Source organism: Cajanus cajan, chromosome 8 (assembly GCF_000230855.2).
Source record: "Cajanus cajan strain Asha chromosome 8, NIPB_CcT2T_4, whole genome shotgun sequence".
Classification (NCBI taxonomy): Eukaryota; Viridiplantae; Streptophyta; class Magnoliopsida; order Fabales; family Fabaceae; genus Cajanus; species Cajanus cajan.
In genome coordinates, this window is record NC_138524.1 from 17730305 (window position 1) to 17802393 (window position 72089).

Below are 72089 nucleotides of genomic sequence, written 5' to 3' on the forward strand. Positions count from 1 at the left end.
TTGGTTGAAAAGCCACATCCCTGGTCGAGAGGAATCTCGGGAGGGAAGACTTGAAATTTTGCGAAAATGTAAAATTGAGTCAAAAATAGCTGAACTGTATTGTTTATTGATGAATAGATGCCTCGTTAAAAATCTTGCCGGCCAAAAACCTCTTTTCACAATTTTTTTTCAGAGGAAAAAAGACCGGTTCAAGGAAAAGAGTGCATCATGAGACATTTACAGATGTACATGAGTTAAATTCTAACTGTAATAGGTCTTCAAATGAGTAGAATTCCATGTCCGAGGGATGACCTTGCCAGATAACTCTTCTAATTTATACGCGCCGTTATTGAGAGCGTGTCGGACCCGGAATGGGCCGTCCCAATTTGCTGCCAGCTTTCCTTCAATCGGGTTGCGCCGTGCCGAGCCGGTTGCCCTCCAAACGAGATCACCTTCCTGGAAGTTCCTTGGTTTCAAATTAGAGTTAACTCGCCGAGTCATTCTATGTTTACATGCCTCGGCTACGATTTGTGCTTTCTCTCGGACTTCATCCAAGACGTCCAGCTCGGCTCGGATTGCGTCATCGTTAGACTCTTCATGGAAGTGCTTCCGTCGGAATGAAGGTTCGTCCACTTCAACCGGTATCATAGCATCCGTGTCGTATGCCAACCGGTACGGTGTCTCTTTTGTGCTTGATTGGGGCATGCATCTGTATGCCCAGAGAACTTCGGGTAGCTCTTCGGCCCAGGCTCCTTTGGCCGTGCCGAGCCGTTTCTTCAACTCGGTGAGGACAACCTTGTTAGCAGCTTCGGCTTGACCATTGGACTGTGGGTGTTCGACGGACGTGAACCGGTGTCGGATGCCGAGGTTTTCAAGGAAGAAGTTGAATTTCTTATCCGTGAATTGAAGCCCATTGTCGGAGATGATTGCATATGGGATGCCGAACCGGGTGATGATGTTTTTCCATACGAATTTTTGGATATTGGTGGTCGTTATAGTTGCAAGCGGTTCGGCTTCTATCCACTTGGTAAAATAATCCACAGCTACTACCAAGAATTTGCATTGGCCTTTGATGAGTGGGAATGGGCACTGACCGCGTGAAGCTGCTCGGCCGAGGCGTGTATCAAGTTGCTGTGTTGCTGGCATTGCTTGCATTTCTTCACGTACTCGGCACAGTCGATCTTCAAGGTCGGCCAATAATAGCCGGCCCTCAGCACTTTAGCAGCTAGTGTTCTTTCACCTGAGTGTGATCCGCAGATTCCTTCGTGAATTTCTCGTATAACATAGTCGGTGTCTCGCAACCCAAAAATTTCCGATCTCGCGACTAATGGTTTAGACATCCTTTTAAAAGTCTCATCAATTAAGGAATGCCCGGACACCAGACTAATCCTTAATTAATGGTTTTGAAAAATGAGTTCATGGAGTCGCCACCAATGTTTTACTCAAAACATTGGAAAAAGAAAAGATTTTTAAAAGTCCAATAAAGGTCTTGATAACCAGAATTGGGTTCGGGGGTCGGTTACGTGTAGGGAAGGTATTAAACACCCCTACAACGCCCTAAATCGGTACCCTATGATGAAGATAACGTAATAAGAATTAATAATTAAAATATTTAATCCCCTTTATTAATAATTATTTACATGCTTGCAATATATCTCTTGTGATGGCATGTTTGTCAAAAACTCCCCCCTCGAAAATGCATTTATTCCTATGCCTCCAGATTGTCTAGTTAGTAGCCAGCTACATAACACTCCATCGTTCATGTTCTAACTTTGATGAAATAGTTGCCAGAATGAATGAGAAGTGAGATTCAACCTGTTGTAGAAGTGGGGTAGGGCTGCTTAGCCAACAAAGCCATTGCTTTCAAATATAATCCACATATGTGAGCATGAACAGAATAAATAGGAGGAAGTTTCTAGCTCTGCATTGCAAAATTTACAATTTAGTTATTGCTCATTTAGGTTGACATTCCATCTCAACAAATTTTTCATTATCGTTAATCCTTCATTTTGGTGGTGTAGAGTCATGCTCAAGATCAAGGTGGTAGCCGGAGGTGGCAATGTGGGTTTCATTTTAAAAGTTTCACAAACTTTTAAAATCAATTATTTATAACCAATTTTAAAAGTCTACTTTTAAAATTGATTCTTACTCCATTTTAAAATTTTAGACTTACAAAAATTGATTCTTTCAAAATTGAACGAGTAATTAATTTTAAAAATCTAACTAACTAATTTAAAAAGAGAAATTCTATGATACCTACACAAATATGATGGATATTTTGAAATGGTCAAATTTTAAATTATTAATAATTATTTTTATTTAATTTTTTGTCATATTATAATTTTATACTAATGTTAAGTAGTTAACTAAAAACGTTATGAACATTTAAAATTAGGGAACTACCAAAATAGAAGTTATACGAAGGTACTATAATAACATGTTTTTAAAAATCTTTTTTCAACTATTCACATATCAATACAAATTATATATCTGTTTATGGTGGAATTAGTTTTTATGAGTTCTTTTTATTTAGACTAGCACAGAAATGTTTCAATTTAGGTATGTATTGCTTTGAATTTTGCAGAAATGAGAAAAGAAGGAGCAGAAAGATTAATGATTACTTGTTTCTAAGACTTCCTCGATAATTAACAAGTAGCAATTTCCACACATGTAAATACTCAGATGAACAGAATGAACAATATATATGTTTGCAATACAGATCATGGTTCCACGTATTTAACATTCAAACGTTACAAGATGAAAGTCTAAAGCTATAAGTAAAAGAAGACCTACACTAATCCTAATCCTAAAAAGAGAACAGAAATGTGGCCGAGAAGTAATCATACCCAAAGATAATTCCTCGCGCAGAAGCCATGTGTGCAGGAAGAGAATGCTTGAAGGTTAAAGTTGAAGTATGAGTTTTTCGACCTCGTACAAGACTGAAATTGATGTATTTATAGAGTTCTTCAAGGGCAGTTTTTCTTTACGTGTAAGCATCGTGGGTGGGCAACCGCTTCCCATATTAAACACGTGCTTATAACTTCCACCACCAACTCCTGATAACTGCCGTTCCCACGTGTTTTATTCTTGAATTTTAATAACCGCTCTAGCGCGCCATCTTCGAGCACTTTTAACTGTTTCTAAAGAAATCACTTTATCTGGCATTCTACAGCAATTTCCACCTATTCGAGCACCTCTGGATTCGACTTGGCTCCTTGATTCGAGTACAGATGACTTAAGTATTTGATACCTTGAACCTCATGAATGTGCCCCATTTCGAGTTGTTTGCTTTTTTTTGGAGTCATCACAGATCTTCGAGTAAGCCCAACAATATCAATCATCAATTTTTCCTCTCTTCTCATCATTCTTGTATACCAACATAGATCTACCTGCTGAAGATTTTAATTTGAAAACATTGCACCACTTCATGCTTCTTCGATCATTGATTATATAGATAAAGTGGCTGAAAATTCTAAAATAGTTCAAAAGTGGTTTCGTATAACAGGAAACGGTTGCAACATAACGCTGCATTGGAATAATTAAATTTTAAAAATCACTTTCTATTAAAAAATATAAGTTACACAGAAATAATTAAATTCAATTTTAAAATTAAATAAATTTTTATTAAATAAACTTAAATAACACGTTATTATATTAAATAACACGTTAATTAATTAAATTTATTTTTATTTTAATTTAAATTCATCTCTGCAAAAATATAAATTAAACAGAATACAAATAAATTAATTAAAAATTAAATATCTTTATTTTTAAAATACATAAAACTTATACAGAAATTATTTAATTCTATTTTATATTCAAATACATTTATTTTACACAATTTAAATAACACATTATTCAACAGAAAATTATTACACAAAAAATATCTAAATACTTCTAACTAAAACAGAAAATATTTACACAAAAAATATATAAATAACTCTAACTAAATTATACTAATTATAAAATTGACGTACCCTACAGCGACTTTCAAATAATAACAAAAAACCAATATAAATAATTCTAACTAAATTACAATAACTATAAAAATTAATAAATTTAAATAAACTCAAAATTAAAGAAAATAATAAACATTAAAATACCTGGAATGGAAGCTTCAACAAACTTTCCACAAATTCACAAAATAAAAATTTCCCTGAAATTAAATAAACAAATTAACAAAAATTAAAAGAAAATAAATAATTTATAAACAAATAAAAAAAAATTTAAAAACTTACCTCTCTCAGGTGTGGAAACGAAAAGGAAGGGGGGAGGGGACCATCAAGGTAAAAACGAGTATATATAGGGAAAGGTTTTTTTTTTTTTTTTTACTGTTTGTTGCCACGTGTCGCGTTATTACTGGCTGAATCAGCGGTAATTTGACACGTGGCCACTGTAATAAATACCACAACCACCAACTGTGTCGCTGTGGCCTACAGCGCCCAGGTGTCGCTGTAGGCCACAGCGCCACCTTTTTTTTTTTTTTTTTAAATATATATAAATTAATAATTTAATTGTTTTTTATTATATTTTTTTATTTATCAATACATAAAAATATATACGTATAAATATTTACCTATTTCTCATTTTTATTTATTTTATATATTTTTATTTTTTATTTGCATTTTTTTTTTAAAAATTATTTTCGTAAAAAAAGTGACGCTGTAGGCCACAGCGTTACCTTATTTTTTTTTTTTTTTTTATATAAATTAATAATTTAATTGTTTTTAATCACATTTTTTTATATTTACCAATACATAAAAATATATACGTATAAATATTACCTATTTCTAATTTTTATTTAATATTTTTATTTTTTATTTGCATTTTTTATTTTTACAAATTATTTTCGTAAAAAAAGTGACGCTGTGGCCTACAGCGTCACTGTTTTTTTATTTTTAAAAAAAAAATTAATAAATTAATTTTTTTATTATCACTTTTTAATTAAAAAATATTTTATTATAAACTCGTCGCTGTAGACTAAAGCGACTTACTTAAGCTGTGTTGTAGCGCTTTCGGCTGTAGCGACACTATAAATATGGCTCTCATGGCTATCTTGAAATGTAAAAAATGCCACGTGGCAATGGTGTCGCTGTGGCCCACAGCGACACTGTTGTAAACAGCCCCAAAGGCGTAAATAATTTCGAAACAGCTCCATTTACGTAATTAAGTTTCCATACAACCCTACTTTGGTCAAAAAGCCGATAAACTGAGTACATTGGACTGCATCGAGAGCGTCAACCTTTTTTCTACCATCTATTCTTTGCTTCTGCCATATATTTCATTTAGGATTAAATATGATTTTAATTTCTACGTTTAATTCCTGAAAAAAATTATTTAGCTGAAGTTTCTAAAAATAATTTTCATAAACAAATAATATTATAAAAAAAATCATTTATTATCCTCTTTTATTATTATCTTGACAAAGTATAGTTTAAAAAATCAGATTGGAGATGAACTTGGAGTCAATACTCCAATGAGTTTCAGTTGACCTACCAAATTGATGAGTCAAAGTGTCCTCATTTTAAAATGATTTTTATTTTATAAAACGTAGTAAAAATAATCATAAGAATCGATCCTGTATTAATTGGAACAACTTGTTTTACTGCTATACCATTCATATTTATGTATCTATCTTTCACAAGAATTATATACACATATATTTTAATTATATTATATTATATTTAAATGTGACCATTAAATTAACATATTTAGTTATTATACAATTAATTTAAATAATTTATATATGATGTGTTTTTAATTTTAAATTATATATTAATTTAAATTATTTAATTCATTTATAATTTGGTTGCTATTAGTTAATATTATATTTACTACAAATTTTTTAGAGCTTCTTTAAGAAATGTTAATTTTTTTTTTTTTGAAATTTATAGTTATAAAATATATGTGACATGTAAACTTTTTTATAAAAAAAAATAATAGAAAATGAATCATGTGATTTCAATTAGTGATTCATTAGTTTGATTTTGGATCACCTCATATCCTAACTAATTTCAAATCAGTCTAATTTTTAAAACATAATCATTCAAATTCAAGAATGATTGTGTCATTTTTTATATGTAAATGTACTGCCATTGTAAATTTGTAAAGATTAATAAATTTAGATACCAAATTAATAACAAATTTACCTTGAATTTTATAAAATGTCATTCTATAGTTCTAATCTCTTCATAAAATGACCATACTAAAAAATACCATCTTTGATCTTTCCTATAAGAAACAAAGTAGAGTAATTTTTTTTTTTTTTATAATTAACCATAAGAAATACAGACTCGATCATTTTTTTTTATTAAGACTCATTTTTATTTGTTACAATGTTTTTTTTTAAATCCTTAATTCACTGTAAACTCTGTTAACTAGACACTTGTTTATTCGATTATATCCTTTATATGTGAATGCAATTATTAACTTACTAACAATAAAGTTATACTTATTGATGGAAATATATGGTCTTTAGAATTATGAGTAATGTCAAATATAATCATCACTTAAATCATGAAATTTTATTAGTATTTTTGAAATAAAATTTAAATTTATGTCATTGTAAATTAAATTTAACTAACTTAACTCATTTTTATTAATTTTGATAAAAAAAAATTATTTGTTTCTTTTAAGTAGAAGACCGTTGATAATATTATAAAAATAATTAAAATGAATTTTGCTTTTAGGGAGAGATAAAAGTCATCTATAGTTATAACCTAGAGAATTAAAATGAAGTTTAATCAATTTTCGTTGAATGAAAGAGAATGTATTTTCAATAATTAAGGAGTGCAATTTTTAAAATTGAAATTTCCTTTTCATAAAACCCACGTAATAAAAACTTATATCAAAGATCAATATAAATTATGGATGTGTAACTTCAATTCTAATTATAAAACAATAAATGAAAAAATACATAAGGAATTCTATATATCAGATATATGTTGGTACTTTGAGATGAAGACTTATATATAAGGATTATATCATTTTCTTTGTTTGCGTGAAAGATCCTTATTCCAGATGCGACCGCAGAGGTGGAAGAACTATATATTGAAGCAGCCTTTATCTCATTCGACATAAATTATATATAAAAAATCATGATATATTGGTGCTGCTTGATCATTATTCGAGTCTTTGACCAGCTAATTAATCATATTTCTAGCTAAATAAATTAATTATAAAAAGATAAATAAATTCAAACGCCGTATTTGTTCTTGACTTCAATGATAAAGAAAGTCAAGAAGTGAACTTGAAACAAATTTTGTACATGTCTGCTGGAACGACTATTTCTACTTTCCCATGATTGCATAAGCAAGAAGCAGACTTAAAATGACTCCTAATCATGGTTTGTTTTAAATTGCGTTCCGCATCAGCTGCATTTTCTCACAATGTAAGGATCCTCGCGAAATTGTAACTTTCAAGTTTTCAACTGCAATTTAAAACCATGCTCACGATAAAGAAATGAAAATAATGAAGAAAAACAAAACATGGACAACTCTTGTTTAACGAACAAGGTTGAAATGTTTTCTAGCAAGTAAAGTTTTAATGAATGCATGACTTGGAATGAGCAACCAGGTGTGTTTTTCTGTCTCTGCAAATAAATGACACGTTAATTTTCTCCATCCAAAACAGCTTCGGAAAACATAGAACAACATTGTGTAGAATATAATGGACTTTACAAGAAATGTTACATACAGTGATATATAAAAAAATATCATTATATATTTGTTTGATTGAATCCGTTATGTATTGGGTTTTAGACACTTCTTGTACTTATTATCTAATAAACTTTTCTTGGCTGATAAAAAAAATGTTATTATAAATATAATATATGTAGATATAAATATATTTTATATATAGATTAATATTAATTTTGAATAAACTTTAATAACATTACTCTTAAAAATATATCAACATATATAATATTTATATTATAGGTAAAATTAAACCCCAAGCGTGTGGTCCAGCGGTAGGGGTTGATCCACCTTAAGCAAGGTCAGGAGTTCGAATCTTGCCTTGTGTATGCAGCCGCGTTAAATCTTGAGGCCAGCTATCTCACCCTTTGAAATACCTCCCTCGTAGCGAGGAGATTAATCACTGCTATTGGCGGTGGATACTCCAGGAACGAACAAAAAATATTATAGGTAAAATTACTTTATGATAACAAGTATTGTATTATTATAGGTGTAATCACTACATGATAATTTTTTGATAATAATTTTTTTTTCATGATTATGGTTTGTTTGAATACTTTTGTTTGTTAAATAAATTGTTCAAAGTTTGAATTATGACCTTAAATATAAAATAGACCGTGTTGAAAAGAGAATACTAACTTTGTGTGCATTAATGATTTTTGACAGAGATTAGTTTCTATTTTCAACAGTAAGAACTTCATATCGGTTAAAACAAGTTGGTTGTATGTGCAATTGTTGCTTCTCTCCAAGTTTCCATAACAGTTGATTCTATTTCTGTGTCCCAGTCACTCAGTGATGGCACCACCCGGGTTTTCCCAATTAATGTTTGAACTTGAGCCCATGTAAGTCCAACAATGATAATTAATTAACTTGGGTATTTAGAAAAAGAAGTCCAGAACAATCCTGCATAAGAAAGTTGTTTGGGTTGCTGAGAATGGTGTTCCTATCAGTTGTTCCTCAACTCTCAGGGAAGTTAGCAGTAAACATGAGTGTCACAGACAACCTTTTGTGGATCAGCCAAAATCCTCACAGTTTTGTTTTTTTGTTATCATCTAAAAGTATCATTAAAGCATGTAAGTTATTATTTCTTCTCTTATTTTATCGATGTAAAACTTGTTTATATCCTAATAAAGGGTATTTGTGGCAAAACCTTTACTATCTGTCTGTTGATACTTCAACTCAGTATAGATTAGACCTTAACTTCTTGGAAGAGTCCACGTGAACCATGCTGTATATTTTGATTGATATTTCAAAATGTTCAACATTTTTATTTAATTAATCTTAAAAGATTATTTTAAACTAATTTTTTTGTTTACAGCAGATATATTTGTGTGTGCACGCCTCTAAAAGTCTAACTTGAAAATAGATAATTTAATTTCTTAAGAATCATGTTATTTTTCTATTTTAAGATATAGTTTAGATAAAGATAATATTTTTTTTTTATCTTTTTAAAATTTATAAATGTTATTTTTAGTTTTTTCTGAAATGAGTAACTTTTGTTTTTATTCTTATAAAATATTTTTTTATTGATTTTCATTTTTCGAAAATCTAAAATCATTATTTTTAATTCTTAACTATCATTTTAAGGTAGAGAAGAAACATTTATTTTCAGGATTTATAAAAAGACTTAGAGGTGTTAAATATTAACATGATATCCCGGACTCCCTAGCAGTTGTGAGTAATATCATGGATGACAACTTAACCAATTTTAATAAATAATAAACAGTTAAAAATGATCACATAAGAAATAAGGATTAAAAAAAATTTGTTTCAATTTTTGTAAGGATGAAAAACAAAGAAATTCTTTTACAAGAATCAAAAGTCAAAACTTGCAAATTTTGTAGGGACTAAAAACATATTTAAACCTTATTTTTATTAATACTAATGTTTCAACCGTAAAATGCACATATTAATATTTATTATATATAATTAAGATTTAAAATAAATTTTTATATAAATAAATACTATACTTGAATATATAAATTATATTTAAAATTTAAATAAGTATATATTTTTAAATATATAAAATATATGTTATATTTATAATAAATAATTTATATTATAACATAATATTATTTTTATTTATTGATAATTTATTTTAAAATATTAAAATTTAATTTATAAATAATTATAATAAATAAAAGTTGATTTAGATGTGAAGTTGAAAAAAATCTTTAAAAACCGTCACCACTCTCACTGAAAAGGTCTCTTGAAACACTCTTACCTTAAATAGTTGTTCATATTTTCAGTTGATTTAGATGTAAGATATTATTAATTTAAAAGATTAGTATATTTAAATTTTATATTATACTTTTATTTTATACAAACAAATTAACTTGATTTTTTTAGAGTAAGTGTAACATGATCAAATCCAATTACACAAAGGTCTATATAGTCTCACTATCGTCGTCGCCCAAGTAATCCTCAATTCGTCAATCAATCAAACACATATGAGCCCCACTGCGAGACCCAAGAAGGGGTACCACAAAAAAGTCTTCTATTGAACAGCTTGTGCCTTAACAAGTAATGAAGACAGGGTTAACTTTTTACACTTAAAATGAACCATTTTCGTGGATCAAAACTGAACATTTCTTTAGTGCATCATGTTCTTATAACCATCACCTTCATGCCTTTTTCATGAATCTTAATAGAAGATTTAAAAACAATAAGAACAAATCATCAAACTTTCTTATAACAACAAAGAAAAATGGGCAGAAACCATTCTTTAACATTATCAACACACATGTTCATTTTTATAGCAACATTATAAACTTAAAATATAATCCGAACACAAGAAGATTTAAAAATGATAAGAATACAGAACATCATAAACATCATACAACAAAAAAGAGTAAGAGAGTTTTGGAATGGCAAAATTCATAGAAAAAAGTTATGAATGAAAGTAAACAACCCCTACCTATTTTTGTGTAGCTAAGGGAAAAATGTGAAGAACTCATTAGGATTCCCTTCAAGCAAACCCTCAACCCATGAACCTTCAAAAAAAAAAAAAAACTTTAGGACTTAAGAAAAGTGTGCCAGAAAGGCTTGGTAAGGGGTCTTATTTATATGGTGTGAGCTGAAGTGAGATGGTAAAAAGAGGCAATTAGAGTGAGTTTGGTTAAAGTTATGCTAGGTATCTTTTTCATCAGTACTCCACCACCTTGAGTGTGCCAATGAATTTGTCATAGAACTGGTCAAAAACATGCTCTTTTCCTCCCCTTTCTATGCGCCAAAAAGGAGAATGGATCAAAAACTAGTCTAATATATTAATTACATTTATATACACTAAGAATTACATCAAGTTCTGTTAGTTTATGAATTATCAAATAGTAAAAAAAAATTTGATTAGTCAAAAGAATGGGGAGGCAAATTTATATCGATAAGCTTAGTTGAAAATAAAACTAGTTTAGAATAGTTTAGAGGAATAGTTGGAATAGATTTGAGTGGAAATGACTTACTAGTTTTTTGGATACAAATTTTAGGTACATGGCCTATTTATAGGCCTCAACACAACCATTCATGTTTTATGTAGAGGATTTTAGAGATATCTATTCTAAATTTTTTTGTCTATATGTAATTGTCTACATAATTTTAGAATTTGTATCATCTAATATTTACTAGTATACACCTATGTATTTTTCTATAATAATTTATCTTATTCTAGAATTTTGTATCACATTTTAATACTCCTTGATACAAATTTCTCTAACTCCTATCATAGTGCGAAAATGTTCGAATCTAGCTCTTGGTAGTGCCTTTGTGAATATGTCAGTAACTTGCTCTTCAATCTTATAACACTCCATCTTGATTTCTTTAGTTGTTTCTACTTCTATAATGAAGTGATATTTAATTGCAATGTGTTTTGTCCTGTTGCTGTGATGTACTGGATTTTTTTGTCATTGTTATTGCTGATTTATTGTCGCAATATTGTAGTAGGCCCATCTTGTTGTTCTCCCATTTCTACAAGTATTCTTTGTAGCCAAATTGCTTGACTTGTAACTTTAGCTGCTGCAACATATTATGCCTATGTGGTTGATTGTGCAATTGTTGCTTGCTTTTTTTATGCCTAAAAAAATATTCTTGATCCGAGTGTGAAAACATAACCAGAGGTGCTCTTCATGTCATTTACCGATCCTGCCCAATCACTGTCGGTGTATATCTAAGCAAACTTGAGTTGGTCATGGTTTTGTACCATATACCAAACTCCTTTGTGCCTTGTAGATATCTTAGAATTCTTTTAGCTGCTCCAAAGTGAATTTGGCTTGGGCTTTGCATAAACCTTGATAAAAGACTTACAACATATATTATGTCTGGTCGTGTGGCTGTTAAATATATAGTGCTCCATCATCTTTTTGTAGCTTCTCCTTTGTCACAAGCAGAGTAGTGATAGTCTTGCAACCACTTATCTTGAAATTCTTCAAGCTGAGAGCTTCAGTATATTTCTTTTGAAAAATGAATATCCCTTTCTTCTTTTGACTTACCTCAATACCAAGGAAGTAGTTCATCAAGTCAAGGTCCGTCATTTCAAATGTCTTCATCATGTCTTCTTTGAATTCTGTCATCATCTTTATATTGTTCCCTATGTAGATAAGATTATCTACATACAAGGAGACAATGAGAGTTTCATACTGATGTATAGTGTTGGCTCACTCTTAATTACTCTTCCTAAATCCATGATCAGTGAAGTATTGATATATTCTGTTGTATCGTGCTACTAGGGCAAATGTCTCGTTGTAGTCGACTCCAGGTTGTTGTGAATAACCCTTAGCTACCAACTTTGCCTTGTGTTTTTGTATGGTGCCGTCCGAATTGAGCTTTGTTATATAAACCCATTTTACCCCGATAATATCTTTGTCTTTTGGATAGTCTACTAGATCCCATGTGTTAATTTTCTCAATCATTTTTATCTCTTCTTCCATAGCCTTGACCCATACTTATTGCTTTGACGCTGCTTCAAAGCTTTTAGGTTCAAGTATGGCCAAGTTGTAGGTTTCATATATATCCACCAAAGATCTAACTCGTCTTGGAGTAGACTATGGTGATGGAGTTTGTTGTTGTGAAAAGGAAAATAAGGCTCACCTGAGACTTCTGCAATTTCTTCTTCTAGTTGCTGCATTGTAATAGAAATGTTTTTTCTACTTTCTCGTCATTCCAATTCCAAGCCACCTTTTCATCAACTTCAACATCTTGGCTAGTAGTCAGCTTCTTGGTTTGCAAGTTGTAGACTCGGTAGCTTTTGGACTATGTGTTAATCCAAGGAAGATACCTTGTACTGTCTTGTCTTTTAGCTTGTGCCTTTTCTCTTCTGGAACGTGTATGTAGAAAATAGATCTAAATACCCTTAGGTGCTAATTTGTTGATGTTTTTTTCTCGCTCCAGGCTTCAATCGGAGTCTTATCTTGGACTACCTTAGTTGGGCATCTATTAAGTATGTAGACAGTAGTATAAACAACTTCAACCCAAAAAGTGTTTGGTAACCCTTTCTCCTTGAGCATCAATCTGACCATCTTCATTCTTGTGCAGTTTTTCCTTTCAGATACTCCATTTTTTTTGTGGGGAATATGCAATTGTAAGTTGTCACTCAATTCCTTCATCTTCATAGAATTTATCAAACTCATGAGAAGTGTATTCTTTGCCACAATCACTTCTAAGTAATTTTATTTGTTTTCCACTTTACTTTTCGACAAGGGTCTTAAACTTCTTGAAAATACCAAAGACTCACTAGTGCAAAAATTGGATTTAAAATCGGAGTTTTAAGATCGGTTATAAGGTAACCGGTTTTAAAAGTGACGCGGTAGCAATTTTGTAAATAATATGAACACTTTTAAGATCAGTTAAAATTTAACTGATCTTAAAAGTACTTTTAAGATCGGTTATAAAATAACCGATCTTAAAAGGTATGTTTGACATAACTTTTAAGATCGGTTACAAAAGAACCGATCTTAAAAGTTGTATCAGACATCACTTTTAAGATCGGTTCTTAAACAACCAATCTTAAAAGTACTTTTAAGATCGGTTAAATTTTAACCGATCTTAAAAGTGCTACTTTTAAAATCGGTTATTTAGGAACCGATTTTAAAAGTGATACTTTTAAAATCAGTTATTTCAGAACCGATTTTGTATGTAGTATACAAAATCGGTTCATAAATAACCGATTTTAAAAATTTCGTCAGAAATCTTTTATATTTCCCTCCATTCTCATTCTCTTTAATCTTTCCTTCCATTCATTTTTTTACTCTCTCGCGCTCTCATTTTATAAAGTTTTCAATAAGGTAAATTTCGTTCTCGTTTTCATTTTCATCTTCTCATGCTCTTCTTGTGTCTCTTTTCGTTTTCTCATGCTTTTCTCTTGTCTCTATTTTCGTTGTAGGTTCAGCTTGGACAAATTACGAAATCGGAACGGGCCATTCTGCAAGGAGAAAGGCCCATTCTGCAGGGAGAACGACCAGTTCTCCTAGCAAAACGGGACGTTCTCCTTTTAGAACAGGACGTTCTCCTTTTAGAACGGGCCGTTCTTTAGGGAGAACGGCCCATACTCATTTTAAAAACCTGGAACGGCCCGTTCCGATTTTGGAATGGCCCGTTCCACATTAATTTTTTTTTGCAGCCCGGACTTTTAAGATCGGTTATAAAATAACTGATCTTAAAAGTTAACTTTTAAAATTGGTTATTTAACCGATTTTAAAAGTCTAACTTTCAAAATTGACTTTTTTAAAATGGGTTACGGAACCGATTTTAAAAGTTGAAAATAACCGATTTTAAAAGCCTTTTTTCCACTAGTGACTTCTGATTTTGCTTTTCTGATTTTGTATGGATCAGCTCCAACAAGTCCTTTTCTCTCCATGCTTTGCCTATTGAAAATGACAATCGATGTTGCTTGCTAAGGAGACATCCTTCACAAGTTTCACTATTCTCCTTTAAGCATGGGAAATCTCTCATCATATTTTTTTGATATAATAACTTTAAGGCATGCATATTAAAGTGGCCAAATCTTCGATGCCAATGCCATGACTCATCCCTTGCTGCTTTCATGGCAATGTTAGGGCCTTGTCTTAGGCTTATAAGGAAACTTTTATTCCTCTTTTCCATTTTTACTCAGCCAATCTCTAGCTTTTTATTGTCATATATTTTACATGTGTCTCCTTTGAAATGGAGAGTATAACCTTTCTCCATCATTTGGCCAATGCTCAAAATATTTTCTTTGAGATTGGGAACTAGTAGAACATCAGTAATAAGTCTCATACCTTTCTTCGTCTACACCATAACTGTGCCTTTGCCTTTTGATTCAACGAAAGTGTCGTTCCCCATTTGGACTTTCACTTTGACGGATTCCTCAATATCCTTGAAGATGCTTGCATCTTTGGCCATATGATTGCTACAGTCGCTATCCAAGTACCAACTTCCACCTGTTTCACTATTTGAATCTTGGGTAGCATAGAAAAGATGTTGCTCACCATCTTTCTCTTCAACAAAGTTTGTTTGATGTTATTATTTTTCTTACGACAATACTTCTCCACATGTCCAACTTTGTTGCAGTAGCGACATTGTGACTTTCCACGATATCGACAGTCTTTCTCAACATGATGATTTGTCCTCTTGCAAATGTCGCATGGAGGATATTCATTCTAATAATTTCTAGAAAAATTTCTAGAATTCTCTTTATTTCTAAAAGTTTCTCCATTATTCCTTTTTTCTTTACTTTGAGACCGTAATTTGAGCTTTGATTGAAAGAAATTTTTAGTTGAGTCCTCATCATGCCTATGCAATAATATTCAGTTAGGGAAGGAAACAAAATATATTGCGTGATCTCAATTTCCCCGTTAATTAATGTCTATATACTGCTAGTGCTTTCTTTTACATTGAAGTATTTCAAATTTCAATTTCGAGAGATATATATATATATAAAAAGAATAGCATGATTAATTTTAAGGACTGATAATACATGGGTGAATAATTTACCAGCAATGTTCCTTCGGACTCTGTATATGACAAAAATGCTGAATAACAGTATCGCACCAGCTACAGCAATTGTGGTAGCAATTATAATCATCACCATTTTGTTGCGCCCATGTTTCTCTTCATGGTTGGTTTTGTTCAAACAAACAAGAACATGAAATTAAATCCTCAGATTTAAAGAATGATATTGAACTTTCCAAAAAAATAAGAATGATATTGAATTTTCCAAAACAATAAGAATGATGAGAGTATTATATGGAGAAGGATTAATAGTCTTTACCTAACTCCGAAGCAGGTATTCGGATATATAGATCTTGCCCGCCAGTTGGAAGCATGACTATGTCAAATAGTTCGCCAAACCAAAGGACACAACCACTTCCTTCTCCACTTATGTTCGAATTAGTATAAGCCATGCAAGAGCAATTTTTCAAGCATTTGGATTTACATTCAGCTAAATCAATATTCTCATCCAGCCAAGTATGTGTAGTTTCTGGTACTTTCATGCCTTCATATTTGTCAAACTCATCCGTGTAGTTACCTTTGCAACTTTGTGGTTGTTTAAGGACACATCCTTGGGACCAGTCCTTTGAGTTCCATTTTTCAGGAGACTTGGGATTGAACCCTTGCAAACATTCACACATGGGTGAAGCAGAAGTTCTGCAATATGAATTGGCTCCACAAACCCCATAATAGTCACATTCGTCAGCTGGCAAAGCTGAATATATTACCCATGATGCATCAATATCTGACCATATATAATGAATACGTTGTAGAGTGGTTTGGTTTAGTACTGCTCTTGTTATCAAACTGGACTGCTGAAGGGTCCATGTGTAATAAACCTCTTCCTTGTTGGAGAAAAACTCGTAGTGGTAAATTGGATTAGGCGACATTTCTGGCATGCCACTGAAGCGCAATCCATTCCATGGTCCAACTCTCTGGTACTTTTTTGTTCCTTTCATTGTAATGATCTCAGGATAGGGGTGAACTGCAATACCCCAAGATAAGTCTCCTGGGGTTGGATCATCATTACTCTTCCATGATATTAGGTTTCTGTTGCGATTTCTTTTGAGGTCCCATCCAATCTTCATTCCTGGCAACATTGTATCAGAAGGGTAATCAAAGCTTTGCCACAGATATTCCTCTTGATTTGATTTTGTTGAATTCTCATCTCTTATCACAAGATTGCCAGAATCCAAGAGTTCAGCCACTGGATTCTGTGCTGCTTTTGGAGAATCTGTGGACCAAACCACTATGTTGTTGTGTGTTAAAACCAAATTGCCAGAACTGTTTAGTTTCAAGATGGCTGAGGAATCATTGATTGGTTTGCCAACGTTTGCAACCCAAACAACGTTTCGAAGTGGGATATTCTTGTAGCGGATCCCTAGGTAGGTTTTGTTGGGTTTTCCAAGATTGAAGAAGCCAAGCTCAAAGGTTCCTTGTGGGTAAGAAACTATGGTATCTCCATAAGTGAGGGACTGTGTATGTGAAATGGATGATGTGTCCGCGGCTATGAAAACCATGAGAGAGGGCACAAACAGTATATAAACTACGATCCTCATTAGAAATCGAATAAACTTCATTTAGTTTCGACTATGTTTGAGAGTAGAGTTTAAAAATGGTACGCTGAGAGTACGAACACTTAAGCTGCTGAATCATGTATATATATATATATATATATATATATATATATATATATATATATATATATATATATATATATATGGAAAGAGAAGCAAGTGCAACACAAAAACTATAACTTCAACCGAGGATGTTGCTTGGCTGACTTTTCCTCTACTGGTGGAAATTATTTTTTTTTTCCTTTTAAAATTTGGCTAACTACATGGAATCATAAATTTTAATTTTAAGTCAGCTGTTTGGTGAAAGATAGACCGTCGCTGTTACTGTTACCTATCATTTATTGATCTATAATGTATATTATTGGCTTTTCTGGGTCAAACGTTCCTTTTTCATATTCAAATTTATCTTTAATGTGGCGTGAAACCTTTAGGATATATGTACTTTCAGATTTGGCTCTAAAAGACAGATTGTGCATCACAATATTTTTGTATTTTATATTATTACAATGCACCCTTCGCACTGTATCATTGTAGTCACTTCCTCTCCACATGCAACCGCCAGCCACGGTTCAAATAACTCATTAACCATGCATGAAAAATACTCGAACCCATTTGTTAAGGATCAAAAATAAAAACCCATAATCCAACCACAACCCCATATGATCAAGAGAGGAAAGGGAAGATGATGATGAGGAAACACTCACTAAAAGATGTTAAGAGTGTGGGTCTCTCTTGATTTTTTTCTCCTCTTTATTTTCTTTTTAAAATTTTTCTTCCCTTATTCTTTATTCTTTAATTGTGCTTTATAAGAGGAATAAGGGTGGGGGAAAGTTTTAGTGTCTTAAGTAGAATGTGGGTCTTATCGAGCCTTCTTTGCTATTATCTAACTCTAAAACACTATCCTTTTTATAATCCAGACTAAAAAAAATATTATACATATATAGTAATTATAAAACAAACAATTAAAATCAAATTCAATTTATTATGTGATATTATTGTTTTAATAATCTATATTTTTTTAGATGTTACAAGGTTTGTTTAAATAAATGAACAAAGTTTGAGGAATTCATTTGTTTTGGCAAGCCAAGCCTCATACTCAACATGTTTACATCCTATATGATCTCTTTTATCCTTATGGAAAATTAAGATTAGAGACGACCTCACGGAATTTTTTTTTTAAACATGCTCTAATGAAATTTTAAATTCTTACAACTTTAGTTACTAATTTTTTATTTATAAAAAGCTTAATTTTATAAAATTTCATTTTATATTATATACTTTTTACTGAATGACACTAAAAAAAAATATTGTGAAAGAAAAGTTTCATCACACAGTTGGGGTGGAGATTATAAATATTTGAATTAATGGCAGAGACCCAATTGTTTATTTGAATTAAACTATTTGATTTTTTATGAATAAAAATAACTAATTGATTTTTAAAGTAAATTCCCAAATTAAATAGAAAAGTTTTTAATTGGATCTCGATCATGTAAATGCTTTTTTTAATAGAGTCTTTTCCATTTGTGAGTTGACGACAAATTGAAGAAACAGAGCCCCCAAGAACTCAGTTATAAAAAATTTACATGATCAAGATCTAATTAAAACATTTTTTTAGTTAAAGAACCTAGTTGAAAATTCCCAACTAATTTTGACAAAACCCCCTAAAAATCTTGTGGTTTTTATAAACCCTAAATTCAACAGATGCTTTGTAATATTTAACATTATTTCTTGCCATTTATTCAATCAACTGTTTGCTATTATTGGTTAATTTAATTCCTTTGTTTCTTAATATTACAACCACAGAGGTGGTTATGACAGCAGCCATTATCTCCTGCGACAGAAATTATTATATATATATATGATAAAAAAAAAAAAATTCATTAGCGGTGCCGGTCAATCATGAGTCATAATTTGATCAGTTAATCAATCCAAGCTAATCATTGAAAAATAAATAAATTCAAACGCTACCATTACCATTCTCTTGCAGAATTTAACCAAAAATTCTAACACACACGTCTGCTGGAGTGACTATTTCCAATTATTGCCTAATGCATGCTCATGATAAACCAATGAAAGAAACGTAACATGGACAACTCTTGTTTATCAAACAAGTTGAAATTTTTTATTGCAAGAGTAATGTTTTAATTAATGCCTGCCACACATGACTTGGAATGAGAAACCAGATATATTTATCTAATTATCTGCACTTAAATGACACATTAATTGTGCACGTGCTCCATCCATATATACCAGCTTTAAAAAAACATAGAACCACAAGTTGTGTAATTTAATGGTTTTTCTTTGTCTCATGATTATGGTTGCTTGTGCACATAGTTGCTTCTCTCCGATTTTCCGCAGCAGCGGATCCTATTTGTGTGCCAATCCCACAGTGATAACAATACTTTGGTTTCACAAGGAGGAATAATTAATGTCCCTATCAATGGATTGGAAACAGGGATGTCTCAAGTGTTACTATACATTTTTTATTTATTGATATAGCTTAAACAATATTCTAAAACTAACGATCATAAATCAATATATATTCACAAACCGTGATTTATGTGGACTAAACATTATTTTAATATAAACGAAAATTAAACTTGAATGCAACAGGTTAACCGTCTGCGTTTCAAAACAGATTTTAGAATTACTGAGTTAAGAAATTTGATTATGTAACTTTATACATACATATACCAATATGGAGAGTAAGTTTTAAAATATAGAATGAGAAATAAAAAGTAAAATTATGAATAAATCTGTTTTTTTCATCATCTTTTTAAGTGATAAATGCATTTTCTATCTTCAAGATATTAGCTAGATTATTTTTTATTTATAAGAAAAATACTCAGTTATTATATTAAAGAGGCACGTTGAAGAGGGCATTCATTAATTCAGAGTGTGTCACATCAGCCAACTATGACTTCCAATTGCCAAATGAATGTTGACCATTGCAGTTGTAGTCGATAATACATATATGGAAGAGATAGATGTTAGAAGTGGGCAACTATGCATAATAATCAAGTCCAACCAAATGTAAACATCATTGGCCAAGTCGCGTATTGAAGTCTCGCGAAAAAATATATCATCGATGAAGTTTACTATAGTTGTGTTTTTTTTTTAATGAATTCAATTCATGTTCTCTCAAAAATTGACCAAATTTAATTATTCTTGGTGAGATGTTGAATTGGAAGTGGCGTCTCTGATGGCATCCAACATCCAAGAATACAGTTACGATTACTAACTTGGAGATTCCAATGGTGGTACACGCAAGCAAGTACTACGATGATAAAATCAGTGTTTACTTAAGCTGTTTATCATACCAAACAATATATATGAAGAGAGATCTTTTTACTTCAGGAGTAAGTTTACCTAGACTTACTCTGTTCAATAATTCATGTTCTACATCAAATTTTAACGATCCAACCGTTCAATTTAAAGTTAATGAATAGATCAAATCTCCAAATTTTTAAAAAATTTGAAAATTATTTGATACTTCGTTTCATTAATTCGAATCAATGTATAAAATGATTTTATGATTATCCGTCAATTTGAATTAATGAAATGAAGTATCAAATAATTTTTAAATTTTCTAAAAATTTGCAGATTTGATATATGCATTAAAAAATTTAAATTAATCGATTGGATCGTTGAAATTTGATGTAGAATATGAGTTATTGAACAGAATAAGTCTAGGTAGAGTTACTCCTGAAGTAAAAGAATCTCTCCTCATATATATATATATATATATATATCCTCGTGAAAGAGTCATCTTATATAGAGGGTAATTAGTGGGAAAATTTGTTGTGGTTATTATTTTGATGAGTTATGCCAAAAAAAAATGCGTTATATGCCAATTATCTTAGTTTTGTAAAGTTTTTTTCTTTCACATTTTAATTAGCTCGATATATTTATGTTTTAGCTATACAGGTGTTGGGCAAGGTATAGCCACTGTAATTGATATTTTTTAGTCGATGAGTTGTTGCTAGAGGAGCAAACATAGTAATACTACTTATGTTGAAACAGATCGAATCGAAGTAATAGTTGTCCCAAAAACTGTGTTACAGTTTTTGGTAATGCAAAAAAAAAAAAAAAAAAAAAAAACTGTGTTACTTAACAGAAATAGCATTGGCTTAAAGAGGTGAAATACTGAGATAACTTTCTAGAACACTTGCTCCCAAATCCATATTACTTCTAAGTAACACACTGGTTTAAGATCCGAGAGAAGTCAAAAAAACCTTCCGAAAAAATTCAAATATTTTAAATGCACACGACGCTATGGGTTTATAATGATGAAAATACAAATTTTCTATTAAAAAAAGATATAAAGTGTGGGACACAAAATTAAATCTTCATTAATATAATTCAATAATGAAATAATTAATTGAAAAAATATACTAAGAAGATGTTTAATATATATACAGCAAAGCATACGTCAGGATCTGGCTCTCTTACTGAAAATTCCATTTTTGGTGCTTATGAAGCTGTTAGCTAAATCCATTTCATCTCTATCCAAAATCCAAATAACGCAGCACCACAAAAGTCGTACTCAATCTTGATCTTTCTTTCTTGCATCTTAGTTCCCTCTCAATTTCCGTAGCAAACGATTCTATCAACTGGGTCTCTGAATGATGTGAAAGACCTTAGTTATAGAAAATTCCAACTAGGGCTTTTCAGCCCAGGCAATTCCCAGAAACGTTACCTGCCATTTGGGACAAGAATATTCCCAAGCCCAAGAAGTACGTCAACAAAACTCTCCATATATGTCTCCTTTACAAAAAAACATATTTTATATTAATATTATATAATTATTTTGTAATATTCTATAACTTACAAGTCATTTTTTATATATCACACGTTAAACCAATGCAAAATAACCCTATTTTTTATAAATAAACGAGTCAGACTCATTCGTGAAGGTTGGAAGTTCAATACTTACACACTTACACACACCCACTACCTATGTTCACGACTCTCATGCACGAGACTACTAAATATGATTTAATGACTATCTTCTTTTCTTGCTTAGCTTAGTTTAGTATCTTTGTTTCTTCACAAAATCCCATGTCCTGAAATTCATGAACTATTTGAAGTAAAAGGATATGATTATTGTACTTAATGTACGCGTTGTTCATTCGATTTACTTAAGTGCCTATATATATGCATGAATCTTGTTTTGTGATAGTCATCAAAGAGCATTTGGAAATCTTTTCATGCTAAATCACATAAAATTGAACACCGACTAGTTTAGCTTGTTTATTTTAATATAATCACTTATATTTTATGTGTATAAAATTCATTCCTAAAAAACTTGTTGCATGCTAAAAACGTACATAATTGAATTTGGATGTCTTATGCATACAAAATTCATTTGATGTAGTTTAATCTTTATATATGGTCACAATCGAGAAATATGTAGAAAACACCACTTGCTACACATACTTAAACCCAAAACTTTGCTAGTTCAAACAAAAAGGATCCTTAAACAAAAATTTCCACAAATAGCATCATATTATAAAGTTTTAAGAATTTAACGGTGATACACCAAAATTAATTAGATGACATTGTAAAATTAACATGGTTAGTGCATCACTTTTTTATTTTATTTTACTGTACTAGCATATGGTATCAACTAAAACAAATTTAATTTCTATCGTCCTATCTTGCATAACTTTCCTTGTAGCCAATACTCCGATAGATAATTTGCATGAGGAGGAAGAAACTCATGCAGGAAGGTAGATTCATCATAATAATACTTTGGGTTTTAGTTATCCTCAAAATGGTTTCATACCAATTAAAGTCATTTTTTTTATTGTTTTGTCTTAAAGATGTAGGACATTAATTATTTTTTCTCACAAACTCAATATCAAAAAGACTTTTGATATAAAATATTTTATCCTTAAACTCACATGCTAATTCAATTATACTCATCTAAATTAGTCACTTCACTTGATCAAATTAATAGCTCTCACATGATCTTATTGTGCATCGAAGATTTATTTAGGCGTCTTCATATTGATATAATATTATTCACTTTTGATTTACACTCAAATGAATTTACTTTTGGTAATTACTTAAAATGCATCATACTTGTGGTGACATTCATGTATTTGTAAACTATATGTTCCTCTTGCTTTTCTAAAAATATGTTAGACTTTAATTGTATCCTAACACCTATAATTAAGAGATACCAAAAGAATAATATATATATATATATATATATATATATATATATATATATAATTGTGTTATAATTTCTTATATTATTTTTATAAAAATGTGATAAGATTATAGTTATTTATTTATTCTTCTTATTATTTTTTTATATTTAAATTTATAAAAGAGAGAAATATATCTTTTGTGTTTCTAACATTTTTTAAGTTTGATTTTAGTCTTTTAACACATTGTCCTATTTTGATTCTTTAGAAAATGCAATATTTTTACTCTTCAAAATTATTTATATAATACTTTATAATAAACAATAGTATATAAAATAAATTAAATAAAAATATAATATATTTTTATATTTGATAATATTATATTATGGTTAAAATCCTTATTTGGTCCCTTATAATATTTTTTTGTTTCAATTTAGTCTCACTTTAATTATTGGTTTCAATTTGGTCCCCAATAATTTAAATTATTGCAATTTAGGACTTCCGTCCAAATGATTTAAACGGAGTTAATTGTTAGCCACGTGGATGCCAGGTGGATGTGCATAGGTGGACGCCAATTTTCATGAATATGCCTGGAACCAGAACGGCCCGTTCTGAAACCAGAACGGTCCATTCTACATGCACATGTTATGTGTTAATTTTGCAATTGGAACGGGCCGTTCCAAATGCAAATTTAACACACCATGAGTGCATCAGAACGGGTCGTTCTGGTTTTAGAACGGCCCGTTCCAGACCAAAATGCAGTTCAAAAATTGAAAATAAAAATTCATATCACAAATTCAAAGACAGAAACAAGGTTTAGAAACTGAAAACAAAAATTCAGAACATAACATATACTAAAAAAGTTCAAAGAAATTACTGAGAAACAAAATCATCTAGGTAACGCTGAAGGGAAACCCTAAACCACAAAAATTCAGGTTGTACCTCATCAAGAACAGGTTGTTATTGTTGGGGTACATCGTCAATGACTTCAAGGGGAAACATCGTTTCGTTTCATCTTTGACTGTATAGTGTCAATTTGGTAGTAAGTGGTTCACTCCAGTTTGACTAACAATGAAATAAAATCTGCTACCATTATCCTTAATGATATACTGCATCGTCTTTAATAATATACTGTATAGTCCAAATATTTAGCAATGAAAGTTATCAATCCCCATTAACAATATTACCAAATCTAGTGTTTGAAATGTTTTGTACCTTGGATCTTTTTCTTTGCACGATTCACAAATGTGAATTGTAGGCATTGACCATTCTGGAACCAGAACGGGCCGTTCTGAAACCAGAACGTCCCGTTCTGGTTACAATGTTGGTGTGTAAATTTGGCACCTGGAACGGCCCATTCCAGGTACAAAATTTACACACCAAAAGTGCAACCAGAATGGACCGTTCTGGTTTCAAACGGACCGTTCTGGTTTCAGAACGGGCCATTCTGGTTCCAGGTGTATTCAAAAAATTTGGCATCCATCTATGTGGCATCTACATGGCATCCACCTGACATCCATGTGGTCAACAGTTAACTCCGTTTAAATCATTTGGATGGAAATACCAAATTGCTATAATTTAAATTATTGAGGACGACTACACATTGAAACCAAAAATTAATGTGGGACTAAATTGAAATAAAAAAATATTATAAGAGACCAAATAAGAGTTTTAACCTTATATTATTTATATAATATAATAAAAATTTTATTAAAAAATAAATTATATATCTATTTTTATTTTATAAATATTTATAGTTTAATTTTTTATAAATAAAGACCCATATTTAGTTTTTGGCATAAAATCTATAAAATGTTAGGATCGGGTCTAAAGGAATAACTGGGAATTGGTCAAATTGATTTAAAATAATGATTAAAAATAAAAGCTAAAATAGTACTTAGTCAAATACTATAAACCATAACAAACTTACACACAAAAAAAAAGGTTTAATAAAATTGCATTTAAATTTTAAATTATAAGGTTTTAATTTTCCAACACCAGAATCCAAGGATGAGAACACAAATGAAAAATTGACACTTGAAGAAAATGAGGTACATGGTTGACTTGGAAGTCAAGTTAGAAGTAACTAATAAGGAAGAAACAAAACATGCGTACCTCAAGCATTCTCACCTTATCTTAACATCCCATTTTCGTGTTTACGATACACTTGCCTCAATGGAAAATCTTTCTTTCATGATTATGTTTGCATGCATACTTCCCTCTATCATAGCTAACGATTCTATCAACGTGCTCCAATCCATGAGTGATGGTGAGACCTTGGTGTCCAAAGGTGAAATTTATGAACTTGGGTTTTTCAGCCCGGGTAGATCCCAGAAACGTTACCTAGGCATATGGTACAAGAATATCCCAATTCAAACAGTTGTTTGGGTTGCAAATAGGGAAAACCCTATCAATGATTCCTCAGGCATCTTAACAGTGAACTCCACAGGCAATCTTGTTCTCACCCAAAATGGGTCTCTTGTTTGGTACACCAACCCTCACCAACAAGCACTGAATCCAGTGGTGGAACTCTTGGACAGTGGAAATCTTGTGATAAGAAATGAGGCAGAAACAGACCCAAAAGCGTTCTTGTGGCAAAGCTTTGAACATCCATCTGATACGTTTTTAGCAGGGATGAAGTTGGGATGGGACCTCAAAACTTATCAGGAACGGAAACTAACATCTTGGAAGAGTCCAGATGATCCATCACCAGGAGACGTTTCTAGGGTTTTAAAACTCTATAACTATCCTGAGTTTTATATAATGAGAGTAGAACAAAAGTTATTCAGATTTGGTCCTTGGAATGGCATATATTTTAGTGGAATACCAGATCTAACGCACACCATTTATGGCTTGAGTTTTGTTAGCAGTAAAGATCAGAATTTTGTCAGAAATATAGATGAGATTTACTTCACGTATAGCATTCCAAATAATTCTATCATCGTAAGAAGTGTAGTAAACCAAACAGGTATTATTTATCGCTATTCATGGGTGGAGGCAAATAAAACTTGGATAAATAGGACCTTGCCAAGAGAGTTTTGTGATAATTATGGCTTTTGTGGACCCTATGGGAATTGCCTAAGTGCTGAATCTGAATCACAAGCTTGCCAATGTTTAAGAGGTTTCAGTCCAAAGTCACAAGAAGCATGGAACTCGTCGAATTGGAGTCGAGGATGTGTCCGCAATACACCGTTAAGCTGCAAAGACAAACTCAAAGATGGGTTTGTCAAATTTGAAGGCCTCAAAGTTCCAGACACTACACATACTTTGTTGGATGAGAGTATTGGTCTTAAGGAATGCAAAGACAAGTGCTTGAATAATTGTTCTTGTATGGCCTATACTAATTCAGACATAAGAGATGGTGGTAGTGGTTGTGTCATATGGTTCGGAGATCTCATTGACTTGAAACAACAAACTTTTGGGCAAGATTTATATGTCAGGATGCCTGCTTCAGAGTTAGGTAATAACCATCATCAACTTTAATATATTTCAATTTTAACTTCGAAAAATTTATCTCTCTCTAACTTAATTTAGTCTTTTTTAATCGGTTCCAATCCACCAGAACCTGTAAACAGACACAAAAGGAATACACCAAAAATAGTTGCTTCCACTGTTGCTGCAATTTGTGGGGTTCTGTTACTAAGTTCATATTTTATCTACAGCATCCGGAGGAAGAACGCTGGTAAATGATTACCCACAATTTTGTTAAACACATGATTGCATTATTCTGTATGAAACTTTGCTAAGCTGTATATCGGTAACTATTTGTTGTAAATTAGTAAATATAAATTATAATAATTAGTGTAGTTAACCTACCATCCTTATAGTCAGCCTTGAGTTTTTTTTTTGTCTTAGAGGAAGTGAAAAAAATAACATTCTTATAATTATTTGAATATTATTTATAATTTTAATTCTTAAATCTAAAATTATAAAACATACAAACAATTAAACACGTAATTACTAAAATAAATAATTAAATTTATAGTACATTTTTACAAGACTATGAGTCATCCTAAACCACATTAAAAAAAAAAATCAATAATAGTGACATATTATAAAGAAATTCATAGTAGAGAGGTGAAAGTTCACATTTGATTTTGAGATTTCAGTGTGAAATAAATAGGTCATAATTAAAAAAAATAGAAAAATAATTAAAATTAGAGATAAAAGAAAAAGTTAAAAACAACCTTTATTTATAATTTTGTATTAACATTTATCAAAGTTCTCACCAAGTAAAAATAAGTTAATAATATATTATATTTTCTCTTTATATTTAATTTTATTGATTTATTTTTCTAAAATTATAAATAGATTGTTGTTGATAAGTGAAAAAATAATTATAGATTAATTCTTTGCAATAAATTTTTTTGCTCAGGTAAAATTTTTTTGTAATTAATTCATTTTCTCTAATACATTTTTATAACTTAATTATGTAAATTTTTATTTTTATATTATATAGACTAAATAACATTTTTTTTGCTCTTCTAACAATGAATCTTGACTAATTAATAACATTTTTTTGTGCTCTTCTAACAATGAATCTTGAACAACTACTCCATTAGCCTGTGCTCAAGAGTAGAGGTAGCAAATGGATGGATCAAGTAATTTTTTAAGCGGATTATAACTAGTCAGATAAAAATAATTTATTAATTTATTTAAATTTATTAAAAATTTACATAAAAATTCAATCTAACAAATTTATTTAAAGCAAAAATTCATTTAATCTATCTATTAATGATTTTTTCATAGATAGATATCCATTATTCCATCTATAAAAATAATATTTTAAAAATTAAATAATTTTTATTTTTGAAATATTTTTTCTCTCTTCTTTATAAGTCATAACATTTTTATATTACCTTTTAAAATTTATAAGACTTTTTTATATTAAAATAATCTTTTAAATCTCAATCTTATAAACATCTCATATTATAATCTAATAAATTTTAAAAAAATAATAAATAAACAACTAATCATCTCTAAAATTAAATAAATATATTGAATCTAATTCATTATTTATTTTTATTATAATAAATGGATTAAATAGATTTATTTATAGATAAATTCAATTCATATGTAATAAATGATTAAATTCAGTTGAGACTCTTGCTAAGTCCACCATGACTATCCCTTGTATTATGAGATTTAGATAATTAAGCTTCCTTTTTAATCACAGTGTATCGTGTTACAATTTTTCAATATAATAGCTTCTAGAACCATTTGAAAAAAAAATTAGTTTTAAGCGTTTCACTTTCTTTTTTCCTATCATGCGCATTTTTTTATTACACCAAAATTTATTATTAGTGATAATTATTTAATAATAATAAATTTTTTATTTTATTATCTAATAAAAATATTAATAGTTAATAAAATAATAATTAATAAAAATATATTTATAAGTAATTATTAAAAATGACCGATAAAAAATGGGTAACTTTTCATTCATTTTATTGAAAAAAATTCAAGTCTCATATATCAACTAAAAATAAGATAATTAAAAAGTATAGAAGTGGATGATAACTCTCATCTTACAAGCCAGTTTTATAAAGTTGAATTAGACTCATAATCTACTATTCTAAGATGATATCAAAATTATCGACTCTAAAAAAGGTCATCACTATTGATACACACAAAAATGCAAGTGTTGAGTGTGGGTGGTGTATCAGAAGAAACTCAAGTCTCACATCGATTAAAGATATGACAATTAAAGAGTATATAAGTGAAAGATATAAAGATTAGAAATCATTTCTTACCAAGTCCAATAGTGTTGGGTGTGTATATTAAAAAAAATTCAAGTCTCATGTTGACTAGACATAAGACAATTAAATAGTATATAAATAGAAGACATAAAAGTTAAGAATCTTTTTTTAAACTTTTAGTGACAATTGTAAAAAGTTAGTAAACAAGTTAAACATTTAAAAACTAATATTAGTGGCCATCATAAATGTCTTTAAAAAAATGTCACAAAAACTCATAAACTTTTTTACTATTATAAAGATCTTTACCTGTATGCAGAATAATCGTCGATAAATATTTCACTGACACTGCATATAATGATTAATGTAAAAATATTTATAAAATATTTTGTAACAATTTTTATTGTTATTAAAAATAATATGAATGTCACTGAAAGCTTTTTTTTTTAGTGTTGTCATTATATTGATAGATATTGTTTCGCATTATAAGAAGAAACTAAAGCACGCAGAAATTTCATTGTACACTTTATGCTATATTTTACTTTAAATAGCTCACTACGGGAATAGGAAAGGAACTAATCTTCATTTCTAAATTCTGATTCTTGTTACAAATTACCGAAAATTCTATTCTATTTATAATCTTGTTTTCATGAGACCTGCTAACAATTTTGTTCATTGCAGAGAAAAACAAGAGTCTGAAGGATGACATTAATTTACCAACATTTGATTTTTCATCCATATCCAGGGCCACAAATCACTTTTCACAGAATAACAAATTGGGACAAGGTGGCTTTGGAGTTGTGTACAAGGTATAAAAAAAATAAAATAAAATAAAAAAGTTTAACTTAACCGCTCATCTTCATCAAAATAATATAACTGTTTCCAAAACTTTTGTCAGGGCATATTGCCAAATGGGCAAGAGATTGCAGTTAAAAGGCTTTCTAAAACTTCCATACAAGGCTTGGACGAGTTCAAAAATGAAGTCATGTTGATTGTAAAACTTCAACATCGCAATCTTGTTAAGCTTTTTGGTTGTTCTATTCAACAAGATGAGAAGTTGTTGATTTATGAATTCATGCCTAATAGAAGCTTGGACTACATTATTTTCGGTAGGAGAGAAAATAATCCTTCTAATTTATTAAATTTTATTTAATAGTTTTCATGCTAATTACTTAGAAGTGAACTTTATCAGATTCAACAAGACGTGCCTTGTTAGATTGGACTAAGAGATTTGATATTATTAATGGAATTGCCCGAGGACTTGTCTATCTTCATCACGACTCTAGACTAAAGATCATTCATAGAGATCTTAAAGCTAGTAATGTTCTTCTTGATAATAATATGAATCCAAAAATATCAGATTTTGGTATAACTAGAATATTTGCTCTAGACCAAGATGAAGCAGACACAGATAAAGTAGTTGGGACATAGTAAGTTCTTTTGTGTAAGCTTTTCTTCATTCTCCTTTCATAGCAACATTTAGCTTTGATTATGGACTCTTGTTTTGTTGTGCAGCGGTTATATACCTCCTGAATATGCTGCACATGGATCTTTCTCGACCAAATCTGATGTCTTCAGTTTTGGTGTGATTGTGTTGGAGATAATAAGTGGGAGAAAGAATAGGAGATTTTATGACTCACAGCATAGCCTAAATCTTTTGGGGCATGTAGGTTTAAAGATTCAACAATCTATATGTGAATAATAAAACATTGGTCCATGAAACAAAGAACATTGTTTAGTAGTTTTTGATATGGAGAATGAACTCTTTGCTTTGTGATTTTCAGGCATGGAGACTATGGATTGAAAATAGGCCAATGGAACTTGTGGATGACTTAGTGGATGATTTAGCCGGTCAATTTGAAATAATAAGATATATTCACATTGGTTTGTTATGCGTACAACAGAGACCACAAGATAGACCAGAAATGTCATCAGTAATTCTTATGTTGAATGGTGAAAAGTTATTACCCGAACCAAGCCAACCTGGGTTCTACACAGGAAAAGATTATTCAAACACGACAGCTTCTTCTTCAAGAAATATTGATTCTTCGTATACCCTCAATGAAATCTCTGACACAATGTTGGAGGCAAGATAAATAAAATACTATGAAAACTAAAATATTGCTTTAGCTTTTTTTTTTTTTTTTTAATCATATCATGCAACTGTTTCTCCTTAAGTTTATAAACGAGAGACTTGGTTTCATGCATTTAGTTATTGTAACATTAATTGCTACATGGGAAAGATATGGGATTTACCTTTTTATCATTAATAATATATGTCTATTTGTGTACATTTACATTAAGTAAATGTCTTTGATGATTTTCTATGAAGGATCATCAAACATTTTCGTATGTTGATTTTATTCACAAATTTTGCAGTTGTCTCATTTAAATTTGACGCCTTTTATGCTTATTGGACCACTAGTATAAAATATGGATATAATGTCATGATATTACATAAGTTATTTCACAATCGATGCAATTTTCTGCATTATTACATTTTATAAAATAAAATCAACTTTACTAAATTGATTGTAGTTTAATTAATTAATGTAGTATAATACCTTTTATATCGATTATCAATGCAGAAAGAGGTACATTATATAGCTATAACAAATGAGAAACATAAATAACAGCTAATTATTTTGCAATAAAACAAATGAGAAACATAAACCTATAACAATCACTAATTTCAAGAACATTACTTTAGAGAAACTCATAACTTCACGGTCAACATTTTGTCATAATTAGAGCGAATAATATACAAAATCCCAAAGTGGGATGCCACCACATTGTATACCTATAGTTTGAAATTAAAACCTCGTATAAACTATTCAGATCTCTCACAAACTTATAGTAACCATATCCTTAAATTAATAACTATATAGGTGGCATTCTCTTGTTAAAACAATAAGCTATATGGTTTATTTGACTACATTGTTTCCTGTATTACGTCATATTCCACTAACCAAAAATGTAATTAGATGTGTTAAAGCCTTGCATGCATATTTTTAAATCATTGGTTTATCCACTACTTCATACACACAAAATAGACGTGTTTTTGAGCATTTCTTCTAACAAAGAAAAAGGAGAAGAGAGTATATATGATAAGAAGCAGTACCAAAAATGGCAAAATAAAACCCATATAAGTGTAGAGTCACAAAACAAAAGGTCATCTAATGAGAACCAGAGACACGGTACTAACACGGGGGAAAACAAAATGCAAAAATTGAGTGGATATAAAAAAATAAAATAAAATAAATAAATAAATAAAAGAGGAATGGAGCATACAATTACAAGAACGGACAGAGAAATGGTGATCATATCTAATATATCTCTCAATCAAATATAAAAATTTTGATTATAAGCAAAATTATATCAAATTGTTATTTGGAATATTTTGTTAGTGACAAATATCTATTTATTTAGTTATATAATATATAAATTTGAGTTACAAAATTTTTTAGACTGTCAGGTCCCTGTATTGGTCTTTGTTCATTTGTTAATTAATGAGTCAAATTCTCTGCAATTGAATCTAATATTACATCTTTCTTTCTATTGGATGTTGTAGCCAATCCTATTTTAACTATAGTCCAAAATTTCACCACTTTATTGTCCATTTTTCATCCTATGCTACAATCCTAAAAAAAAAATCAAAGAGGATATTCATGTTATCTTTTGTTTACTCTTAACTTTATTGAGGGATATTGGTGTTGTAAAATTGACTTATTGGCATTTTATTTGTGTTTTATAAAAGATTCATTTTGATGTTACATGAGATTGATGGATGAAAAATGGGGAGCGAAGACAGGATTAATTAGAATCACAAACAAACGGTGAGGTTTTTTTTTTTTTTTTTCATTTTGACCATAAATTTTGCTTTTTTTTAAATTGCTAAATGGTTAATGAGGACATAATATATTACTATACTATTGCTCTACATAATCCTGTCTTCCTTTTTCCTATTTAATTAAGCCTAAATCTTGTTCTTCCCCCTCTTATATGTTTCAAAGCATAATTCTCACAGGTCACTAAAATTATCATCATAAACCACAATTGTGATCGTAAATTATAGGTGGTATTTCTCCCTTCTCTTATTTTCTATTGATTTTAAACTGACAAAGAAAGATACAAAGTACATACACTATGTAAAAACAAACCAAAAAACACAGAAAACGATAATACTCAATACGGATGTAAAATGTAAATGCAAAAAGAAAAAAGAAAAAATAAAAAAAAAACAGCTAAATAAAAAGTATTAAGAGAATAGAACAAAACAGATTTATGTGATTCAGACAATTTGATCTATATTTATGAGAGATGGCAGATTCTACTATTTAAAAAACTAAATCAAGTCTTTACAATAAAATAATATTTTACTATTTTTAGAAAGTCCTTGATTTCTCTAACAAGCTCCCTTTTCTCTCTACATATCTTATTCAAATCTTTTTCACTTATATTCTCATCTTTCTTGCTCATAATTATGCACCTCACCTCTTGCATATTTGAAAGAATTTCAAAACACATATATAGGAATTAATGATACTAAGACTAAAGTCTTATAAGACATGACAAATTAAACTTATCAGACTAATGGAGAAAGACCATACAATCTAAACTTATTAGACTAATAAAGACATACTAAACCTATTAAACTATACAGACAAAAAAACCATATAGATGATATGCCTAATTAATTTTGAGTTAGAAACAACAATTCTCCACCACACCTTGACTTTAAATCTAAAGAAAAGAACTATTTCAACATATCATTACTATCACACTTCAAAATAAAGCATCAAATGAAATTGATCATGTCCAAGCAATGCTTGAACTTGGATATAGAAAGATAATTCGTTAACATATTAGTAGGATTGTCTTTAAATGCAATTTTCTAAAAAATGAATTTCCTCCTATTCAACCAAATCTCTGACAAAGTAAGACCCTATATTAATATGTTTCGTCCTCTCATTATAAGCTTGATGATTAGCAAGGTGTTAAGTATTTTGGCTATCCCAATGAACTATCACATGCTTTTGTAATACACCCAATTCACCAATCATCCCTTTTAACCATAAAGTGTACTTAACTTCTTCTACAAGAGCAATGTGTAATGCATGTATTGTAGACAAAGCTTCAACATATTTGAAATTTGCTTTCCAACCGAGAACATTCCCAAACAAAGTGAGTATATACTAAATAAAGATTTCATGTATAGTTTATATCAACATACCCACAATAGTTTCTCCACTTTGAGGAATATATTTGTGGCAGATGGTCATTCAAGCAACATATCCAAGTGCATTGATGTGAAAAATATTCGATTGAATGGGATGTTAAAAATTCTTGATTGTCACATCTTGATGGAGCAGTTTTTACCATTGGCCATGCGGGTAGGATTGCCTAATAAGGTGTCAACAATTTTGATTAAGTTATGTTCATTCTTTAGGCAATTATGTAGTAAAGCATTGAGTGCGACAACTTTAGACAAAATGCAACATGATGTTGTGCTCACTCTATGCCACATGGAAATGTTATTTCCTCCTTCCTTTTTCACAGTCATGGGTCACTTAATCGTTCACCTCATTAATGAAGCTAAGCTTGGAGGACCGGTATATTATCGATGGATGTATCTTATATAGAGGTAAAATTTGTATGCCCAATATTTTTTTAGCAATATAGTATCCAAGATTATTATTAATAAAATTGTTTGTTATAATTTAATAAGTACCTAGGATCATTAAAATCTTATGTACGCAATTAATAAGGCACAACCAAAAGGCTCTATAGCAGAAGGTTACCTAATAGAAAAGATCGTAACATTTTGTTCAAGATATTTAGATAACATTGAAACAAGATGGAATTGACCTCATCATGTTGATGATGAACCTAATGACATACCTTGTAAAACATGAGTAGATGAATTGTTTCCACAAGTTGGAAAAGAAATTGGTAGTTCTTCTTATTTCACTCTTACAACCATGGAAAAGTTACAAGCTCAAAGACGTGTCCAAACCAACTGTTTCATAGTGGATCGCTATCTCCAGTGAGTACTTAAAATGGTTTACTTGAATTATCTTTTCGTACATCTATTAACTTAAATCTACATAGGGAATTTAGAGAATTTATGCAAAGGCAACTAAGAAAGCATACAGGGAATACTAATGACGTAGACAAGAAGGTTTATAAAGAGTTTGTGGGTTGGTTTTCTAATCACGTAAGTAAAACTTCACTCAATGGCATATGTATATTGCATTTATTTTAGTAGTATACATGTCACTAACACTACAACATTTTTTTCAATTGTTAAAGATGTGAACAATCTTAATGAGTTAGATAAAGTTATTCTTCTCTGTCTTGCTCAAGGTCCTGAAAGCCACACTAAAAGGTTCTCTGCCTACAATGTCAATGGATATAAATTTAGAACATTGAAATGAGATAGAGGATTGAAAACTCATAATAATGGGATTTTTGGTACATTTGGCACTAAAAGTTATTCAAGTAGTAGTGATTCTCAAATGGATCGAGTTTGGAGGGGTGCCTTATTATGGGAAATTGATAGACATCATAGAGCTTAGATATGTTTAGATGTGAATGGGCTAATACCACAAATCATATAGGCATAAAGAAAGATAAATTAGGTTTTACCTCAATTAACTTTACAAAATTCATACATACCAAACTTAAAGAAAATGATGAGCCATACATTAAAGTTTTTGAAGCTCAAATGATTTTTCATGTGATGATGAGAAAGAAAAGGGTTGGAGCATAACTATCCATGTTAAACCAAGGGACTTATATATGACATGGGTGAAGAAAATGAAGAGATGATGGTTTCTGAAGAGGCCTATCCATTATGAAATTTGGAATAAGTCTTTCCCGATGATACCATGTATACAGAATTGGCAAGAGATACTACAGATGATGATCCTGATCCAACTTCAACCACTAATAACAACATTGATGTTGATAATGATAGTATGATTTTATGACAAGTATAACTACAATTTTATGTCTTAATTTCTTTTCTTATTATTTTCTACAAAATGCTTTTATTTTTATTTTTTTTTATTTTCAAATATTTTATATATTAAATTTTTCATGAAATATTATTAACATATTTCTATAAGTATGCCTAAGATAATGAGGTATACTCCCAGGACTCGCTCTACACCCATTCAAATTCAAGCTAATACTTCAGCCATGAGTCACGGTGTATCCCATGTATCACTATAGAGTGAGCATATAACTCATGCAACCCCATCAATTAACATTGAAGTCCAAAATGACCAATCTACAACATCTGAAGACCAAAATCCCCAGCCTACACAACATGGAGACCAAAATCCTTGGCTTACTTCTAAGAGAAAGTCTACAAAATACTGGATAGTTAATTTGATTAGTATGTGATTTATATCTTATCAATTTTGATTACTTAATAGTTGTTGAGTGCCTTTTATTCATGAATTGCACTCAACTTTTGGCACTCTTTTTGGATAAATTGTAAATATGTTTATGATAATTTACCCCTAAATAGGAAAAATCAAGTTTATACTAAAAGATAGAAGAGTAGTAGAAAATTAATGATGATTTTCCTCCTTTCTGCAGAAAAATTTAGGAAGACAGAGTTTCACAGTCATAGTTGTGGTTTTGGAGCTATAGTTGTGAAAATCAGAGGAGAACAGAAAGTTACAGCCATAGTTGTGGTTTTGCAACCATAGCGTGGAAATCTGGAATGCAAAATTTAAGGGTCTAGAGACTTGAAACTAAAGTTGTGGGCTCACAGCTAGAGCCATGGAGCACACGAAGGGGGCATCACGAAATCAAGGAGGAAAAACAAGATTTAGACTACAGGTAAGGGAAAAACAGAGCAAGAACGAAGATTGGAAAGCTGGATCATTTGGGAACGAACCAATCCCTTGTCTTCATCTTTCACTTTGTAATATCTTCTTTTGCTTATCTGATCTTGTAATGGCCATGTGTGGCTAAACCTTTTGAGGATTGGTCCTGGTGTAACTACTAACTCTTCTATCTCTTAAATCTATATATGCATTTCATTCTCATTACTTGTGCTTGATTCTACTTTTAATGCTTATATCGGCTTAATCAACCGTTGTATGAATTTTTGGTTTTTGAATCTTGTTGGAAAACGTTTTTGAAAACCTGAACTGTATCTTGCACCTAACCATCTCTTGTTCTAGGAATAGACTTGATTTGGTTAATCACCCTTGTTCAAGTCATTGGTCTTAATGCAAAGTGTTAAACTTAAAACATAGAGGAATCATGTTTTAGATTAATCACTTTAGGATTCAACTTTGAGGAATCTTGTTGGATTACTAAATGAATGTGGAGGTAATGAAATTGATATCATATTTATTTTAAGAAATTTAAGAGTTAGCAAGTGCTCCTAGGTCCAATCCTTGTTTCATATAATTGTTCTTATAACTTTTACACTTTCGCTTAAATTTTACCTCACATTATTTCATTCCAAATTATATCAACATCTCTTTAGTAATCATTAGAGTAAGAATTACTAATCTCCCAAATTCTTAAGGACGATACTGTATTTCTACAACGAAACTTGGTCCGCTTGCCAAGTAGAGTGTTATCAAAAATCTCATCAAGTTTCTGGCGCCACAGCCATGGCACCAACTCACTGTAGGCACAAATAATTTCACAGCTGCAGCGCCACTTTCACAGCTAAAGCGCTCACTCCCTAGAGCCAAATTTCAAGTTTAATTGGCACATCGCTGCAGTAATGGCTCATGTCTATGGCGCCCAAACACTATGACTTATAAATAAGGGCCATGGGAACAGTTTCATCAGTTTAAAAACTGACTCCCACTCTTGTAAACCTTCCATCTCCCACATTCTTGCCCTTCTTCTCTTGTGTCTAGCAAACCTTCCATCTCCCACATCTCATCTTCCTTAAGTGATCTCTATAAAGGTCACATTTTTCTTCACTCATCTTACTCCAAAACATCAAAACCCTCTCTTGTTACTTGGATTATAAGGTAAGGTCTCCATCTTTCTTACCTCCTTTTACATTGCATGAAACATTTACTTGTTCTTTTCAACTCGTTTGAACCCTAAGCATGATTGTGTTACTCTTTGAGTTCTTTAAAGCATGATGATGGCATCATTTGTGATGTATTTCATTTTTGGAATGGAACGCTTGAACTTGGGTGTTTGATCCTTCAATATTGCACATGCATGATCCTTCTCATTTTTTGCCTGCTTTGTGTTTGAAGAAATGCCTGAATGAGAGGAGTATTTGATTTGAACACAATGAGCAAGTGTCAAGTGTTCTCATGTCTCTAGGTGGTTGGAGAAGTAGTTTTAAGGGTGAAAACTAACGAAGGTGAACGACCAAGGTGTCCTTGATTGACTAAATCAAAAATCAAGGAATTGATTTGCTTTAGTTATTAACCAAATAAAAGTCACATAAGATTTGGTCTATATTTTCTGACATCAAAATAATATATTAGGTAACCTTATTTTATGTGTTCTCACCTGAGATTGGATCGATGACGATCTCTCTGATGATATTGGTGAGCCTCCACTGATTCGCAGGTTGTCCGCTCCAAGATAGGGGTGGTACCTGCAAAAGAGACTTCGATGTTTAAGTTAGTACTTGATAGTGTATGTCTCGTATATATAGTAGACGTACCTTGATGATTTTAGGATTTTTACTGTCTACTAGCATATTGGCAATTTTAGGGTTTTACCTCGTGATTGCAACGTGATGTTCTGATGTCTATGTTTCGTGGTCGAGCTTAGTAGCTCGACAATAATGAGTTTACTGCTTGGTCAGGTTGGTAAACCTTTGACAGAATCTTGGTCAGGTTTGTAAACCTTTGACCGAGTTTGACAACTTGGTAAGGGACGAGTTCACAACTCGACTAGGCCAATACATTACGCAATAATATAAAGTCTTATATATTAAGTGGTTAGAACAAAGCTTAGACATTCTCCATACTAAAATAGAAGTATAATCAAATTAAACTTCCAAAGTCTTCATACAGCCGACTCCACATAAATTGATATTCTATGACGTCTTAAGATAGTGTGATGAAACATTGCGAGAACTAGTCAAACAAATTGGGGTCAGTATTTTCTGTACACTACAATAAAATTGATTATTACCGACAATTATTTAGTGGCAATAAATTAATTACCTTTATTTTATTTAATAAAAATATTAATGACTAATATATAATGGCCACTAAAAATGTATTTATATCATACCAAAATTTACTATTAGCGATAATTATTTATTTGAAAAAGCTTAAATCCCACATCGATTAGAAATAAGATAATAATATTAAAGAGTATATAAATGGATGATAACTCTCACCTTACAATTTTATTTTGTAGGGTTAAGTTAGACCTATAACTTACTATTCTAAGTTGATATCAGATTACTCACCATTACCAAACTCAATAGTCCCTAAAATTGAGGGATGTATTGGAAAAAATTCAAATCTCACATCGAATATTGATAAAATAATTAATTAGGAGATAAGACAATTAAAAAATATATAAGTAATTAAAGACAATCCTCATCTTACAAGTCTCACATCGAGTAGAAAGTAAAAAATATCACAAAAAGTTATACACTTTTTCTGACCATTAAAAGGATTTTTACCAGCATTCAGAATAATTATCGCTAAATATTTTAGCGACACTGCATATAATGGCTATTGTAAAAATGCCGCTAAAAGATTTTGTAAAAATTTTTATTACCACTAAAAATCTATTTTGTTGCGGTGGTATGAAAAATGGGGATAATGTAGAGTTGCAATGATAAACTGGTTTATTTTCTTTACTAATGACATTTAAATGTAGACGTCTGTCATCGTTAACTTCTTTTTCTTTTTAATTTCCTTTAAATTAAATTTAAAATATTGTATTATAGACTGGTTTATATGGTGCAAACCTTTTAGAATTAATGGTGAACCATTATATTCAAATCCAAGTGATAAGTTTGGTTTAATTGTGAATATTTTAAATGATAGTAAAAACTTTTAAGTTTGGATTTGGTTTAACCATTTGATGTTTTGTTTGATTTGTTTCGGATAGTATTGATTCCGGAACCAAATGAATTCCCGACCCCATTGACTAGTACTAGTAGTATAAAGTTGTTGATATTAAATGTGTTTTATGAAAGATGTGATAGGTAGATATCAATAATATAAAGTTTGACAAAAGAAATAAAACATCATTGACCATGTCACATGTCACGTATTAAGGACTGGAAAAAAAATAATATACTATATACTTCGGTTCATTGACCATGTCACGTATTAAAGACTGGAAAAAAAATAATATACTATATACTTCGGTTCCTATAATAATTATCATATGTAAGAAGAAAAAATAAGTTTTAAAAGTAGACTTTTTAATATAAAATCCTTTATTTATTTTTTACTTATATTCTTAATAATACTATTTAAAAATAATAATTATTTTGGTATATCATTTTTAATAAAAGTTAATTTTATAAAATTATTATTTTATTTCATCTATTTATTAGATTTTTTTATTTGTGTAAAATAATTTAAGATAACACTTATGATAAGATAGAGTTAGTATTATATAATATCATTGATCGTATTAATTTTTTTTACTCAAATATAAGTAAAATTATATAATTTATGAGTTAATTAAAAAAATTATTAATATTATTAAATTTTATTAAAATCAATTAAAAATATTTATTTCTACCAAAAATATAAAAAAAATAATTGAAAATAGAAACTCAATTATATGAAAAGTATTTTAAAAATTATGGCATAAAATAAAGTAAAATCAATTAAAAAAATTGTATTTAGGTCATTATTCATGAAATTTTGTAGGTTATATCTCAAACGGGAGGAGTGTATAAATAGTCATTTTTGCATTAAAAAAATGTATAAACATTCAATTCATTTTCTAATGAAATTAAATTGACCTAATTTAATTATTAAATCATTTCTAAAACATATAATTACCCGTCATCATTTTAAACATTTCATCTTTTAACATGTAATGATTAAAATTAAAGTTTCATTTATAATATTAAGAGGTTAAATAATTTAACTCAATTTGTTTAATTAATAGTATATATGAATTATTGTGATCCTAGTGAGTTCGATTCCTACTTATTGCGCTGCACAGTTTTTTTATTTTTTTTATTTTTATGATTTAAGTGTCATTATTTCTAAAGTCTAACAAATATAATGTTCTTGTAAAAAAAAGCTAATTTAATTTGAGTATTTTTTTTAAATCATTTAACTAATTGAAAAATAAAGTTGTCATGTCTATTCTCCTTTTCCTAATACATCTCTGTGATAAATAAAAGAGTTTTCCATTAACATTAATTTTCTCTTAAAAGAGAACTTATTAATGATTGTGTTCTCTTAATATTTCAAGAAAATTGAACATGAAACATAAGCTTAAAAGGGTTTTTCTAGCACTGGAAGCATATTTTTCATCAAAATAAGGCTAAATTGATATTTTGGAAGAATGTCATTTTAATTTTAAAATAAAATATATTTTTTAATTTATTTAAATATTAATAAACTCATCATTGTGATTAATGAATTAATTTATTTATCTATTTGTCTATTAATACAAATATTTGAATGTCTAATTTATTTAGATATTCATATCAGTTTTATAACCTTTATTTTTATACTCGGCCTTTTCACATATTTTAATTTTAAATTATCTACAACACAACGGTATATATTATCAGACAAAATGAGCGTCTAAATGTCTTGAAATTTTGAAGTCTACAAATTATTACTATAACGTTAAATGCTTACGAATCTTTTTTAATAGATAAATAGTATTTTTAAGTTGAATTAATATTAATTTATGCTTATAAGACATGATTTTTAAAGTATTATTTTAATATTTCAAATATGAGTATATATTAAATCAATTCTAGTACTAAACAAAACTTAGAAAGATTGGATCAAGAAACATAGTAAGGAAATGGCTCCGAAAGAATTAACATACATATAAAAAATATATATTACAAGGAAAGCAATAAAATACAGGGTAAATTACATGTTTCTGTTTATCATCTAATTATTGGTTTTGGTATATATTTATTTCTCCAAAGTTTAAAAGGAATTTACTTTAATATATTGAAGTGCCTTTCTAATCAAATTAATATAGTAAACAGACGAAACAATCAACTTAGATAATATTTGGCCTAACCTTTTTTCGGTCAAACCTTCATATGCTCTGGGTCATTATTTTTCTTTTATTCACACATATATATATATATATATATATATATATATATATATATATATATATATATATATATATATATCCATTTATTTTAAGAGTAAGTTTTTAAAGACTTATTTTATTCAAAAATTTATATTTTACATCAAATTTCAATGAACTAATTTAAAAAATTTTAATATATATAAATCAAGTTTATAAATCTTTATGATGATCCTTCAATTTAAATTAATAACAAAATATCAAATAATTTTGAAATTTTTTAAAAAAATTTTTGAAATTTAATTTATATATTAAGAACTTTTAATTAAATAGTTAAATTATTGAATTTTGATGTATAAAATAAGTTATTGAAAAGAATAAGTATATCAAGACTTACTCTTAAAATAAGTGAATCTCTCATCTTTTATATATATATATATAATATTTTTCGTAATTGATGTAAAAAAAAAAAAAAAAAAACAACAACAACACACTAAAGGCTCGAGAAATATTTGTGCAATTATTGATAAAAAAAAAATAGAAAAAATCACTAGTGGAAAACAAGGCTTTTATGTCATCTCTTTTTCATTGGACTTAACAAAAATTGACGTAAAAAAGATGCAGTGACATTTTTGTAATTTTTGTGAAATATTTTACGTTGAACCTGGTAGGGTCTGACGTAAAATGTACAATCTACGTCGGACACAACATACAACTGACGTAAAAAAGTAGCAAAAGCGAATAATAAGAGTGCATGGGGTACAACATTCACTTAGATCATCACTTTTCTAGATTCTTCTCTGTATAAATCCTCTCCCTCTCTTTTGTTGCTAAATCGCTTTTTCTATCTTCTGCAAAGTGGGGTGAACTCTTCGTTACTCGTTCGCACATTGTTGCAACTCAGGTATGAATTGCTAACACCTTTTTGCTTCGCATTGTTATTGGGGCTATTTGTTCTATTCGGTCTTTATGTTGTTCTATTTGCTTGGATTGTTAGCCTTTTCTGCTAGGTTGTTCTATCAAGCAGAACGATCCGTTATCCAAGTAAAATGGCATATCCGACGTAAGTTTACGTCAGATTTCACAACTGACGTAAATTTACATCTCCCGTTTTTACATCAGAATTTTTTTTGACGTAAAAAACTTAAAATAATCGACTTAAATTACCTCTTTTGTACTAGTAAACTAATGTAAAAACCAAATGAGATTGTCTTATTTTTAGTATAGATTATTAGTATAAATAACAATAGGTAAAAGATGGTGGATAGCTAGTTCCCTAAGAACGATTCTTGCTGGAAGAGGTGACAACCGATGTGAATTAATTGGGAACATTAATGCAAATTGACAACATGAAGAAAATGGGGTACACGGTTGACTCAAAGTCAATTTAGAACGAATAGTTAACCAAAACACACGTAAATCAAGCACTCAAACCTTATCTTCAACTTCCCATTTTCGTGTTTATAATACAATTGGCTCAATCCATATAATCAATACATTTTCGTGTTACTCAATGGACATTCTTCCTTTCATGATTTTATTTGCATGCATACTTTCTCTTTCTCTCAAAATCTCCGTAGCAAATGATTCTATCAACGTGCTCCAGTCCCTGAGAGATGGGAAGACCTTGGTGTCAAAAGGTGGAAAGTTCGAACTTGGTTTTTTCAATCCAGGTAGTTCCCAGAAACGTTACCTAGGCATATGGTACAAGAATATCCCAGTTCAGACAGTTGTTTGGGTTGCAAATAGGGTAAACCCTATCAATGATTCCTTAGGCATCTTAACAGTGAACTCCACAGGAAATCTTGTTCTCACTCAAAACGGGTCTCTTGTTTGGTGCACAAACTCTCACAAACAAGCACAGAATCCAGTGGTAGAGCTCTTGGACAGTGGCAATCTTGTGATAAGAAATGAGGCAGATAGAAACCCAGAAGCGTACTTGTGGCAAAGTTTTGATTATCCATCTGATACAGTTTTGCCAGAGATGAAAATCGGATGGGACCTCCGAACCGGTTTGGAACGAAGACTAACATCTTGGAAGAGTTCAGATGATCCATCACTTGGAAATGGTTATTATGTTATGAATAACTGTAGCTATCCTGATATGTATACATTGGAGAGAACACAAAAGTTATCCCGGTTTGGTCCTTGGAATGGCATGTACTTTAGTGGAATACCAGGTCTACAAAACAACACCATTTTTGGCATTAGTTTTGTCAGCAATAAGGATGAAGTTTACAGCTCCTTTAGCATCTTCAGTAACATAACCATCGCCAGAACTGTAATAAACCAAACAGGTTATATTTATCGCTATGTATGGGTGGAGGATGATGGAGATTGGAGGACATATAGATCCTTCCCTTTGGAGTTTTGTGACACTTATGGCCTCTGTGGACCCTACGGGAACTGCGTAAGTACTCAATCCCAAGCCTGCCAATGTTTGAAAGGTTTCAGACCAAAGTCACCAGAAGCATGGATCTCATCTGGGTGGAGTCAAGGATGTGTACGCAATAAACCATTAAACTGCAAACACAAACTCACAGAAGGGTTTGTGAAATTTAAAGGCCTCAAAGTTCCAGACACTACACATACTTGGTTGGATGAGAGTATTGGTCTAGAGGAATGTAGAGTCAAGTGCTTGAATAATTGTTCTTGCATGGCCTTTACTAATTCAGATATTAGAGGTAGAGGTAATGGTTGTGTCATGTGGTTTGGAGATCTCATTGACTTGAAACAGTTTGAAACTGGTGGCCAAGATCTATATATCAGGATGGATGCTTCTGAGTTAGGTAAGCACCAACAACTTTGATCTTATCATTTTAATTGAAACTTTTGAAAACTCAATATCACTCTAACTTTAGCCTTTATTTGTTTGTTTTATTATTATAATTAATTATTGATTCCAACCCTCAAGAACCTGTATCTAGCCACAAGAAGAACACGCCAACAATAGTTGCTTCCACCATTGCTGCAATCTGTGGGGTTCTTATACTAAGTACTTATTTTATTTGCAGATTCCGGAGGAGCAGTGCAGGTAAATAATTGTTTGCCCAAAATTTTATTGAATTGCAATTTTCTGTATATGACTCGTAGAGCAGCAAGTAAATAGGAAATTAGAAATATAAATTATTAGAATGATATTTGCTATAAATATAATTATTAGGATTGTCGCCTTACAATTATTACCTACACGAAAATAGAGTTGTAGTGATAGATAAAATTTTGTTATTAAAAGTTAAAAATTTATTAATTTACAAATAAGTTATTTATTGGTTATGTAAGTTGTATAGTAACTGTCTTTAATTTTTTCTTACAACGTACAAGTATATATACTTGAGTTTTAGCTACACTAATTTTTTATATATAGGTAGAAATTGTTTTTGATTATATTTATAAAAATAAAACATTCGTAGATGTAAGTCATTTTCCTTGAAGTGTCTTAAATAAGAGGATTTATTTGGACATGTCATTAGATAGTTCTTAATTTCCTTTTTGTATTAGAGTCCACAAAACGCCTGACCCAACATTTATATATATGCCATATTTTTGCTGACTCGATCGAACGGGTTTGCTAGCCTGTCAGAGACTGAGATAGAGTATGCCACTTTATTTATTATTTTCTTTATAACTTTAAATGTAATTTTAAAAAGAAATATCAAGCCAATCAAGTCCAACTACATTGGGCTTTTTTGTGTGTGTCAACTTATAAGTTACCCCTTTTATTAGATACAATGAAGAAAAAAAATGAAAACATCCTCTTTATTAAACACACCACTTTTGACTAAAATTCATTAGCTCAAATAAATAATTTAACACTATTTTTTTAATTAAAGATTGAGGTTTTATCCTTATTTTAAGAATATAATTTTAATTGAAAGTATCATATATTTTACTTTTTTAAGAGTATATTAGATAGAACGGAGTTATACTTCATTATAAAAAAATATATATATAAAAAAAAAAAAGCATAACACTTTAGTTTATATAAATGACATCACAATAATAATAAATGATGAGAATGAAAAGTATGATATGAAGTACAATATTTTATTCATAATAAAACTTTACTTACGTATAATAGATGGTTCAACAAAGAATCACTTTGCTCATTTTGAAGTTTTCGGGGTATTTTAGGTGATGGTTAGGACACAAGAGGTGATATGGATAAGAAAGTTCAAAGAGGGGGTTAGGGTTGTGAGAATAAATGATAGAGAAGTTTAGGGAGGTATTGTTGTAGTATAGGGAAATTGGTGATGCAAATTGGAATTTATCATGATTTAATCCTCAATTAACAACAAAGTGCAAAACAAGTAGCATTTTTAACATGCCATTGAATTTCACTAACTATATGGTCTTAAATGTAATAACTTGCTAAATATTTAACAAAAGGAGATAAAATTATTATTTTATTTTTCCCTTTGTAGTTTTCACATTTTTTAGTTCCTACCCATTTCAATCTCCTTCCACACTTTACATAGCATTATTGACGACTTTCCTTCTTCATGTAGGAAATGAATTGACACGAGATGACAATGAAAAAAATGTGGATGATCTTGACATCCAATTGTTTGATCTAGCAACAATTATGATTGCCACTAATAATTTCTCCATGGAGAATAAGATTGGGGAAGGTGGTTTTGGATCTGTATACAAGGTAATAATGTTTCGAACACTTTGACCAAAGAAGATAAAGAAATTTAAATATTAATGTAAAGTGTCTTTTCTTAACTATAAATATGTAGGGAGTATTAATGGATGGACAAGAAATTGCTGTAAAGACTCTATCAAGAAGCTCATGGCAAGGGGAAATAGAGTTCATTAATGAAGTAAAATTGATTGCAAAACTTCAACATCGAAATCTTGTAAAACTTCTTGGTTGCTTCATTCAAGGACAAGAAAAAATGCTAATTTATGAGTACATGGCAAGTGGTAGCCTAGACTCCTTTATTTTTGGTATGCAAATGAATGAAACATAGATTTGATTATGAATAACTATAGAAAAATAAGTAAATTACTAAAATAACATTTTTGCTTTAATAATACAGATGATACAAAAAGTAAATTGTTAGGGTGGCCTCAACGCTTACATATAATTTGTGGAATTGCAAGGGGACTTATGTATCTTCATCAAGATTCTCGATTGAGGGTTATCCATAGAGATCTCAAAGCCAGTAATGTTTTGCTTGATGAAAATTTGAGTCCAAAAATATCAGATTTTGGATTGGCTAGAGTATTCAAAGGAGATCAAATTGAAGGAAACACAAGTAGAGTAGTTGGGACCTAGTGAGTGTCTCATTAACCATCTCCTTTCCTATTTTTTTCACACATACACATGTATGCGCGCGCACACACACATATACATGTATCTGTTTATGCTAATTGTGTTTTATGCAATGTATGTCTTACAGTGGGTATATGGCACCAGAATATGCTACTGATGGATTATTTTCTGTGAAATCTGATGTCTTTAGCTTTGGAATTTTAGTGTTAGAGATTGTGTGTGGCAAGAGAAATAGAGGACTTTATCACACAGATAAGAATATTAACCTCGTTGGTCATGTAAGAGCTTGAATTTGCTTACAGTTTATGTATGTCTAATAATATTCAAATAATTATCATTTATTATAATGATACAGGCATGGACAACATGGAAAGATGGTAAGGCATTAGAGTTGATTGACTCAAGGATGAAGGGGTCATGTGTTATATCAGAAGTACTACGTTGCCTCCATATCGGTCTTTTGTGTGTGCAACAATACCCAGAAGATAGACCTACAATGGCGTCCATTATTCTTATGTTGGAGAGCCACATGGAATTAGTTGAGCCTAAAGAACATGGCTTCATTCCTAGAAATGTTGTAGTTAAAGAAAATTTACACTTAAGTAAAAAGGATACAAGTTCATCCAATGATGTGACAATTACAATGTTAGAAGCTCGATGAATCTCACAAAATTAATTAATTGGATATACTAAATTTAGATATATGCAGACATTGTAAGGATTTATATATGAAAACCATTGGTGTTAGTTTATCACATTCTTCTATGTCATTTTTAACTTATATATTTTGATATGTTTGCTAGTTAAGTTTATAAGTTTGATATAATAAATAATACAAACTTGTTTATCTAAATTATTAAATTCTATGACTCATTCCTAATACACATTGCATTAGAGTGAGTCATGTTAGTTAGAAAATTTTGATCTATCTCAATTATAAGAAAATTTTGGCTTAACTCACTTACAATTAACTCACCACGAGTTAACCCATGATAAGCCAAGTTGACTCATGGGTTGACTCACCAAGTATTATTTTATTTTATTTTATTTTATTTTTTAGGTTATTAAATATATATTAATTTATGTAATTATACATTTATTCCATTTACTAAATTTTGTGCATACTAGTGGTGAATTATGATAAACAGTGTCAATTTACTATTATTTGTCAATATTTTATGCAACAACTTTAATTTTATAAATTGATTAAGTTGGTTGCATGTGGATGATGTCTATTTATTTTTTTGACATTTTATTTGTCTTATTTGTTAACATAATCATAATTCTAAAATATAAGATTAATTTATATTTTTTATAAAGTTTAATCATTTTTTTATACATTTTTTTAATTTAAGTGAGTCAACCTATTTACAGTGTGTTTAGTTTATTGTGAAAAAGTCTTAAACGGCCGTTGAACGTGAAAGCAACAAAATGTTACTTCTTATTTTTCTGCTTTGGAATGAGAGAATTCCCGTTTAAATCATTTTAAATGATAATCCAAACACGCTCTTAATTCATATGGGTAAAGTCGAATTACCGACTTTGACAATTTACATAGATTATTAATATTGTTTGTAAGTTTATAATCCCAATTTTTGTTTTTTTTTTTATTTCTTGGACCAGTTAAACAAGATATTTAATGTTTGACTCAACATATTGAAAAGCATAATATTTGTCACCATGCAGGGGATCAAATGCAAGTGTGTAAACATGAAAACAACAAAAGTTCTATAAATAAATACTTTTAAAATTTATAATAAATTATATATATAAATTAATATTATGTTTCAATATATATAAATTATATTTTAAATTGTTATAAATAGATGCTTTTAAATATATAAATTATATTTTAAATTTGATAAATAATTTATATTGTAACACAATATTATTTTTATTTATTGATAATTTATTTTAAAAATATTAAAGTTTGATTCATAAATAATTATAGTAAATAAAAACTAAATTAGATAAGAAAATAAAAAAAAAAATCTAAAACTCTAAAAAAAATCCTTAAAAACACTCTCATACAAGATAGAGATTTATTTTTAATATATATGAGTTAATTAATGTCATTCTTCTACAATAGTAAACTAAGTTTTTTATAGTGAAAATTAACATAAAGAAATTAATATATTTTTTAAAACACACTATAAGTACTCCTTTTATGATTCACGTACATATGAATTGCATGATTCCATGATCTAGTTCTAGCATAAAAAAAAATACATTGACTTAAATTTGTAGATATTTCTTATAAAAATTTTTTATGAATATTTATTTTATTAATTTATGATTTTCATGCAAATATTTTATACATTCAGTACATTTTTTTTTTACAAATTTCACTATAATTTTGTCAAAACATATTATAATTTTTTAATTTATTAAAAATAATAGATTTTTTTTACATATTTTCATAAACACTTTGTTTTGTATAAAAAGAGTACTTAAAGTTTCTTGTAATTTCATTCACTAAAGAGATTATAGATAAAATATTTAACATTTGTTAATTTTATGATTTTCATGCAAATATTTTGTACATTAAGTATATATATATATATATATATATACAAATTTCACTATAGTTTTGTCAAAATATATTATAATTTTTTAATTTATTAAAAATAATAGATTTTTTTTACATATTTTTATACAAACTTTATTCTATATAAAAAATATTTAATGTTTCTTGTAACTTTGTTCACAAAAGAGATCACAGATAAAATATTGATAAAAACTAGTGCATTGCACAATGGAAGACAATAAGAGCTATACTAGGGTTCTCCTCGAGATCCCTACGGAGGAGATGAACTTATTGGTAAGGAATACTCGTAAAGTGAAAAGAAAGCCTAATTGTGAAGTGGTTGAGATAGGGGTAGAGCCTAATGGTGAGCAAACATGTGACAATGGTCTCATGTATATGGGTAAACTCTTGGAGAACGAAGGCCCTATCCCTTTTTCTCATTTTGATGTATGTTGTTTTGGGAAACTAGATAAGGAGGTGTCGTCCTCTCATATCTCAGAAGGCAATGTAGCCAAAAATCCATAATTGCTTATTTTAGATGAAGAGTTTGTGAACTGGTGCAAGCCTTGGCGTGGATCTTTGATGGTGAAGGTTCGTAGGAGAAGGGTTAGCTTTAGGTAATTAGAGGCAAAACTCAACTGTGATTGGATGCATGAGGGAGACATAAATATTATTAATGTTTGTAAGGATTACTTCTAGGTTTTGTTTTCTTCTAATGAAGATTATAATTATCATGCTCTAATGGAAAGGCCTTGGATGTTGGAAGGTCATTATATTCTAGTACAACGTTGGAGACCTTTTTTTTTAGCTAATCCTATTGTGGCATGAAAAATAGCAATATGCTACAATTTTTTATGGAAATTTTTCGACGGATATGGATTTGTCGGAAATTTTTGACAGAATTTTTCGACAGATATTTTCTGTCAAAATTTTTTGACGGAAATATAAATTCGTCAGAAATTTTCGACAGAAATTTTTTGACCAAAAATTCTGTTAAAAATTTCCGACAGAAAAATAAATCCGTCGGTAATTTTCGACAAAAAGTTTCCGATGGATTTATATTTCCGTCAAAAATTTCCGATGAAATTATAAATCCGTCAGAAATTTTTTATTTTTAATTATTATTTTTAATTCTTATTTTTAATTTCTTATTTTAATTTCTTATTTTTAATTTATTATTTCTAATTTCTTATATATATTTGTAGTATTAAAATTTTTATATATCTTTTAAAGGTATAAATATATATTATAATTATTTATTACAAGTTTTTTATATCTACGATTAGTATTAAAGATGAAAATAAATTAGGTCACATTATATTTTATTATAATTTAGTTGGTTTGAACCTAACTTTCTTTAAAAATATATATTTTAAGTATGACTTATTTATCTATCATAGACATTTTTTAAATGTTTGGGTAGAACTACAATCATAAAGACTTATTTTATAATAATTTAACACTATTAAAAATATGAAAATAAATATGTCAAATTTTATAAAAATAAAGTTTAATTTATTTATGATATAAATATGTTTTTAATATCTAGTATATATTTTTAAATGATAATTTATTTTAAAATATATCTTATAATAACAATTCTAAATGGAACATAAATTTTCTAATTTTTCTTATTTTGATTTTTTTAATCGATGTATACAATTTTACTATTTTGATTTTTTCAATCAACGTATACAATAAATAAAAAACACAAAAGATAAACATGCATGCTACAAATTTTATTTTATCAAAAATTATTTATTTTAATATATTACATTATATATGTGAATATTGAGACATATATATATATACATATATATATTATAATTAAATTTTTTTAAAATATTAATTCATTATTAAGAAAAAAAATTTATCATATGAGAATTAATTTCCTTCAAAAATTTGACAGATATCAAATAAATAAACATTTTTTTCTAAATCTATATATTTATTTTATTAGAATAGAATTTTTATTTTTTAAAATATATTATTTTTTTAGATAAAAAATTATGTATATGTCAAATAGTAGTGGGGACAAGTGCCCCACTATTCCAAACGTGCATCTGTCCCTGTATATATATGTATGTATATGTATGTATATGTATGTATATATATATATATATATATATATATATATATATATATATATATATGAGGAGGGTTCAAACGACACCGGTGTAACTCTAAAAGAGTTACACCAATTTTCAACCATTGATCAACTTTTAATCTAACTGTTCTAATATAAACATAATAACTTATAATCTAACTATTCAATTCCCTCTCGCGCGCAAATAAACACCTAGATACGCTGCTCCTTCTTACAATCCAAATTGAAATCGCACGCCGCTGCCTCCTACATACACCGATGTCGTTTGAACCCTCCTCTATATATATATATATATATATAATCGAAGATGATTTCTTATAAAACAAAATTAAATCTGTTGGAAAATTTATATTTTCGATGAGAAAATTTTTGTAGGAAAAGTTATATTATTAATAGAATATTTCAGACAAATTTGTATTTGTTGAAAATGTAAGAACTGGTTTTAAATTTGATATGAAAATATTATGATATAATTAGATAAGATTTTAAGTTAGTATTTTATTAATGGTTGATAATTAAAAAATAAAACAAGGATCAATACATTTTTTGAATTTTATATGTTTGATTTAAGATAACTTACAAAATAACTCTTGGTAAAGTTATTCCGCTCAATAACTCATGGTGTGTGTTGAATTTCATTGATCCAATTAATTGTTAAATTAAAAGTTATTAAATTTGACTAATAATTAGTATAAAAAAATTAATTAGTTTTAGAATAAATTATTTGCTAATTAACAATATAATTGAAACATTAATTATTTTAAATTATTTAACTAAAATCTTATTGACAATTTACTATATGATCTTAATATTTTTGTATAATTAATATCTGGTTTTAAATTTGATATGAGAATATGATATATAATTAGATAAGATTTTGTTAGTATTTTATTAATAGTTGATAATTAGAAGAAAAAAAAGGATAAATACATTTTTTGAATTTTATATGTTTAATTTAAGGTAAATAAATATATTAAATTAATTAATAATTTATTTAAAATATTAAAATTTAATTTATAAGTATGTAATAAATAAATATTTATAATTTTATAAATTATATTATCATTATAAATTATAAAATTAAATAATTTAAATTATAATTTTAAATAGAAATAAGTAGATGTTATTTATAAAAGTAAGTACATATAAATAAAGAACAATTAAATATATTATTATTATTATTGGTAATATAAAATTATTATATATTATCATTATAGTACAAATATGAGATTGTATATTTGAGGATGAGTTAAATGAATTAATTTGTACAAGTTATATTGAGAACATACATAGACATTTCGGTAGCTTACTCATCGGAACTTCACAGTTAAGCGTGCTTGACTTGGAGTAGTACAGGGATGGGTGCCCTTCTGGGAAGTTTCCCAGAAATTGCACAAGTAAGGATAAATTTCTGTCGGAAAAATTATTTCCAACGGATTTTTTTTCCGACGCCACATTTTTCGACGGATTGAAATCTGTCGGAAAAAGAAAAATCTGTCGAAAATTCACCTGTTTCCGTCGGAAATTTCCGTCGGAAATCAGGATTTTTCTTGTAGGGATATCCCAATATTGCCTATTGAATTGTTTAATGATCAGTTTCTATAGAGGCTGGGTTATACCATAGTCACGATGCATAAGATTGATAAGATCACATCCATCCATGCATAGGGCCAATTTGCTTGCATTTATGTTGAGTTTAACCTTGATATATCGTTGTTACCCACATGCAAATACCTACTTAATCTTCAATATAAAAACTTACATTTCTTATGCTTTTGTTGTGGCAAGTATGGCCATAAAGAATCATCTTGTGGTGATAAGGGACAAATAATGGGGAGGCACATGTTTGGTTGAAGGTAATGTCGACTAACCCTTTAGAAGGCTTGGGTGCGAATAAAAATATGAGTAAGTTGGATCTTATTGGTGGCTAAATGGTTGTAAAGGACTCGATGGTGGGTCCAAAGGTGGCAAACTAGATGACTAACAAAGCGGGATTAGTTGAGAAGCAGTTGTTGAAGGATAATCCAAGGCTCAACATAATCGATACTAAGGGTGATTGTGCCATGGAATACAGACCATGGTTGTTGGTAAGAAAAAATAATAAAAAGAGTCCATTGAAAGGGATTGCTAAGATTCCTGTCACTAGGGCCCACACCAAAGATGAGGTTGAGCAAAGGGACAAGGGTGATGTTTTCTATCCAAGTTTTAGATTCATTTCCTTGGATTAAGCCCAAGTTGGTGAGATGATTTTAAGGGTTATTAGGAAAAAACAAGTTGATGGACTTAGTTTGAGTGAGCCAAGCTATCACAAGGTTTGGTGCATAGTGTGTGCAATAAAATTATGATCAAAGGTGTGGACCAGTTGTCCAACAAGTTAGAGCCTACTAAGAAACTGCAGATTTGGAATAAAAAAGTGTTTTGCAATATTTTTGTGAATAAAATGAGGCTTTATAGGTAGATGGATGGTATCAATAGACGTCTTTCTGTTGGTGGAGATGTGATGTTGGAGGAGTGTTTGTATTCCATTTGGAAAGAATATGAAACTATTCTATTTCAGGAAGAGTTACTTTGGTTCTAGAAATCACGTGCTAAGTGGTTGATTATGGGAGATAGAAATACTCACTTTTTCCACAGTTCCACTATTATTTATTGGAGATGTAGTAAGGTGGAGACTATTCAAGATGAAGATGGCAACTAGGTGTCTAAGGACTGTTACTTGAATGATTTAGCAACATAGTATTTTTGAAAGTTATATTTTGTTGATCTTGTGCCTCTAGAGTTTGCAGTTAAAGGTATGTTTCTAACCCTTGGGGATGATTCTCTAATTTCCTTGGGTGTTGAGGTGACATATATAGGAGATTAAGTCTATTGTTTGAAGCATAGGTGTTTTTAAAGTATTAGGACTAGATGGCTTTCAAGTAGTTTTTTATTAGAGCCAATTGGATGTTGTTGGGGGTACTCTAGTGCAATTAGTTCAAGATGTTTTTCAGGATCCTCAAAAAAGTTGTGGCAATTAATGAGACCCTAATCTCCCTTATCCCTAAAGTGGAACATGTGACTTGCTTTAAAGATTTTTGGGCGATCAGTTTTTGTAAGGTGTCCTATAAGGTTATCAAAAATTTTATGTCATAGGTTAAAATCGTTGATGAGAAGTTGGTGGGGCCTTGTCAATCTAGCTTCATTTCGAATCGTCAAAGTAAGGATAATATTACTATTACTTAAGAGGTGTTCCATTCTATGAGGCATGAGAAAGGCACAAAAGGATGGGTGTGTATCAAAATTGACCTAGAAAAAGCTTATGATAGACTTGATTGGTCCTTCGTTCAAGATACGCAAGTGGATATTGGTCTCCTTGAGAATTTTGTTAATCTTGTGTGGCATTGCATCTCTTCTTCTCAAATGCAGGTTCTCTGGAATAGGGATGTGTTTCAAGAGTTTAGTATATGAATCATGGTGTGAGGCAAGGATACCCAATTTCTTCTTATCTCTTTGCTCTTTGTATTGAGCGGTTGTTTCATTTAATTCAATTATATGTGGACACGGGGGTTTGGAAGCCTATCTAGATTGTTAGAGGTGCTCCCAAGCTTTCTCACCTAGCATTTGTAAATGATCTTCTTCTCTTTGTAGAAACCAATAAAGACTAAACAAATGTTATTTTATGTGTGCTCGCTATATTTTGTAAGTGTTCGGGCCAAAAGGTGAGCAATGAGAAAACTCATTTTTTTTTTCACTAATGATTTGGAGAAATATCTGGACATCCTGATTTTGCATAAGAGAGTTTCCAAAAATTCTTTTAAATTCATTTTGGATAAAGTGAGCCAAGGTCTTTTGTAGTTGGAAAGCTCACCAGCTATCATTCGTTGGGAGGCTTACTTTGGTGAAATCAATCCTACAAGCACTCCCTATATTTGCTATTCAATCCACCAAACTCCTTTTTTATATTCTTGATGAGTTGGATAATAAGTGTAGAAAATTCCTATGGGGTGACACAAATCAATAGAGGAAAATTCATACCATTGGTTGGAATCATATCTGTGATCCCAAAAAGTTTGGAGGTTTGGGATTAAAGTTGTCAAAAGATTGTAACATAACTTTTTTCATGAAATGTGGATAAGAATTGTGCACTCGTAGTGATGCTTTGTGGTTCAAATTTGTTTATTACAAGTATCGTACATAATTTGGAGCATGTGTTTAGATGTTGTCCTGTTGCTCAAGCTATGTGGTACTTGTTACTGCCTACTTCATTGCATTACAATTTTTTCTCAGCTAATAGAAGTTACTAGCTATTGATAAATTTGAAGGAGTCATTATGTGTGCAAGTTAGGTGGTGGATTATTTTATTTGTGGTTGCATTAGATATTTTATGGCAAATCAATTTTTTTTTTCATGTTCTCCCATCCTCCAAAGTTAAGATGTGAATCTTAATAGGGGTGGATAGTATTACTACCAACATTCTTCAGTTTGGAAAATTACAAGTTTAGTTCGTGCCTTGTAGGGAGAACTTAGCCATTTGTTGGACTCATATCTTCTTATTGATCTTTATAAATTGAACTGTGGTGGGTCTATTTGTTTTAAAGAGAACAAATATGTTGCACGTGGAGTGCTTTGAAATAATTGTGGAGAAGTGGTTTTTTCCTTTATTGCAAATGTGGGTTTCTATCTGGTGGTCCACAATATTGTTTCTTTTGTTAAGGGAGGCTCTAAGTTGGTGTAGTCTCATGTGTGTCGAAAGGCTAATCAGGTGACAGATCTTTTGGCGAATCGTGGATTAACTCTTCTTAAGCATTTGCAAGTTTATAGTGTTATTTATTGTTCATTGAACTTGTTGTTAACATTGATGTAACTTCTACTATTTTTCCATTGTTTTTCCTTATGATTTTAAATTGATTTTTGTTAGAGTCTTGCCACTTCTTTTCAGAAAAAAAAAAAGAAAAAAAGAAAGACAATAAAAACAATAATAAAGAAAATGAAACTTGTGAAATGTCATTAACAAGCTGTACAAAAATAAAATTAATATAAAGAAAAAAAAAAGAAAAATTACACAAAAATAAAAAAAAAAACTACAAAAAAAATTTAGGAAAAAAACTCAAATCTCTTTTGATTTAATTATTTTTATGGACATTATACTATTTAACTTAAAAATTAGAATTTTAGCATTTTAAACTAAATATTTATTATATATATTTAAAATTTATAATAAATTATTTATATAAATAAATATCATTAAACATATAAATTATATTTTAAATTTAAGATAAATAATTTATATTGTGGTACAAAATTATTTTTAATTATTTATAACATATTTTAAAAATATTAAAATTTAATTATAAATAAAAACAAATTATATTAAAAGTTAAAAAAATTCCTTTAAACACATGACTCCAAAACACATTATCATCAAATATGATTCTAAAATTCTTAATGCCCTTACTAATATATAAGGATTGATTAAAATAAAAATTGTATGATTGAGTGAGAAACAATCTTGAGAAACTCACTAATATTGTTTAAGACAACCAATAAAAGCTAAACCCAATTAAATAAAATTTAAATCTTAATTATAAAGTGAAGTATGTGAAGAGAAATTTTCCATTACGATTTGCTACGAAGAAGAAGAAGAAGTACGAACATGGATCTTCTGTGCAACGCATATTCCAATACCTCAGACGACGACGACGACGAAGAACAGCCAAAACGACAGAGACTATCACTCTCTTCCTCTAACCCGCCAAAACCACGTCTTCACTTTTCTTCCCCTCCGTTATTCGACCACCAAACGCAGCCTCCAATTCCCGGACGATACGTTTCAAAACGACAACGCGCATTGATGGCTCAAACCCCTCCTTCTCCTCCTCCTCCTCAACCCGTTCCTGTTCCATCTCGGTTCACGCTATCTGGTACTCGTCATTTTTGTATGTTGTTTCATTCGTTCAGATTTCTCGTAGTTTGTTGGGTTCAATTTTTATTTATTTTATTCAAGTGTTTATTTTTGTGTTTGTTAAGAGCTGTCAATTTTCAGAATTGTGATTATTATAGATCAAAGTAGTCAATCCCAAATGGCGGCACGGAGTGTCTGACCCTAAGAATTTTATGGTGGGGTAGTGGATAGGGGATGGATGATCGTGATTTTGAACCTTGAACCCTTGTCAGAGGTTTATGGTACACATGCATATATGATGAAAAATTAGGAAAAAATGGCTCCAATTAGAGAGGAGTCGATGTTGGTTTGACATTTTAAGAGAGATTGAAGGCAGAAGAAAGAAGAAAGAAGTGGAAACAAAATTGAAATGCTAGTGGGTGGTCACAACAGTGTCGAACTTGCTGGAAAAGTGATGGGGTTTTGTAAATGGGTGAGAGTCAGAGAGATCAGAGACTGGATACCAGATATTGGCTGGAAAAGTGCTGCGCTGTGAGACGGTGAGAGGTGCTGGAAACTGGTGGAGGAGTGTGACAAAGAGCTCTGCAGAGGCTAGGGTTTGCACTTGCAGGGGTGGATGAATGAATAAGGGGAACTAAAAAAACAAGTTAAGTTAAAAATATGTCCAAATTTTCTGAATTTTATTAGCTTTAGGAATGAAATTGATGCTACCTTTATTTGTTGTGTTGCTGCGTTTCAGGTCATGAACTTCATCTTTTATTTTCCGTTTTAGTTTTAGAATTTTAGTTACTTCTATCTTCTGTAACGGGGATACATATTCAAGTATCTGATACAATGTTATATGGCAATACTATAATCATAGTAGTTAATAGCATGTTAGTGGTGTAGCGCGTCATCCCTAGGTTGCTATGGTATGCAAAGAGTGGTCATTGCTGGCCAAAATGGTGGTTTTTTGCATGCTATTATGACACTATTAAGGTATATACCTCAAAACAATTTATACCCCTGAAACAACATTGTTTATGGTTTTCTTGGGTAAAGTTGTGATTTCTCTTTTCTCCCCTATTTTCTTATTCCATTTTTTGCCTTCATAAACATTTTAGGATTTTAAAACCTTCTTTTTCACTGTTTAGATCTATGTTCCTTCATAATTTACAGGACTATTTGTTTTCCTGACTTCTGAGTTCCACTCTTCCTTCAAACTTTCCTGTTCAAATTCTGCTAATTTTTTAGCTATTTGTTGTGTTATTTTTTTATTATTAATTTTACCATCATCTTTCAATTTTTGGTACCATTACTATGTTCTTATTACTCCTAGATTGATGGTGATTTGTGACTTATTATTTATCACGAATTTCTTTAATTTTGGGTCCTTTTTGGTTTTTTAGTATTTATATGCATTGTATAAATTACTTGGTGAATATTATAATATTTAAAATAGAAGGCGCCCTGCTTCTTGCTATCCTACTATAGCTTTTCTAAGTTGGTTGCTATGCAATGCTATCTAAGATTCATAGCTATGACCATGGTTATCAATCTCGAGTGATAACTCGTACACTCGTACAAGATTGGTCGATCATAATTGTATAACTCGTTAGTAATCTTGTTTTCGAGTAATCTTGAGCAAAATCGTGCAATCTCGGGTAATCTCGCGAGTTTACTTCGATATTGTGAGATTACGGACTTCACTTGCAAAACTCCTCAAAACACACATTTCACTTAGGTTTTTCCCAAAACAAAGTATTTTTCCTGCTCATGAGTCGTGCGACTCTCATTCTCCCTCTCTGTTGTGTGTTCTCCCTCTTTGCGTCATGCATTCTGGTTCTCTCCTCTACGCCATGCATGCTGATTTTCTCCTTCGCACTATGTGTTCTGGTTCTCTCCTCCAAGTCATGCGTTTAGGTTCTCTCCTCCACGTTCTCTTTGCATTAGGGTTGATCATTCTTTGTAGTGAAGGTTCTTTCTTTCCCGTTTCCCTTCCTTGTTCCATTTATTTTTCTCTCGTGTCCCATTTTTTTTTATCTCGTCTAGAAATATACTATACATGTAATAGTTAATATTTTTTAGACTTGATTTAAATATATTAGTCTTTTCTTAGTTTTTTATTTGCTATCATTTTATTTTTAAGGACTTGTGAGTGTGTCTTGTGCAAAATTATGTATTTGCCACTCAAATTTGCTACTTTATTATTGCAATTTACTATTTTACTTTAATATGAAGTTAAAATGTTAGTTATTATGTTATTTATAAGTATTTTAACATATTTATTTTATATTAAGTAAACTCTTACAAGTTTACGATTTGAGTTTACGGAGCCTCCACAAGATTATGTAAACTCTCGAGATTGACAACCTTGGCTATGACTATAATTTGTTTAAAACAATAAGATATGGATGTAACTAGGTATATATATTACATAACATATCTATCATCACATTTGTATTTATGGTAATTCTTAAACATTGTATAATTTTTAATCATTCCCAATATCACTATTAAAAATTTTTATAAGCTGGTGCTTTCATCATATTCCCTCTCTTGAATTTTATTGTCTCCTAGAATCGCCTCCTCTCTCAGCCATACAGCCAAAGATAAAAAGTATGAGAAGGAACAATAAAGCCCATTGGCATATTTAGACATTTTAACATATCCAACAAATGCTCCTAGAGTGTGTGTGACTGAGGGGGAGAGGATGGGAAGGGAGATTATTGTGTGATATGCCTTTATGTATATATATCATAGTCCAAAGTAATATGAGGGATTGGTGATGTTATGATATTATATGTCCATTGGAGGTAATAACGTCATAAGTATTAAAGTATATATTGAAAGGATGAAGAAAAGAAGACATAATCTGTTAAACATCATATATCCATTGGAGGTAAACAAATCGTGGTTGTGGCATGGATACTTGAGTAGTATGGGAATGAAAATGATATTTTCTGTAAGAGATACGCAAAACTGGTTTCTTCGATACTCTTTTTTTTTTTCTTTATATTTTTATCCCTATTCTTCTTCATAAATCCCACTCAGATTTTCTTTTCCTGGCATTCTGTGGAGGTATGACTATAGTATTTCTTGCATGAGCGGACGGTCAATGAGCACAACTAATCAAAAGTTCAAAATGTAAATGTATTAAAATAATAATAAATTCTGCAGTGAGATTTGGGCCCAAGTTATTTTAATATTATCGTTAGTTTTTAATTGGTTGTGTCTACAGGTTCTGTGCTTATGCAACAATTGTTTGGCATGACCACTATCTTAGTTAGGGATGGCAATGGGAGGTCTCTTCTCCACCCGCCGGATAAAAATCTATCCCATATCTGCATAGGTATCTATTAAGTGGGTACCTACGAATTTTATAAATACCCATAGATATTCATGTACATTTGTGACTTTTTTTAAAAAAAAAGAGTATTGCAAATAACTTTAAGCTTGTATTTGATGTTAATTATATTGAAATATTAAAGATAAACAATTGACATCAATTTTGAACTTGCACTTAATGTTATTTTTTTGAAATATTAACAATAATATAAAAAAATAAGGTAAAAATATGAATATTTAAGTAATTTTATTTATTGGTATCTGTGGGTATGAATACTACCATATCCGTCTCCGCTCCATTTATTAATGGATAGAAAAATACTTGTACCCGTTATTTGTGAGTATTTGTTTAAGTTACCCATTTATTATCTGTAGTGTCGGATACCTGTGAATACGCTGTTTTTGCCATCCCTAATTTTAGTTCACGGTCTACTTCTTAATTTAAGGACCTTCACTTCTATATCTATCTAGTGGTGAAGGTCAATAAAAAAGAGCTACTTAACTTTGAAGCATGTAGCAGATGAATATTCACATGTAACAATCGGTCTCTGGCTGATTGATGAGCTTGCATAATTTAAATTTCTTTATTCTCTCTCACACATACTTTTTCTTGTTGGTACGTTCTTCAGACATATGTGTGCTGCATGTTTTTATACTTCTATCTATTTACGTGCTTCTATATTGATTTTTTTACTCTTTGATAGAGACAACTACTCTGACCTTTTTCTTGTTTGTAAACTTAGGGAGTCTCTCGGATGCTGATGTACCCCATAATATTTTATCATTGTTGAAAAGTAAAGCAAAGGGTCATCAAAGGCCAACCCTGATGTCTGAAAAACTATATGCAACTCTACAGGGGCATACAAAAGCTGTCAGTGCTATACATTGGTCATCAACTCATGGTAAGTTCTCTTTGTTGACAAACTTTTTCCCTGATATGTGTGATATACCATAGTTTTTATATAATTTTCCTAATTTAATTCAATTTTAATGTATAAAGAACTCATTTATTCGCAGCAAAATAAATTTAAAATCAAGTATTGAAAAGTGTTTTGTGTGTGTGTGAGAGAGGGAGAGAGCAAGAGAGATGCTTTTTGTATTTCTAGTATGGATTTGTTCATCAGAGTTAGCTTACAGCTCATCTCCTTGCATCTGCTGGGATGGATCATACTATTTGCATATGGAATGTGTGGAGCAGAAATCAGAAGAAAGCATGTGTTCTAAACTTCCACAATGCAGCAGTCAAAGATGTGAAATGGTCTCAACAAGGGCACTTTCTACTTTCTTGTGGATATGATTGCACATCAAGGTTGATCGATGTTGAAAAGGGAGTGGAGACTCAGGTTTTCAGAGAAGATCAAATTGTTGGAGTTTTGAAGTTTCATCCAGACAATTCAAATCTCTTCCTTTCTGGAGGGACAAAGGGCAATATCAAACTATGGGATGTCAGAACTGGCAAAGTAGTGCATAATTATAATCGAAATTTAGGTCCAATTCTGGATGTGGAGTTTACATTGACCGGGAAGGAATTCATTTCTTCTAGTGATGTATCACAGAGTAATATCAGTGAGAACGCAATTATTGTTTGGGATGTGTCTAGACAGGTACCATTGTCTAATCAGGTGAGAGAATTCGATACCATCTTTCATATTCTGTTTTCACTGTTCACCATTTTTTCAGCCAAAATTGCTGTGAAGTTTCTTCTTGTTAATTTAATGCAGATAGTCTAGTAAAAGTTATAGCTTACAAATTCTATTTTCTAAAACAAGCCCATAAGCCAGTAAATGGACTGATTCATGGTTTAGTGGTTCAATTATGGCCAAATTGTGGTCAAACTGGAATTAATGTTTAATATATCATGCATGTACTTTATTATGTTGTTTTTAATATTAATATTATTTTGCATTGACATTAAATGTGAAATTTTAATATTTGAAGCTTCCTGTATGTTTTTTTAAAGCTATAGGATTATCATCCTAGTGGGATGAGGTGGTGGCTATTGTTGCAAAGCTTTATCATGTAAGAGATGGTAAAATATAAGATTACTGCCGGTTTAGGGAGAAAACATATATTCTCATATGTATCATGTTTCCATGCATATTTCAGAACTGGTTAAAGAGAGGTAACCAACATGCTTATATGTAAGGAAAAATTAAAGGAGCAAAACAAGGGGTGAAAACAGCCTATCTAACAACTGAATCAGCAGATTCATATTTTATTCTAACTAAAAATCTTCCTTAACTTTCTAAGCTCTAACCGTTAATTCCTAACAGACTTTGAAATCCCCCTCTAGTTGGTATATATATCAAAGGGCAAAAATACCCCTGAAACTAGTGTCTTTTTAGAGGTTTTTTAAGGGGTAAAATGCATAAATGTGTGGGTCTTTAATCTGACCACTCAATCTCAAACCCAAGATTTTTACTCTCTCCCCTACTCCTAGAACCCTAAACCTCTCTTGGTGAATGTCTTGCTTCCTTTATTAATTTCGACAACAAATTTCTGTCCTTGTGCCTCTTGTTAGCCAACCTAGTCTCTATCTTCAATTTCTGGCAAGTTTTTTGATGACAGAGTTGTTCTGCAACTCCCAGCGAGTTTTCAACATGTTCTGTTCTGCATCTCTCTTTCTTCTGTGTTTTCTGTTCAGCCACAATGGATTCATCTGACCAGCCACCTTTTGTCTCTCAACACGTTTGATTTGTTTTCCTTTATTCTAATTGACAAGTTTGAATGGTGTTTGTTATTTTGAACCTTTTGGTTATGAAACTTCAAGTCTTAATAAATATGTTGAACTTTAGGTGTTTTTCTTTATTTTTCAGTACTTATATATATTAAATACGTTGTGTAATCTAAATTTACATGGGATCAAATTAGAAGTCATCTTGCTATTCATTATCTTGCTATAGCCTTTTTTGAGGCAGTTGTTCCACGCCTCTGCCCTTTATTGACTACTATTCTTTACTTTTCAGCATTTATATTTATTAAATACGTTATGTAATATAAATTTACATGGGATCAAAATAGCAGTCATCTTGCTATTCATTATCTTGCTGTTGCGTTTTTTGAGGCATTTTCTCCACACCTCTGCCCTTTATTGACTACTATGTTAATTACATAGATCAATGATATTCACCAAAAAGGCAAGCAGCAATTTAAAAAGAGTATATCAAGGTTCTACAATCATAGTAGACAATAGCGGATAGTGGTGCAGAGCAACCACCCACAAAACATTATAGCAGATCGCGGATAGAGCGGAATGACTGCTATTTTGATTCCCAAGTAGATTTATATTAATAGCAAATACCTTGTGAAATTGTCAATTACAATAAAGGAAATTAAACTACTTTAAGGTTTAAACTTTAAAGGCTAGAGAAACTACTGAACATTCAAATTTATCTTTAGTTGCAATGTCAGGCATCTCTTTCTCATCTTCATTGCTTTCACCACTCTTGTAGATCTCTTCTCTTCACTATCACCACTATCTTACTCTTCTCGCTCTAGTGCTTGGTTTCCTCTTCCTTCAGGTAAGAGACCTAGAACTAGAAGTTTCAGTTACAACTGCCTTCTTTGCTCTTGTATGCTACCTAGTATATGTAGTAGGCTCCCCGGCCTCAGTTGCAGCTGCCACAGCTCTCCAAGTCAAATCATCAAACACTAATTCATTTTCTTGAACAGCTTCATCATTGGCCATTTCCGCTAATAACCATTCATTGCTTTGATCAACATCATTCAAGACAGTGGGATCTTTCACATCATTGTTATCAATTTTTCTCTTAAGTGCTTGGTTATATTTTACATAAACCAAATCTTGCAACCTTTGATGCTCAAGTTTACTTTTCTGTTTATATTATAAAGAAAATGTTAGTTTCATATTCTTACATGAAACTCAAATGAAGTAATTTGATAATTGAGAATTACTTACATGCTGAAAGGTACTCCAATTCCTCTCAACCTAATGAACTACAAATCAAATTCAACACTTCAGTGGCAATCTTTTGTAAATCTGGAGTATGTGATCGATAGTTCCTCCACCATTCAGCTACAACACAACAACTTATTAGCATTGACATTCAATTATGTCATGAAATTCATGATCATTTAAAACTATACAAGGAGTCAAAGTAGACATTTTAAATTCTTGGATTGCCATAAAAGTATGGGGGATTGAGGCAATGACCTGTTGAAGGCCATGGATGATGAATTTGACACACTCATCTTCTATCAATTATGGCAAATACTTCTTTGTACTTGTTAGATTTTATCTTAAAACTAATTGGCATCAATTGAAGTTGCCTATTAGATATATAAGTTGCACCCAAGAATTGAGGTAAATAATGTGGGGACCTTCGAATATCTCCTTCCCCAAATGCTTGCCAGAACAGGGGAGCTTACCAAAATAGGCTCTTTACCAAGATGGACTATAAACTTTGATACCATGTTGGATTTTATCTTTAAACCAATTGGCATTAAGTGAAATTTTCCAACAGCTATATAATCTACATCCTAAGAATTGAGACAAGCGATGTAGGACCTTCTAACATTTCTCTTCCCTTCCCTTTGAATGAATTGTGGATAGCTTATTTTTCCCTATCCATAGCTTACTAACTTAGCCCATTGCAGGCTCTTAAAAATGAAAAACAAAACAAAATGAAAGGCCAAAATAGTAAACCAGGAACACTTAACTGGAGTGGCTGCAACTAGCTGCAATGGCTACAAACTCGTCAGCAGTTAGTAGCACACCAGCCACAACGACAATTCACTCTGTGTCAGTCACCTGAGGTGCTTTGGGGGGGGGGGGGGGTCTGCAACGCAACACCACAACAAAGAAGCAAACACACTTTTTAAACTGTGCAATGAAATATATATCAATAAAGCAAAACATAGTTTCTATAGGCGCAATATGTTGGAGTCAACATACATTAGCCTTCATCAACGATGGAGGCTTACACCTACCAAAAGAATAAAAAATTCTTTGGATAAGTTAGCAGTCCCTGATACCTGCTACTATGCAATCTGTGAATGTAAAGGAAAGAATAGTAGGGTGAGTCACACAGACTCACTGATACAATAACATATAAAATGAACAGGAAGGAGGAACGATCAAGTGAACAAGTTTTCTGGCACAACTAACAAATGTTACATAACTCAATATATATCATAATTGGAGGAGTTAAACTTGAAGCAAATCAATTGACAATGTGAAGAGCTCTTCTTTTCCAAGGCTTGCTCATAGATATAAACATGTCATGAAATAAAATTTATTTGCTAATTATCTAGAATATAATATCATAAGGGCTTATGCATGAAGAACTAAATAAATTCATGCTGGAAAGGTTAAGCTCAATCCTACAAATCACATATTTGAGTCCATGCCTAATTGGTGAGCTCAACCCACCAAGCTATGTATCTATGGCCATGCCTTAAGCTCAACCCATCTAGTGTAATATATTTTAATATATGTGCATATAGGCCTTTTATTCTCATGTCTATAACAAAGCGGTGTTTCAACAAGGAACCCATCATGAATATTTTAAAGCATGACATTTAAATAGAAACCATCAAGTCAAATCCATTTATCTCAAAATATTTCTTTCCTAAGTTCTCCAAAACAGTCTATCTATTACAGTTTCTCATAAAAGTCGGCTTACCAATTATATAATTTATAACAATACCAACTCTTATAATATAATCCATCACGTTGAAATAAGTAAAACCCATGAAACTCCAAGTTCAATCGAAGATATACACAAGTGATATTTGCATATTTATCAAATAGATCACATAATAATAATTAAATTAACCTCATTGAAATAATTCTCTTGGATTAGAATAAATTCTTATTTCTTAGAAAGTTTGTTCCTCCTACCAAAAAAAAATTAAATAAAAATATCACTAAGTAAATTATATGTAGTTTAGGGGAATATAATGGTTTTTTTTCATTGATTAACCAAGAATTACAACGAGAGTATAAATAGGCAGCATTGGTTAGAGAGTTGCCTTAGCCAATCTGATTGCAAAATAATTTAAATTGAAGATAAAAGAAAATCAAGGAACAAATTTGATCAGAATCAGATCTGATTAATTCTATCAAACCTTGTAGAAAACTATTCAAAGTTTGAAAGAACAAAATATAAACTATATTGATATTATCCACTCAACTCACCACTATGAGAAACCAATTAAATCACTCCCACAATTACTTTAGAGTGGGGGAGGTATTTGCCATCAGATCAGAACACCAACAAATATTTAACAACTTAGAAAGTTGTTTAAAGATGCAAGCCCTAGATTTATTCTTAGCTCTATACACCTCTAAAAGTGAAAACATGGCAAGAACTAATTTTCCCAAGCTTGAGTTATGGGTATTGGGTTTACCTCTAGAATCCAAATAATAAATTTTGAAGGACAAGGAGTGGGTAGAACCCTTTAGTCCTTAATGCTCTATCTCTAACTCTAGAAAATTGTTCCCAAGTTGTTTATGCAGAGGAGAAATTAAGTGTGATTCCAGAGTTTCTCCAGAATCTCAAAAGAACAGCTTTGAGTAAGAAAAATGAGAAATGGAGGGAAACAAACAGGGTGTGGCAAGGAAGAAGGGAGAATGTTGGGGTTGTGGTGCTGCTGGTTTTAATGTTATTTTATTTTATTTTTAATAAAATGGTTCACTTGTTTAAACTTTTTTTCTCTAGGGACCCTGACTTCTGATTAAATCTTTTGATTCTTTTATGGTTGTTTGGTAATAATATGAATGCAGCAAAGAAACATGCTTTGCATGGATAACAATTAACACATAGTTTAGAAGATCACTTTTTAGTTTTCACTTCATGCAAAGACTCTGTACATGATATTAAAGATTTGGTAAAGCTCAAGTCACATGCACTTCATAATGCACGCTGAAATTTCTATGATCATTTTGGAGGACGCAATGCATCTCTAAATATCAATTTTACCATATGTGCAATTTAGGTTTTAATTAGCTTATGATACTCCTGAATCAGGTTTATGCGGAAGCTTTTACATGTCCCTGTGTGAGGCGCCACCCTTTTGATTCGACTTTCGTTGCCCAATCAAATGGGAATTATGTTGCAATCTTTACTACCACCCCACCTTACAGACTCAACAAATATAAGCGATATGAGAGTCATGCGGTCTCTGGGTTCCCAATCAAGTGCAATTTCAGTTTGGATGGGAAAAAACTTGCTTCTGGCTCTTCAGATGGTTCTATCTACCTTTATGATTATCAGTCATCCAAAGTTGTGAAGAAAATAAAGGCCCATGACGAAGCTTGCATAGATGTTGCCTTCCACCCGGTTATACCTAATGTTATTGCTTCATGTTCATGGGATGGAAGTATTTTGGTAGTTGAGTAGTGTTACCCATTACGTTATCATTCCAATTCAAGGGTAATTTTCTCAAAAGCACGCATTTGGTTACTACTAGAAAATGACTTGCTAAAGAAATAGGAATCTGAGTTGAAAATTCCAGCTTTCTCTTGATCTAGGCTTCTGTTTCTAGTTTGTTACATACTGTGTGAATAATGAAACCTTCTCCCGCAAATCAAAATGTTTGCCTAAATGTGTGCCTTTTACTGTTGCACTGTTGATTTAATGTTCGATTCACTTATATTACAACTACAGTAAAGCATGGTGTGAGTTGTTTGAAATAGTTTAAAGTATTTACCAGAAGTGAGAAATCTTGGTAACTATAATTAATGATGTGACAGCTCATTTTTGAACAGTGTAGAAAGTTACTAACAATGGATGAAAATTGAATTGCTTCTTCATTATATGCCCTTAATTTTCCAAGTGAAGAACTGTTTCGGATAATTCAGGCAATGGTCACACAATGTGTAAAGCTGCACAGAGATTTGTGTTGGCCATTAGCATCTAAATTGGCTGAAGAGTCAACCTGCTTCCACCACTATGGAATAAAAAGCAACGAAATAAAAATGGAGGGGGCTTCATGACTATCGAGATTCTCAAAGCCTATTAACTTTCCAAAAGATTGCTATATGTTATGGTCAAAGGATGCCATCATAGATTGTATTTTTGTCGCAACAAATATCATCCTGCAAGTTCCATGTTTCTATCTCAAATATTCAGGGTCTCAGACCAAAATTTGATCACTTTTAAAGCTTTAACTTTCGTTGTCACGCCAAGATAGTGAATTATCCTTTTCAGCCTTAAGACAAACATATCGGATATGCTCTTCAAGGAAGATTTTGAAAAGCCTTTGAAACTGGAAATTCTCACACGTATTTGCGTGTCCTTCACACTGTTTATGCTGGATATGGGTTTCTTTCTCCTCTTATGCATAGTGAAATAAAAACCAAAACAAACCGTGGCATGAGCCAGAGGTGCAACTAACTAATCACACAAAATGTCTAGGTTCTTGTAACCATTACCTACCATCATGGAAGGAACCCCAAATGTTAGTTAAAATAAGAGGGAATTGTGGGGGCAAACTCAGCTGTTCTTATGTTCCGCCACATCTTGCCATAAGGAAGAGAGATGGAGTGGGGGCCAAACAAGACATAATTATGTAACTCCCGTTCCACTTTCATGGGGGTCAAATTCAATTGAAGCGGGACAAGATACACCACTCTTTCTTTCTCTCTTTTTAGATGCATTTGTTAATGGGACCAGCATCCCTAACACCCCCCCCCCCCCTCCCCACCCTTAATTTTCCACACAAAAATTTCAATCCTGGAAAACATTGTTATATCTGCACATCACAAAGCACTATCTAGAGAAACCACGATCCCTTTCAAAGTTTGATGGTCCACAAGTACCTCTCTCTTAGAACTGTTTATATTGGAAAAATGAGGGTAACGTAATCTCAAATCCCATTTAAAGCAAGGAACAAACACACCCTTAGGCCTCATGCAGCCTACTATCCTATTCCTATGAACAATTTATTTTCAACGTCTATATGAATATGTTCCCCACCTTACATGGTCTTAAGCACTCTCTCTCTTTATTATCCCAATATTTATCTCTTTGTTTGTCCCACTCCAAAAACAAACTCAAAAGGCAAAAAGGTAATTAAGAAACAAGAAAGATGGAACTTAGAGAGGTGAGGAAAGCATGCCCCTACTCCACAGTCCATATGACTGCAATCATCATCTAAAAGAGAGATACTTTTGTAGCGTACTTGAGGTCAAGAGGGCATTCGCGTTTCATGGCCCCACAAGCTAACCCATGGGGCGACACGAAACGATGGGCTGAAAGGTTTTTAAGCTAAGCCAGTTGAAGCTCTATAGGATTTGACATGAACTTCTTCATGGTTGTTAATCACTTTAGAACATGATATTGCATTTAATTGAGCCAAAAATGACAATTATTACCAAGTAAAGTTTGTGCTTTGCAATAAACATCGTTGCTTTGGAATCACAAAACAAAACCACCTAGGCCTAGCCGTTTCTCACTACTAATAACTTTGCTAATCACATTGTCTCTTTCTTTTGATTCATCTTGTCATCTATGCTTTCCAACTTTTGGATTAATGTTTATCCTCTGCTACATGCTAGACCATAATCAAAATGTTTGTGCCTTGCTCACAGAGTTATCACTTGCCTCCCAATCCTGGCCCTGAAAAGTAGCCGACAAACTCATTTTATTGGCTCTGCCATGTGATTTGTGGCCTCAACCAAGTCACCCATTTGGTTGGTTCTTCTTTATTAGGGGCCAAAGAATTTAGAAAAAAACACAAAACAATCAATCATGGTTTTATTAAATGCACCTTGCTCTCAATTTCTCAAAATTGGAAGCTGTTTGTTTTCTCATAGGCCACTACTCACTAATCAACCACTTGCATTTATGTGGTTTTATAAGTAAATTATCTCTATAACAATATCACTAGGTCATGGAGTAATACTATGCCTCAACACCTCACATGAATGATTATAATCTAAGGTCCCTGATAATTAAAATCTTTGAGGGATTATGTTTGATCGTTGCCATTGGTTGACACTAAGTTCTAGAAAGCTGAGTCCAGCTAGAAGATAAAGTATATCAATTAGATTCTGTATGCTCAATCCTTTCTTATAATAATTATTTTCTATATTTTATTTCACCTTTAACAGAGGTTGTTCTCCCTTTCACTGACCATGTTTGAATACTAGTAATTGTGATTCAACTTGAACTTCAATTTATGGTTAACTGATCTTCAATGTTTTCACTTGACTACATTAACTTCTCTCTCTCTTGTCATTCTTTCTGTGTTTTTTTTTTTTTTTTTTTATCAAATGAAGATCAATTATTTTAAGTTTTAAATCAATGATTACATAATGTTTCATAGATATTTAGGCTGTAACATCCTCTTTTGTCATATTTACTTTGTTTTTGTTTTAAGCAAGATGCCATCCTATACTGTTTGTATTCATGGTAAACCGATTTTTGCTTCAAGCCTATTACTTTATGCAATTTCATAGACCAAATACAATTTCCCTTTTCTTCTTCTCTTTTTCTTATTTGTTTTTGTTAGGATGTATAAACTGAATTAGGTCCCATCAATGCTGTCATAGCTTATACACTGTGTCCTTGTCAATGATTAGAGAAAGAAAAACAGAAAAATGAGGGAATCCTTTCTTTGAACTTGTCATTTTAATATATATTAGTGTTTTCTTGTCATGTCAGTCATTTTAGTGTGATAATACGTGTATGTATGTCTTTACTCAAAAAAAAAAAAAA

General features: G+C 30.7%; 3 protein-coding genes and 1 pseudogene across 7 annotated transcripts; 3 read left to right on the forward strand and 1 right to left on the reverse strand.

Annotated features, from left to right (window-relative positions):
- Window positions 1-15895: 15895 nt before the first annotated feature.
- Window positions 15896-17209, reverse strand: LOC109816824 (S-locus-specific glycoprotein S13 pseudogene; annotated as a pseudogene).
- An 8095-nt stretch (window positions 17210-25304) lies between these two features.
- LOC109816826 (G-type lectin S-receptor-like serine/threonine-protein kinase At4g27290) lies at window positions 25305-31355 on the forward strand. Its single transcript, XM_083062712.1, has 7 exons — window positions 25305-26821; window positions 26924-27043; window positions 29739-29866; window positions 29956-30166; window positions 30250-30487; window positions 30573-30723; window positions 30842-31355. The coding sequence occupies exons 1-7, from the start codon at window positions 25408-25410 to the stop codon at window positions 31151-31153; spliced, it is 2574 nt and encodes an 857-aa protein (XP_082918838.1). The 5' UTR covers window positions 25305-25407; the 3' UTR covers window positions 31154-31355.
- Window positions 31356-43714: 12359 nt separating this feature from the next.
- LOC109816814 (G-type lectin S-receptor-like serine/threonine-protein kinase SD1-1) lies at window positions 43715-48343 on the forward strand. Of its 3 annotated transcripts, XM_020381944.3 has the most exons (7): window positions 43715-45070; window positions 45196-45315; window positions 46790-46935; window positions 47024-47234; window positions 47327-47564; window positions 47690-47840; window positions 47918-48343. In XM_020381944.3, the coding sequence occupies exons 1-7, from the start codon at window positions 43795-43797 to the stop codon at window positions 48221-48223; spliced, it is 2448 nt and encodes an 815-aa protein (XP_020237533.2). In that variant the 5' UTR covers window positions 43715-43794; the 3' UTR covers window positions 48224-48343. The 3 variants fall into 3 exon arrangements, with proteins under 3 accessions (XP_020237533.2, XP_082918710.1, XP_082918709.1); XM_083062584.1 differs by lacking the exons at window positions 43715-45070; window positions 45196-45315; window positions 47024-47234 and having other exon boundaries at window positions 46802-46935; window positions 47391-47564; XM_083062583.1 differs by lacking the exons at window positions 43715-45070; window positions 45196-45315; window positions 47024-47234 and having other exon boundaries at window positions 46809-46935.
- Window positions 48344-57755: 9412 nt separating this feature from the next.
- Window positions 57756-69006, forward strand: LOC109816809 (Transducin/WD40 repeat-like superfamily protein). Of its 3 annotated transcripts, XM_020381935.3 has the most exons (5): window positions 57756-58096; window positions 61298-61408; window positions 62148-62306; window positions 62542-63026; window positions 68397-69006. In XM_020381935.3, exons 1-5 carry the CDS (start codon window positions 57829-57831, stop codon window positions 68766-68768), a joined length of 1395 nt encoding a protein of 464 aa, XP_020237524.1. In that variant the 5' UTR covers window positions 57756-57828; the 3' UTR covers window positions 68769-69006. The 3 variants fall into 3 exon arrangements, with proteins under 3 accessions (XP_020237524.1, XP_020237525.1, XP_020237526.1); XM_020381936.3 differs by lacking the exon at window positions 61298-61408 and having other exon boundaries at window positions 57757-58111; XM_020381937.3 differs by lacking the exon at window positions 61298-61408 and having other exon boundaries at window positions 57759-58096.
- Window positions 69007-72089: the final 3083 nt, after the last annotated feature.

Coding starts and splice junctions, on each gene's coding strand:
- LOC109816826 (XM_083062712.1), top strand. CDS start 25,408: ATGAGGTACATGGTTGACTTGGAAGTCAAGTTAGAAGTAACTAATAAG. Junction 26,822..26,923: donor GATGCCTGCTTCAGAGTTAG/GTAATAACCATC, acceptor CCAATCCACCAG/AACCTGTAAACAGACACAAA. Junction 30,724..30,841: donor GCCTAAATCTTTTGGGGCAT/GTAGGTTTAAAG, acceptor TGTGATTTTCAG/GCATGGAGACTATGGATTGA.
- LOC109816814 (XM_020381944.3), top strand. CDS start 43,795: ATGGACATTCTTCCTTTCATGATTTTATTTGCATGCATACTTTCTCTT. Junction 45,316..46,789: donor ATTCCGGAGGAGCAGTGCAG/GTAAATAATTGT, acceptor TTCTTCATGTAG/GAAATGAATTGACACGAGAT. Junction 47,841..47,917: donor ATATTAACCTCGTTGGTCAT/GTAAGAGCTTGA, acceptor ATAATGATACAG/GCATGGACAACATGGAAAGA.
- LOC109816809 (XM_020381935.3), top strand. CDS start 57,829: ATGGATCTTCTGTGCAACGCATATTCCAATACCTCAGACGACGACGAC. Junction 58,097..61,297: donor ATCTCGGTTCACGCTATCTG/GTACTCGTCATT, acceptor TTGTGTCTACAG/GTTCTGTGCTTATGCAACAA. Junction 61,409..62,147: donor TCTATCCCATATCTGCATAG/GTATCTATTAAG, acceptor TTGTAAACTTAG/GGAGTCTCTCGGATGCTGAT.